This window comes from Bombyx mori, chromosome 14, assembly GCF_030269925.1.
Source record: "Bombyx mori chromosome 14, ASM3026992v2".
Classification (NCBI taxonomy): Eukaryota; Metazoa; Arthropoda; class Insecta; order Lepidoptera; family Bombycidae; genus Bombyx; species Bombyx mori.
Genome location: NC_085120.1, coordinates 11313642 through 11374589, shown reverse-complemented (window position 1 = coordinate 11374589; position 60948 = coordinate 11313642). Strand labels below are relative to the sequence as shown.

The window sequence follows — 60948 nt, the reverse complement described above, 5'->3', positions numbered from 1 at the left end:
ATCAGGTGAAAGACCTTACTGAAACCCCACTTAACGAGTGTGTGCGCCGGGCCTCGGTTCGCAAACTATGGAAAACATCTCTCAAGGCTTTAATAAGCAAGAATTCCACATGACCACGACTGCTCTGCCAAGACCAACCGATTATGATGATTTATTTTAGAATTTTTTGATAATAAAAATAATAAGAATTCAATGATTTATTATTTTCTCAATGTAGTAATACCCTTATTTTTCCTAGGGCCAATATTTTTTTTTTGTTGACGAATTTCTAAATCGATTGATAAAGCATTTGAAGTAAAGCATTATCACAGCGATAGTTAACAGATATTGATCGATGTTAGAAATTAAAAACACGAAGAACTGCCACCAAATCCACTGGAAAAAACTATTCATCGGAATCAGGCGGACATTGTAATTGATTACCAGGGTTAAAGGTTATCAGTTGCGCTTAAGTCGGTGTCCAACCAGGCTTCCCGGCTATTTCCAAGGACTCTTAACTTACCTCTGAAGTTATAAAACGCGTATGGAAACCGCGTCCAATTATGTGGCTTGAGTTCCAAAGCGGTTAATTGCGATACCACGCGTCCACAAAATTTATAATGTAGCAATAAAATACTAACCTTGCGAATTTAATCAGCTTAATTGTTTATTTTGTCACATTAAGCTGCCGTGATTATTTCGTAAATTTCATAAATGATCTAAATTAAATCATAAATTAATAATAATAAGCGGTAGGCAGCGGCTTGGCTCTGCCCCTGGCATTGCTGAAGTCCATGGGCGACGGTAACCACTCACCATCAGGTGAGCCGTATGCTCGTCTGCCTACAAGGGCAATAAAAAAAAAACTATTTATATATATAAAAATGAATTGCTGTTCGTTAGTCTCGCTAAAACTCGAAAACGACTGGACCGATTTGGCTAATTTTGGTCTAATAATTATTTGTGGAAGTTCAGAGAAGGTTTAAAGGGTAGATAAATATGAAAATGCTCGGAATTAAATAAAAATAAAAAAAAATGTTTTCCCTTTGATGTGTCTCCCGTCGGACGGATTCCTTTTGTTTGTTTTAAGTTCATTTTATACAAAAGTTTAGGTCTTTTATTTATTGATTGAGGCACTACGAAGTCTGCCGCGTCAACTAGTGTAGCAATAAAATACTAACCTGGCGAATTTAATCAGCTTAATTGTTTATGTTGTCACATTAAGCTGTCGTGATTATTTCGTAAATCATAAATGACTTAATTAAATCATTAAGTACTCATAAATAAATTGTTTGCCATTAAAAGATAAACAATTATTATAGATCATATAAAGTTACGTGGCACACACTTTTTTTGTACTAGACAGCTGCTCGAATTTTAGTCGGAGTCTTTTGCATAAAAATAACAATTTCTATCGTGGTATGTTGGCATGAAAAGGTCGTGTTTGCTTCATTATAATTCGTATCCTGAGGCTTACATACACGGCTGTGAGTTCAAAGTAATGATGTGAACTAGTAGATACTACGAGTATGTACTGCAGAATGTAAGTTGATTTTTTTCATTATTCTCTTTGGCCTGATGAGGTCACGGCCCGGCTGGTCAGGCTCATGGATATCACAATTACTTTTCGGCAAAAATAAGCAGGTGTCGTATTCAGAATAGACTAGCCATTAGAAAGAACATAGAAATGAAATAATGTAGAAAGAATGTAGAAAGAACATCATATTTCTGTAAATGAATTTAAAAAATATATATAATTTTATTTTAGCAAAAATCACATAGAAGACCCAGATATTGTTTGTACGTGCATTAAACGGCAAATTCTCGTAAATATCGTTTTTATAGAAGTTTTATAATTTTTCTACATTATTGATAGTAACAAAATTGTTGCTTACATCCCTGGTGGGGATCGAACCCACGACCTTTGGATTAGAAGTCCAACGCGCTATCCTCTGCGCCACAGGGACACACGATCAGCGACGACAACAACCCGACCGTATTCTATAGCCAATTTAATATTGGTATTTACGAAAAATATTTATTTGCACAAGTGCTAAGGAATACCGATATGCGTAATTAATCTATTTATTTCAAGAAAAAAATATGTTTCTTTGTATTTTACGTGTTCACACAAAGCTTAACTAATTGGGTCTATACTTCGTATACTTTTTTTTCTCTTACCTGTGCTGATACCCTTGAGAGGCTGGAGTTCATGGACATGGTAACGCGAATTCCATTACCTAAACACACCTTGTACCCACTTGAAGTTAGTTTAAAATTCAATCCATGGAACAGAAACCTTAACACGAGATTATCTTGATAAGCCCATTATTGACCTTCGCGAAAAGTTAAAGGCTAATGGGGGACTTTGGAACAGATTAGACCTTTCCGATAAATACCTACCTCTATTAGAAGTCTCTTGTAAGTCGTACTGCTCTATTTTAAGCTTTTTCGAGTAAAGTGCGTTGATATAGCATTAAAGCGCATAATAGTTTTGTTGCAGAAAATAAATGGTCAACCATCATCGATGCTTGATACGCGTGCAAATTTTCAAATCTATACATATAAATAAAATTGGAGTGTCTGTTTGTAATATTGAAATAACTATTTTTTACTACATGCATATGAATATATATGCAGTACATACACGAAAATAACATTTTTTACAATTTTTGTATATCTGTTTGTTCCGGCTAATCTCTAGAACGGCTTGACCGATTTTGACAGGACTTTCACTAATAGGTAGCTGATGATATAAAAAGTAACTTAGGATACTTTTTTTAGACTAGCTTCGCCCCGCAGCACGTCAGTAACCGCGGGTAACATCACGGGACTCAGCTGGTTAATAATACGTCTTGGTGTCGATGAAGGCGACATACAAAAATACCCTTACATCCAATCAAACATACATATCAAGCTAATGAAACTAGTGTTAAGAAGTTTTATTACAATATTGTAGAATAATAAACATTTTACTGCTGATAAAGAAAGTAATGTATCTGCCAAGAAAAAAAAGACGGGCTTCTCAGGAAACAGACAAATGACCAAACTGTCACTCAATGACCTCAAACTAGACTTCACTAATCCCTACAAGCATACATATGAGACGAGAAGTTTTTTAAACAGTGACTCAGCCATTTCCTACCATAGTTTAAATATAAGTACGTTGGTAATAAGCTATAAATCTATGGATCGTACTATAAAAAATGCATCCCTTCAAAACCAAAGATACACTTGAAAAAAAATTTTAGAACCACCAAACAATACCATCGGTTCAGGATGCTGATCCGAAACAAATTTACTCTCTTCTAAATCTATAAAGTTAAATTCTATTTGGGTACAATAATTTTCTAGAAAATTCCATTGTTGCTTCCATTCCGGGCTTCAAATAAAATCGAACTGGTATAAATTCAAAAGATTTATTGTAGTATTTCTGGTTTAGCGTGTAATGTACATCGTGCATAGCGTACGCATCGGTAGCTGCAAACTGATTTAACTTTTCCTGCAATAGTTTCTGTGGCCGACTCTGGACGCTTGGTGGGTTATTTTTAGTGAACGATATAGGACAGATTCCTGTTTGTTACAATCATTGTTTTGTATTAACCTACATATTTGGTCCAAAATATATTGTACTTACTGCAATAATATATTTCAATATGTTAAGCGCATGTAATTCTTTTTAATACGCTTTTAGTAGCTTCAGACGCATGTATGTAACGGAATCTTTGAACATAATTTTGACCGCCTTGAAAACGTTGGATTAACTCGAAATTTGGCATACTTATTAAGGAACGATGACAATTCAATATTAAAAAAAATTAGAAAAAATTGAAAATCAACTAAAAATGAAAAATAAATAATAGTTTAAAAAAACTAAAAAAATACGCTTTTATAGAAAATCCAACCATAAAATAGAAAATAAATTTTAATAAATTTAAATTAAAAATAGTGTAAGCCAAATGATTTTATTGTAAAAAAACTATTATTTATTTTTCATTTTTTAGTTGAATTTAAATTTTTTTCAATATATTTATTTATATTTATTTTTTTAAATATTGAATTGTCATCGGTCCTTAACAAGTATACCAAATTTCGAGTTTATCCGATATTTTGAAGGGGGTCAAAATCATGTCCAAAGATTCCGTTACAAGCACACATACGTCTGAAGCTAATAAAAGCGTATTATAAAAACACTATCGTTTTGATATCGTAACGTCTAGATATATAGTGTTGCATCTCCTTCGGAATAAGCAGACAAGCAACAAAGATTGGTACCGCAACTCCTTGCGACTTCCACAACTTAATCCTTCTAAATGACGTTGATAGATGTTCGAATCTGTTCAACGTTGTAATGAACTTTGCTCGTGCTTTCATTTGTCATCGGGTTGAGTAATTAAAACGAGATATTAATTATAATTATAAAGTGAATGCCTTATTAAGTGTACACCTCGAATGAAAAAGCCTTTGGACATCGAAACGGGGTGATCAAGTCTTTATTTTTTTTTTTTGCTCGGGCCGGTGGACGAGCTCACAGCCCACCTGGTGTTAAGTGGTTACTGGAGCCCATAGTAGCCATAGGAATCAAAAAGTTGCGGTCCTCCATCACCAAGCTGCTCTTCCGAAAGACGTATGTAGAATATAACTCACAAATTGTTCTCTTGCATTTCACTCGCCCAACTCCAAACGATTTGTGCGGATAGAGTGTTTTTTCTCGAAGTATATGATTTCAAATGCGAGAAGGTGCAGTCTCAAAGGTCGAGAATCGTCCTACACGGCTTGTCACAGCTTGTTACTACCGAGTAGCGGAGTCACGACCCTCGGCAACGACAAATGAATTATTTGGCCAACGATAACACGATATTATCGTCTCGTAGGGCAGACGGCATTTACAAATATTAAATGCAAGCTAAAACATTCACGTTTTAAACTTATAATAACGAGCCTGCAATCAAAAGTATCGAAAGGTCATAAGCGCGGTTTCCGATAAAAGCAAAACCTTTTACTCTGTCCGTGCATTAATGATTCCATTTGTATTATCTTTTTTTTAAGTTACAACAAAAGAATCCCGACGGAATTCGTTAGGTACGTCCCGTTTGGTCGGCGTCCAATCAAATTATTTGCCTTCCAATTTCTCCAACTCGAAATCAAAAGTCTTTTATTGACATTCAGTTTTACGACTTCTACGTTTTAATGGGAAATGGCTTGGAAGTTGGGGCTTTCTTAAATGAGATGGTTTTTTAGATTTATTTCCTGATTTATATTTGCCGGTAGACACTAGTATGCACAAATATGGTAAATCGTTTAAGCCTTCCTAAAACTTATGTAAAGCCCTTTTTGCGACACGTTTAGTATATGTAGCATACCCATCGAAGATTATAATTTTTTTTTATTGCTTAGATGGGTGGATGAGCTCACAGCCCACCTGGTGTTAAGTGGTTACTGGAGTCCATAGACATCTACAACGTAAAATAAGTTCTAAGGTCTCAGTATAACGCCCACCCCAAACATTCAAACCGAAGGGCATTACTGCTTCACGGCGGAAATAGGCGGGGTGTGGGTACCTACCCGCGCCGACTCACAAGAGGTCCTACCACCAGTAATTACGCAAATTATAATTTTGCGGGTTTCATTTTTATTACAGGATGTGATTGCTTGACCGTGGAAGTCAATCGTGAACATTTGTTAAGTACGTATTTCATTAGAAAAATTGGTACCCGCCTGCGGGATTCGAAATCCGGTGCATCGCTGAACACGAATACACGGGACGTCTTAGCCTTTAGGCCACGACGGCATGTGATGTTTCACGTTTACCGGATGTCCGATGAGGGCCATTTTATTCTTGTTCACGACTTTTTAGTCGTATCGTATCACGATTACCAGATCCGAAATTCAGTTTTGCTAAATGTTTCAATTCAAACGATATGGGAGATTTCTTAAATATTAATAAAATTGAACGAACAAAAAACCAAAAAATAAAAGAACACATTTTTTTCCATACATTTATTTTATTAAGTGTACATACATGAGGTAAATTTTTAAATTGACACAAATCAATCAGTGTCAATGCTCTAACTTACTAACACATATATATTTTTTTTATAATTATTTCGACTGTCTTCAAGCCTAGTTCGGACTACGCGAGTAATTTAGTAACCAAACATGTCTGAACAGAAAAAAATGATTCGTTAAGTCAGTCGAAGAGAATCAGTCCTATTTTTGTGGGGAAGCAGTTCCCTCACAATGCATCGAGCTTACTGGCTAATTCTTATGCTGTTTTTATCCCTGAACAGCCGCCATAAATTCGCCTTATTCTTTTGTAGAATGGTCGTTTTAGATACGTTGCCACTTTTTTGGGCAGTAGCGAGTAGGTATTTAAATTTCCAAATAACTCTGCACTCGACTACTATCGTAGTCAAACCTAGCCTTAGCAGATCTTTTTTTTTTTCACAGACAAAGGTGATTAATTAAATTAATTACAGTAATATACTTACTCCGTCTTACTTATACTTTATTCAGTATTTTAATAATAGTAGTAGAAAAACACTTTTTTTTGTTACAGTGCCATTAAAAATAGTTAATTAAGCCAGAATGAGTTTGTTGTCGTCCATTGTGCGAGGATCGATGAATGAGACGTCCCTGTTCTGGTTTTCAGGTCGGGCTTGAATTTACTACGGCTCATTCTCCAGCTGTCTGGCGTAGGTATTGTACACCGTGATGAAGTAAGATGCTACAGCTGTAGTCAAAAAAAGGTCATATTAAAATCTACGTCACCATATTTGCTGTATCTGTAACTTATTCTTTGCTGGGGGATAACAGACTGAGCTATGTGGGACTTCGGCTCCTCCAAAGGAGCAGAGGGAGAAGAGAAAGACCGAATTCCTCCTCTTCTTCCAATTCCTGACGGGAGACTATGCCTTGAGATAGGCGCGCGAGGTGCTACTGTGATTATAATGCTTTTTTATATGATTGTTTTACGTCAGGACAGTAACATAGGCTATCTTTTATCCCGAACAAAGATGTAGTTACCACGGGAAACTGTTTTATTATATCGACGCTTGAAAGGCAAAAGTGACTAAGCGACAATGCGTGAACTTTACAGTAGACTAATTTAAAGTTGAAATACCTGAAAACAAAATTTACTTTAACGAATCTAGCTGTAGTAGAATCTAGCTTTGGCATAACGCTATATTTCACCCCCCACTTCATTCACATAGAAAGGGAAAATATTTTTTGAATTATAGAATGTTAAGGAGCTATTTAAACTCGTATTTTGAAACATTCTTTATTGATGCTCACTTGTATTGGTCTTATCGTGATGCTATACTTATATAGCCTATATATAGCCTTCCTCAATAAATGGGCTAGCTAACACTGAAATAATTGTATCATAGAAAAATCGACAAAAAACATCGAGCTTGTTTTTTTCCTAATATAGCACTAGTCGGCAATGCGCTTTGAGAGATCTATTTGGCCACATGCGACCCGGATCTAGAAGTGTGACATGTAAGCATAGTCCAAAATAAGAACAAGTAGCTCATATTGAGCTACTGCTGTAGGATTGAAATGATTTTAATAGACCTAGAAATATATTTTTTTTGTGCATCGAATATGGTTATTGCCTGTCATTTATATACAAAGCAGTTATTGTCGCTTAGTCATGTTTGCCTTTCAATCGTCGATATGTATATAGAAAATTAACTGACACTTGTCCTTGACCACGCGGGCGAAGTCATGGGTTCAGCAAGCTCACTTCAACCCTTTGCACTCGACGACCTTTTCACTTGTGCGAACAAGTAACTCGAGAAGGTTTCGACCAAATTAGTTAAACATTTTACAGTTACTTTAAAAACATACATATAAACAAACAATCGTATACAAAAAGTAAAACTTCACGAGCCTGTTCATTTATATGTCGAAAACAACGAACTATGATAAATAATGTTTATCTTATTACACTCTATTAATTGGCGTCGTTTGAGTGCAAAGGTTTAATATAATTTCCTGCCCTGCAGAAATGAGATCGGCTCTAAATAGACACATCGAAATGCAGTGTTGGATTCCTTCATCATGGAAGTAGTCCATGAAAACAGGTACGTTTTTCATTTCAATTGGTACCTTTTTTTATTACAATTGGTACCTGCCTACGGGAATTAAGCATATTAACGTTTTTTAAGTATAAATTAGTGAACTAGCTTACAATCCACATGGTTTTAAGTGGTTACCGGAGCCCATAGACATCAACAACTTAAATGCCGCGAGCCACCTTGAGGCATGAATTCTAAGTCTCAGTTTTACAGTACAACGGCTGCCCCATTACTGCTTCACATCAGAAATAGGCAGGGTGGTGGTACCTACCAGCCCAAAGGCCCACGAGACGCCCTACCACCAGTAATTACGCAAATTACATTTATTGCGGGATCAATTTATATTACACGATGTTATTTCTTCCTTCCTTCCTTCCTGGAAGTCATTCATGAACATTTGTGTATACGTAAGTCTGGTACGTCTTGACCTCTGTTACTCAGTACCCAAAATACCTCAGTACACAAATAGATTCACTCATTTGTAATGTTTACCGACGATTTTACAATATGTTATTCTAATGTTTCTTATCGTGTTAAAAAAAATGGCTTCGACAATTTCCAGAGACGAACTGAGCAGATAGTGATTTGTGTCATACCTGACCTTTTGTAATGCGCAAGATAATACAGTCCATTATTGAAACCTTGACTGTCCGTTATTGTTGTTAATAAGCACTTGTGTTGATTTTATTAATTGGTTAAATCAAGAATTAAAGGTCATTAAACTATGTAATTTAATAATTTGCCAACCAATACAATAAATATTTAGCGTTTGTTCTTGTTTATTTGTGCTCTTGATATTGGTACATATTTCAGGAAATTTTCTGCCCAACATAAATCAGTCAATCTTCCCTACTTTTAGAGTAGGGTAGCTTTAGCATAACATTGCATTTTTTTATTGCTTAGATGTGTGGACGAGCTCACAGCCCACCTGGTGTTAAGTGGATTACTGGAGCTCATAGACATCTACGACGTAAATGCGCCACGCACCATGAGATATAAGTTCTAAGGTCTCAAGTATAGTTACAACGGCTGCCCCGCCCTTCAAACCGAAACGCATTACTGCTTCACGGCAGAAATAGGCAGGGCGGTGGTACCTACCCGTGCGGACTCACAAAAGGTCCTACCACCAGTAATTATGCAAATTATAATTTTGCGGGTTTGATTTTTATTACACGATGTTATTCCTTCACCGTGGAAGTCAATCGTGAACATTTGTTGAGTACGTATTTCATTAGTAAATTGGTACCCCGTATCATCACGTACAATCACGTATAATGCCTAAAATGTACTATTCTATTCTTTTCTATTCCATCAGCCCACAGACGTCCATTATGGACATAGGCCTCCCCCAAGCCACGCCACAAAGACCAGTCCAGCGCTGCTTGCATCCAGCAGATCCCCGCGAGCCTCAGTAGGTCGTCGCTCCAACTTGTGGGAGGCCTACCCACGCTACGTCTTCCGGTACGCGGTCGCCACTCAAGGACTTTTCCGCCCCGAAAATTCAGTATAGCAAGATTCAAAACATATTTTCAACTCACCAATGTCCAAGCCATGTAACATTAAGGCCGGAGTCGTGATGGTCATTGTCAGGTACACTAAACCAGCAAAGACCAGGACGAGGCGGCAGGCTGCGAAGAGGACGTAGAACTTGATGTTACCAGGTCGCCTCTGAAACAGAACATTTTTATTGTCTTTACAATTGTATCAGACAGGTGAGCTCCCGGCCTATACAGTGTCTAAGTTCAAATTTGACACTGAACGGTCGGTTCGTTCTTTTGTCGAATATTTTTATATGTATATGAGAACGGTCGGTTCGTTCCTTGTCGTCTTTTTGTCCGTCTTTTAAGAAGTCAAAAATGTACTGCCTGCCGCTAGTCACGAACGCCCTCGTTCCATTTCTTTTCGAATTCTTGTCAAGCCTCTGTCTTAGTTTATGTCTAATCGTCGTAGTTCTAATGTCCTGTCAAAGTGTTTGCACGCCACGACAGACACATTGAACGCCATATGAAAATCGAGTATTTTCATTCAGGCCACGGTGCGCACCGGTGAGCCTTATCGTACTGAACCGTTCGGGTCATGAGGGTCACCCGTGAGCCGCGTGAGGGTTCCTACGTAAATGCTTCCTACAAGCCACAGATTGCAGCTATCAAAAAAAACGAGTATGAAAGTGAACCACGCGGTCCTTAGCCGAACAGAACGGTGTGGTTTTCAAATCCAATGAAAACTTATAGTTTTATCAAGGTTATAGCCTTTTAAAGTATCATAAAAACTAGACGGTAAAAGTCGCTAATTTTTATCTTCCGTCTAAATTATCGCATTTTATAAATTCACTAGCTTTTGCCCGTGACTCCGTCCGCGTGAAATAATTTGCATATACTACTAATAATTTTGGCATAACGCTAAATTTCACCCCCCACTTCATTCACGTAGAAAGTAAAAATATTTTTGAATTATAGAATGTTATGGAGCTATCTAAACCCGTATTTTAAAACATTTTTTATTGGTGCTCCACTTGTATTGGTCTTACCGTGATGCTATATAGCCTTTATATAGCCTACTTCAATAAATGGGCTCAATAAATATCTAACACTGAAAGAATCAAATCGGACCAGTGGTTCCTGAGATTAGCGCGTTCAAACAAACAAAATCTTCAGCTTTATAATATTAGTATAGATGATGAATATCTCAAATTGATAAATTACCGATTCTCTGATTTTGGTTTGGCCTGATTGATTATAGTACGCTAGGCACACCGGTAGGTCGCAAAACTTTCAACGTGTTAAGGTCGATTTAGGATACTGTGCAGCTGAATCATACAAGAATCGACAAAAAACCTAGGGCTTCTTTTTTGCCTAATATAGCACTAGTCGGCAATGGCGCTTTCAGAGATCTATTTGGCCACATGCTACCCGGGTCTAGAAGTGTGACCTGTATGCATAGTCCAAAATAAGAACAAGTAGCTCATATTGAGCACTTGTGAGCTGTCTTCCTAAGCCCCGAACACTTTAAACGGGGTTTGAAAAGTCGTTAGCTCGGCTGTGCCCCTAGTTTACCAATTACACTTGCGATGAAGTGGAATGCAAAAGCATCTGGCTTCGATTGCGAAAAAAGTTAAGTAAATAAAGCTAAGTAAATAAATACTGAAAACATTAACGAAGCTCCTTGCAACTCGTGGTCTTTGTAAAAACAATCTACAATATCATTTCAGGATCACAAGTGTCACTGACTCCTATTGCCTGAGCGTATGCATACGTTTCATTGATGTCACAGTTGTATACAAGTGGACGTGTAGTCGGGGAGTTTTACGACTTTTTATTTATAGCATCTTTGAAATATCAAGTCATGCTGCCCGAGTTTTAAGACCGATAGCCTGACTGACGTCAGTCCTCCTTGGGAATGCTATCGCTGGCCTAAAATGGTAAAAATAAAAAAGATACTTTGATGAAGCGTGTGATAGAGGATATGCGTGAGAAGTGTGTGAATGTGGACATGACGTATGATAGGCCAAAATGGAAAAAGAGGCTGCTTGTCATCTCTCTGGTGCCTCGTCTTTTTCTATGTGAGATAAGGGCAAGAAAAAGATCTCTGAAATATCAACTCCCGTATACTTTCTGCTAATAAAGATGTTAGAACGGTTTTACTGTTACCTTGATTTTATTTGAATTTTGCATGCTATTTGAGTATTAATACTACGGTCAACATTAACTCATAATAGTAATAGGATAACGAAATAGTGATATTAATACTGTTTTTTTAATTTTACTGGTGGTAGAACTTCTTATGAGTTCGCGCGAATAAGTGCCACCACCCCGCCTATTTCTGCCGTGAAGCAGTAATGCGTTTCGGTTTGAAGGGTGGGGCAGCTGTTGTAACTATACTGAGACCTTAGAACTCATATCTCAAGGCGGGTGGCGGAATTTATGTTGTAGATGTCTATGGGCTCCAGTAACCACTAAACAACCGGTGGGCAGTGAGCTCGTCCATTCATCTAAACAAAAAAAATTCAAACTTAAAGTAAAAAAAACATCCCAACCTCCCAGCCTACAACAGGGTCTAATAAATAAATGTGTAATTTTGAGTAACAGTTGTTGGCTGGCGTCCAGCTCGGGTCCGCATTACGTGCACGCTCACTGCACTCCGTTCGAACATTTTGTTTATTGCTACCATCCACCGCCCGACATTTTAGTGTTGCCAGAAAACTGCTAAAGGTGCATACAGTGTAGTTTATGTAAAACTGTAAATAAAATAGCAGAAATAACAACATAAGTACAAACAATTTAAGAAACCCTCTAACAATACGTGGATACTGCTGATACGCGTCAAAAACAAAATACAAGTCTTTTGTGTGTATTTTAATTTTGAAACCGTCAACTCCGTTTGCGAGATCGCATCGCTATTTTTATATCTAGATACGTTACAAGCGCGCGAATGATAATCGCAAGATAAGTCATTGTTAAACGTCATGTATTTTTTTTGGGACAAAGGCACATTGCTATTTGCTTTGCGTAAAGTTTGAGAGCCACTTTAATCAATGTTGTTCATTGTCGAATGTCTTTTTCTTTATTGCTTAGATGGGTGAACGAGCTCATAACTCACCTGGTGTTAAGTGCTTACTGGAGCCCATAGACATCTACAACGTAAATGCGCCACACACCTTGAGATATCAGTACTAAGGACTCAAGTATAGTTACAACAGCTGCCCCGCACTTCAAACTGAAACGCATTACTGCTTCACGGCTGAAATAAACAGGGTACGGACTCACAAGAGGTCCTACCACCAGTACAAACTTTTACACTTACTTTGAGAAAATTGAATATTTCTAATGCTTACGATATAGCATTAGTTATATTCCGACCTGGTCAATAATTCATATTTAAATGACCTTAACTATATTAATGATATGCTCATTTTACTTTGTTGAAAGTCTAGTTTCTATTTTGTTATAATAGTATAATTTGACTACGACACCAAAATAATCTACTGACTAAAATAAGACAGTCGAAAAACTTGAATATCTAACCCGGAAACGCTTTATTAAAATGAGTTTAGATACTTTTTTTGGTATATGATAGAAGAGTATGGAAGGAGAAAACATGTTACGCCGACCCCAGGTGACTGGGAGAAGGGCAGGATAATGATGATACTTTTTTTGGTGCTCGAACGAACGTTTGAAAGGCTACAGACAAATCAATCAAGGTTTATGTGTTTATATTTATGACTAATTCGGTGATGCAATCTTTATTACCTCTGACTATTGCGCCCAGGGTCGTGGGTTCAATTCCCACATCGGGTAAACATTATGTGATGGATAAGTTTGTTTGCTTTTTGTCTGGGTCTTTGTCTGTCTTTACTATATATATATATATATATATACATACATTTATATAATTAGACGTATATAAGCATGTGTTTTTACTGCTGGTAGGACCTCTTGTGAGTCCGCGCGGGTAGGTACCACCTCCCTGCCTATTTCTGCCGAGAAGCAGTAATGCGTTTCAGTTTGAAGGGTGGGACAGCCCTTATAACTATACTTGAGCCCTTATATCTCAATGAGGGTGACGCATTTACGTCGTAGATGTCTGTGGGCTCCAGTAACTATTTAACACCAGGTGGGCTGTGAGCTCTTCCACCCAACTAAGCAATAAATAAATATAAAAAAGATTATCAGTTTCTAGTAACAATAACATGGAGAACCTTAAATTGGGGTCATATTACCGTCCGTCATTTGTTCCCAGTTTTTTATTGAAGTGAAACTTCTTTAGAATCGTTGTGATTTCAAACTCGATGAAACGAAAAAATAACTCCATAGAGACATAAACACATAAACGTATAGGACTCAGCCGGCGAGGGAATGAGATAGAACACATTAGACGATCTCGGTCTCCTCTTTGTGCGACTCTTCGCAGCATCCCCACTATCGTCCCCTAAACATTGTCCATATGTATGCTCCTGTGTAGTGGGATAGTCAGTATATCTATATCTTATTTATAAGTTTCACTTCTACCGTGTGTGACTTGCACACACACACTTTTTTATTTTTTATGTCCATCTCAACTGTTCTGTAGCAGTATATATTGATATGATTAAATTAAATCATGGAAAGCACATACCCTGTGTAGTCCGACCACACAAGCGATGTTGACAAGCAACCATGCAGCATTTATTACTATCGTCATCAGAAGCACGAATCCGACCCCACTGAGGAGGGGCGATTCCGAGGATTGCTGGGCAGGCTGTAAGGTAGTGGTGGGTTCGCTGAGCTCTTCCAAGTCGATGCTATCGAAGCTAGTGGTGCGATCGAAGCTATGGGAACCAGCTCCAATGTAATTGGTCAAAGTAATCAACAGCCCGGTATTGTAGACATTGGTGAACTGTTGAAAAGAAACGAATTACGAATGGGTTATCAAATTGTGTCAGACTAGATCAGACAATATAGACTGTATGCTGTCTATGCCATGGTTGAGCAAACTGTTTAATCAATGGGCCAATTTTATAAACAGCCCACAGTCGTCCACTACTGGACATACGCCTCTCCCAATCCACACCACTGAGCGAGGGATTCGGCTCTCCTCATCCACTTCTCGCCGACCACCGTTCGGAGGTCATCGCACCACCTAGTCAGGGGGCGTCCCACGTTACGTTACGTTACGTATGGGTCAATTTAAATTTTAATTATTTTTGGCGGGCCGCACATGGATATTAACTCTTATTAATAATTTACGAAACTTTATTTCTTTATTAAAAAGAACAAATAAAAAAGATCAGAAAAACGAATTAATGGGAAAGAGAGCCGATAAAATAAATCCAATATTAGAAATGCTTGGCGGGCCGCGTGTTGCTCATCCTTGGTCTATGCCAAACATATGTAAGTATATTGCTTTTATGATTCAGAATAATGTGGCAACAAAATTAAAAAAATGTTCTCTGTGGCCCGGTTTTTTGACAGACTATAATTTGGAATATCCCAAAGTTAAAAGCGAATACCGTTTACGTTATTGTAAATTACGCATCGCGACTTGAGACAGGACTCTCAAAGGATAACCGAATAAAAACAACAGAAAATTTCAAATCGATTAGAAATAGTTATAAATAATACTAAACAAAATTTAAGCAAACTAAACTAAATCACAATTTTAGCTAAAAAATTTTTTATTATTTATTACAACAGTGTTCAATTCGCAGAAGCTGTAAATATGGCGTGGACCAAGATAAGCCCTCAGGATTGAGATGAAACAAGGCCTATTTCTTTTTGCAGAACTCCCATTCCATACCAAATTTCGTTAAAATCGGTTTTGTGGTTCGATCGTAAAAAACATAACAAACAAAATGGCTGTCGTATTTATAATATTAAATGTGGAATTATGGACTACTAAATAAAACCGAATATCTCTAATTCTTTTAACACAAATCCCGATACATTAATATATCACGTCTGGATAATCTGTTTTACAATAAATGGATTGATAAATCTTACTTTTTATTCTTTCTCCATGTACATATTTGTATGTATCTTTCTTTCTTTATGACAAAAGAAATAAGAGATACAACAGTAGATACATACCATGGTCAGGTAACCAAGGATGAAGCAACCAATCCTCAGTGGAAAGCAGTAACAGCATTTTTTGCCCAAACTAGAAGTCGACGATAACCTAGAAATGATTAAAATATGAAATTAGGTAGGCAGCGACTTGCCTATTCCCGTGGCATTGCTGGATATCCGTGAGAGGTTATCACTCACCACCGGAGAGGCCTTATACCAGTCTGCCTATTGAAATAATAATACTAAGGCTAGATAATAGACTAGACTGGATAATACTAAGGCAACATTTCTTTATTTATTTTTTATTGCCCTTGTAGGCAGACAAGCATACGGCCCACCTGATGGTGAGTGGTTACCGTCGCCCATAGACTTCAGCAAAGCCAGGGGCAGAGCCAAGATTTAATTAGAATAACTGTCCCGTCCATCAAATTGGAGTATGGCTGCTTCGTGACAGATGTAAGCAAGATGTTAATGCTTGTGTCGGTTTATTTAATGCCCAAGTTTAGCTGCGAAGGTCCACCCACAAGCTGTTCTTACTAACGAGCATGGCGAGGAGGAGAAATAATGTTCTGTTTGACTCTTCATTAATGAACATTCTCTAGCCTGAGGTGGTGAAGAGTATCTGTTCAAGGAAAGTATGTAGTCTAATTTGTGATTGGACAAAAGTGGTAGCCGCAATAGATCTATCTGGGGGAAAGTGACGGGTTTATATACATTATTGACAATAATAGTGAGACAGACGCTTTGCAGTTTTGCTTTTACGTAACATTGCTGCGAGTATTTTTATTTTACGATATGAAGATAAGATAAGATACCCGGTGTGTTCGTATCGAGTGATGGGACTTTGCCGAAGCTCGAATCGTACCTCTCCGTGCATTTTTAAGTAAAGTAACTATCCAATATTCATTCACGAGGACCGTGCATGATCGGATCTGAACCACGGAATGGTCGAGTCGCTCCTTTTCCGCTTTAGGGTTTGTACCATTAATGCCAACGTCATGTGATAGCCAAAACAGAGCAGGAAATCGAATCCTCAGTTTACCACATTCAAATAGCTAAAGAAGTTTTTTTTGTTACAGTTTTCCAAAAAAAATTTGAATGAAAAATTTTTGATTTTTTTTTTATAAATATGTTTTTCATGCATATATGGATGGACGAGCTCACAGTCCACCTGGCGTAAAGTGGTTACCAGAGCCCATAGACATCTACAACGTAAATGCCGCCACCGACCTTGAAATATGAGTTCTAAGCTCTCAGTATAGTTACAACGGCTGCGCCACCCTTCAAACCGATACGCACAACTGCTTCACGGCAGAAATAGATGGGGTGGTGGTGCCTACCCGTGCGGACTCACAAGAGGTCCTACCACCAGTAAATAAAAATAAAACATTAAATGGCTCTCCTGTAAAGTTGTACAAATGTCGCTTAAACAAATAGTCTTTCACTCTTCGATATTATTTCTGACGTTTGGAATAATTTACAGTTTTCGTTATCGAGGACGCCGGCAGCGGTCAGTGACCACGAAAACTGTATAATTATAATTCTGAACGTAATAAAAAATATGTGTGGTGTCGTGGGACATCGGATAGGAACGAAGTTCCTTATTATAAAAATATTAATTTTAAGTTCTATTCTAGGTATAAATAAAATAAAACTGTAGGTTTCGCACCAACCCGCAGTCATTCGGTAACGTGCGAACTTATTGTGGTACACTTCATTCACGGTTGTTTGCATAAGAGTTAGTGTACTGCGCAAACGAACGCTCTGAGATCGTGGTCAATGAATGATAAAAAATATGTTATTTTTTGTACGTTATTACAAAGTTAAGTCGTACACTCTGTGCATTACTTATAAAAATCTTACGTTACGGACGTTTTTTCCCGGTTAATGTATCCCTCCGCATCGTCCCATAAGGAACTTCGTTCCAAAAAGGCGATATAAAACCGTAAAACTGATTTTAATCATACATGTCACATAATATGTGATACATGGTTACGACTCAACAAAATACTTTTAATTGCATATTTTGTTTATGGAAATATTAAAAGGTCTTCGTATCTATTTATAATATGCGAGTTATTATCATTTTGCGACTGTTTATATGCCAATAAAAAAAATCAACAACTTTACTGTCTGTGATAACCCCTATGTTAACGACGCAAGGTTGGCTAGATAATGAAATGTACTGTAGATGTTTAACAACTGCTTATAAAGGGGGAGTAGTGGAGGCGGCAGAGTGAAGGGCGGATGGAGATAGAGGGAGAGAGAGGGAGAAAGAGTATACTTTATTATAAAAGAATCAACAAACAAGTATAATTGTATAATATGGTGTCTTATCGCCGAAATAAAATCTCTTCCAGATAGCCGTTATTTTATCTCGAGAAATTCTGAGAAAGGTGCAACGGGTAGGTATATTGCGGTTTACTATTTATTATAAACAAGAACAATAGAACAATAGATTTACGTAAAATATTAAATAATAACAAAATATACAATAAATATAATAGTACACTTTTTTTTGTTTTTTTTTTTTATTGCTTAGATGTGTGGACGGGCTCACAGCCCACCTGGTTTTAAGTGGTTACTGGAGCCCATAGACATCTACAACGTAAATGCGCCACACACCTTGAGATATAGTTCTGAGGTCTCAGTATAGTCACAACGGCTGTCCCACCCTTCAAACCGAAACGCATTACGCATCTGCTTCACGGCAGAAATATGCGGGGCGGTGGTACCTACCCGTGCGGACTCACAAGAGGTCCTACCACCAGTAATTACGCAAATTATAATTTTGCGGGTTTGATTTTTATTGCACGATGTTATTCCTTCACCGTGGAAGTCAATCGTGAACATTTGTTATGTACGTATTTCATAAGAAAAATTGGTACCCGCCTGCGGGATTCGAACACCGGTGCAACGCTCGATACGAATGCAACGGACGTCTTATCCTTTAGGCCACGACGACTTCATGCTTACAATATACATATAAAATTAAATTACCATATCACTTATACACCAATATAGATACATAAACATACTAGCTGTACCCGTCCGCTTCGCTGGGCATTTAAAATTAATATTATTATTTCTCACCCCCACAAAGATTCTCACAAAGATCTCATCATTAACGCCCCCGCAACCGATGTAGGGAGCCCAACATTCATATAAATATTAGCCTATCCATTAAGTATATGTATTTTCTACATGGATACCAAGTTTCAAGTCAATCGAATGCATGGTTCAGTAGTTATAACGGAACATCCGTAAAAACCACTGTAGATTTATATATTAGTATAGATATAGATTATTATAAGTTCGCAAATGGTAAAACACGAACAAGCAAACAACATTAACCAGATAAGAAATCCATCAACATTCTTTAAAGCAATTTAAACTCTCTTTCTATTAATATAAAGCTATCTCTTTCAATTAATGAGTTAATCTAAATGCGAGAATAAGACACAAAAGCGTTGCATTCAGAAGTATCGGGACCTGTAGTTTCTGTGTTATTATTTTCAAAAGGAAATAATCCAAAATTCCAAAACAATATACTCTCTCTCTCTCTCTCTCTCTCTCTCTCTCTCTCTCTCTCTCTCTCTCTCTCTCTCTCTCTCTCTCTCTCTCTCGCTCTATCACTCGGATTGTTAAATATTGTCAGATTGACAGATAAGCCTCAAAAACGTTCAGGTCTAGACTACAATCGTGCACAGATTATAAACATATACACACTATGTAAACTAAATTTGTGATAGTATCTATAAACTAAATTTGCTTGAATAAGTCAATGATGTCATTCGAGAATAAACCAAGGTCAAACAAACGTGTTCAATGAAAAATATTTGGTACCGTAATAAAAGATTGTCTTTCGTTACAAATCATGTCATATGATCCATTATTAAAACATTATAACACAATGGAAAAATCGACCTCATGTCTCAAGGTGGGGGCGGCGAGGGGTGGGGGGGACATGTCGTGACGACAAAGGCTTTCGTCGTCCACCTATGACCAAGTAAGCTGCGAATTCTATCTATTTACGGCACGTGAATAAGTTAAAAGCATACGTAAATCCAATCAAACAGAGACGCAATAAACGCTACTACGCACACAAAATTAGTTTCGGTCGAATAAGACACAAAAAAACGGTGAGGCATTAAATTATAACACTCTTGCACTACATTATGCGAACTTTATAAGCATTTCAACAATTCTGGAACGTTTTCGAAGCTAAACCAATGAATTAACTTACGTGTTGTAGGGTATTGGTTTGGTCATTTTATCAAAATTTGGAATGTTTTGAATTCGCACAGACAGTTATAACGTTTGGCGTCGCGAATGGCTGCCGCGTTACTGGCTGATGCAAGGCGAATGCAAACTCGTGGTGCGCCGACGCCGGCGATCCCAATGACGTCATCGAGAGGAGTTATTTTGGACGGTCTGCTTTTTTTTGTATCATTTTCGAACGCAGACAATGATCCTTTCTTTGGTGGTGTTTACCATAGCTGATCCTCTGGGTTTTTTTTAGAGTAAAATGCGTTAAGGTAGGCATAAACACTGGTTGAATACCGTTTTAGATTCCGCGTAAAACACTTTCAATGACGATTTCTTTTTTGCCAAAACATCGACGCGTCTAAAATTGAAATCGATTAGCGCGCGAATTTTTGACGTGTAACCTCGACCGCTAATTCCACGCTATCGTCTATTGAACTATTGATGTGAACTATAGTGTGTTTCGAATTAAATTAGATTTAATCAAGCACGGTATTAAAAAAGAAAACGAACGCGCTATAGGAGTCACGGGTCTTACTAAACGAGAACTACACCAGCATCATTAACAAAATGAACATGAACAAGGGTATGTATTTTTTTTTATTGCTTAAATGGCTCGAGCTCACAGCGCACCTGCTGTTAAGTGGTTACTGGAGCCCATAGACATCTACGACGTAAATGCGCCTCCCACCTTGAGATATATAGGTAAGTTCTAAGATCTCAAGTATAGTTACAGCGGCTGCCCTACACTTCAAACCGTAACGCATTACTGCTTCACGGTAGAAATAAGCCGGGTGGTGGTACCTACCCATGCGAACTCACAAGAGGTTCTACCACCGGTAATTACACAAATTAAAATTTGCGGGTTTGATTTTTATTACATTACGTAAGTCGGTTCCATAACCCTCTACTGCTGTACCTTGACCTTTCTTACCAAACAGCAGCCGTGTTTCCTACCTTAGATTCTTAGTAAGAGTCGGTCGTGAACTTATATACACCAAACGCGGTTAACAACTTGAAACCTCTTATAATTCAGTTCACTACGCTTGAGTTATCAAGGTACCCAATTGAAAAATGATACATAGATGTAAATGCAGACTTAGGTCTTTTTCCTCTTCATCAACAATGAGTACACATTCTATGTCCTGGATAATCGATATTTGTGTGTCAAAATAAAAAAAAACCCAAAGAATTTGAATACCGCTGTAAAATTTTGTATTTAATTTGCTCAATAAAACAATACTTCCAATAGTAACCCAGTAGAAAAATTGTCGATAGAAACCATTTCTATGTATCGAATGACACACAATAACACCCCGTCAGTATCTAATAACGCAATTCGGTGTAATCTAAAACCACCCCTGTACCGCCTCCACTATCGCCTGCTATTCCTATAGTTAAGTGAGTTTGATACATTACTAGAATTAGCGAATTGAAAATCCTTAATAACTAATATTACTAATACAATTCGCATTCAGTTTCTACCGGGGTTTTAAGGGTGACCGGCCAGATTATCCCAAAACCATATGTTCGAGGTGGTCAGACCACAACAACTGATGCTAGGTGATCATGATAGCCCCATTAACAGAATTCGGATGCCACATCACAATGAAAGTTCAAGTCGAAATTTGTTATTGGGTTTGCTGCTATTAAAGCCGGAACTCATGACTAATGCGCGACTGGAACACTCCGAGCTACGTTACTTACCCGTATCGAGTTTCGCCATTTCATAAGATTCCTAATTCCATGAATCATTATTTTCATATTGAAGTACAAGAAACAGGAGATAAGTAATTGTAAGGAGAAAATTGCGGGTCAAACGCACAAAAATGTTGTGGTTATTAATATTATTAATGGCTGGTTCGTCTCTATTTGCCACATGGACAGTGCAAGTGTTTCCGAAGCTAGTATATTTTTTATTGTGTAACTACTCAAACGAACTCCGGCCCAACTGCTTATAAAATGGCTAATGTAGCCCATAGACATCAAAATTTTATTAGAGTTATCTATCTTAAGACAAAATGGCGTAGTATGGTACCAAGACTATCCTACCCATAAAATTAGAAAGCATGAACGCTTCACAACAGAAATAGACAGGATTATGTTATCTGCCAGTAAATACCAGCTGCCAATCATGGTCCTATACGCAGAAATCGCTGCTGCCCATTGTCGGTAGCAAATTGTCGATCGCCCAAAAGGCCTTGTGGGTTTTAGTGACGAAGTCTTTGGTGAAAGTTTTATTTATCCCGAGCCCCAGCGCGTTTTTTTTATTGCTTAAATGAGTGGACGATATCACAGCCCACCTGGTGTTAAGTAGTTACTGGAACCCATAGACATCCACAACGTAAATGCGCCACCCACCTCGAGATATAAGTTCTAAGGCCTCAAGTAAGTTACAACGGCTGCCCCACCCTTCAAACCGAAACGCATTACTGCTTCACGGCAGAAATAGGCAGAGTCGTGGTACACACCCGCGCGGACTCACAAGAGGTCCTACCACCAGTAATTACGCAAATTATAATTTTTGCGGGTTTTGATTTTTATTACACGATGTTATTCCTTCACCGTGGAAGTTAATCGTGAACATTTGTGGAGTACGTATTTCATTAGAAAAATTGGTACCCGCCTGCGGGATTCGAACACCGGCGCATCGCTACATACGAATGCACCGGACGTCTTATCCCTTAGGCCACGACGATTTCAAAATATTCTTGTCATTGATAAAATTTCTTTGTACTTGTTATCTTTGAAATTTAAATGGGTAAATAAATAGCATGCTTTATCAAGTTGCTTCTGAGAACTGTTTTTGTTTATTTTCATTAAAAACAACACGTATTTTTTTATTGCCTTTGTAAGCAGACGAGCATACGGCCCACTTGAGTGGTTTCCGTCGCTCTTGAATTTCAGCAATGCCAGGGGCAGAGTCAAGCCGATGCCAACCGTTAAGTACTCTCCACAAGCCTAGTTTGAAGAAGGACATATCATAGCGCTCGGGAAACACCGTGGGGGGGAGCTCATTCCAAAGTCGAATGGGACGTGGCAAAAAATATCTCTGGAAACGCACTGTGGATGAACGCAGTGGCTCCGGTGGTATGGATGAACTCTATTCCGGTGGCCGATGGTACGATGATAAAAACGAGATGACGGCATCATCTCAAACAATTCCTCAGAGCACTCCCCATGGAACATTCGGTACAAAATACAGAGCAAGCCGAAGTCCCTTCACAGACCCAAAGGTTCCACTATCGACTCGACACTGAGATAAGACGCGTGGTATAATGTTATTGAGCGATGTAACTATCCTTAGGTACAGATCCCACCGCACAAATGGGTATCGAGTCATAACGGACGATGGTCCAGTTCTGTAAGTGCACCATCTTTCAAAATCCGGTAGCGGGGCGCTCTTCTCTTTCCACGTCAACTCCTCGCCATTGATCACAGCCACAGAAGATAAGAATCTCGCCCGAATTCCGACTTTCAATAGTTTCTAGGGTACTTTCCATATGCCAGTTTAGCATTGGAAGACCGGCGTGGGAGACCAAAGTAGATGATGTGTATGCTGCGGTTGACGCTTCTGATGAATGAACCACAGAGTGGCTGATCACCGCATCCCTAATTCACACTAGGTCTAACTCAGCGAGGTCTCCCGTGGAGCAGAATCAGCGCTCTATCGCACCACACTGGGCTTATAAATATTATTGAAATGCTAATGAGAAATCCTACAGCCGGAGGGAACAAAGTTTTGGAGATCGTTAAGAGTCTCGAGAGTTTTTATTCTCTGATTCAGAATTTGTTTTATTATTTCGCAATATCTGCGTTTTACTTCGTTCAACCTTCAAATCTCGCCTGAGTTCCACCTACGTACCTACCATACATACGCACTGCCTCTCACTTTAATTCTAATTTAATTTAATTGGTTTTTAATAATCTGAACAATACTAAAGCACTTCATTCTGTGGATAATGAAATGAGAAATAGGTTGCACTCATTAACCCATACGACTTGATTTGAGACCGGATAAAAACATCCAATGCTCTGGAATAGGCACAGGTGGGCTACAGGTTTTAAGTACCAAGCCCTTGATAGCATGCTTTTAAACATAAAATTCTTAGCTCCTAGTCTATTTTTACTTTGAGATTAACTGACCTCTAATGCGCGTCGCTGCACAAGAGGCGATCTTTAAAATACACAGAACACGAATATCTTATCCTCTTGTCAAAGGGATGCAACGCTTCGAATGGCTTTAAATGAAATAGTATATGCAACTGATATATTTATTTATTTTATTTATTTATAACTTTATATACTAGACAGTATAAAGGCGGACTTAATGCCATAAGCATTCTCTGACAGTCTACCTTATGGGGTGCAGAGATGAACCTTGGTAGGCGTAGTGTGATAGTGATATTACTTAAACATATGTTATTAAACATATATAACATACATAATATTTATAGATACAAATACTCGTACTAAAATAAATACTATATATCTATATATTTGATTCTTTACTAATAAGAATAATGACTTAGTACCGGCTATTTGATGTTTAGACTGTTACCGGGGCACATCAACATCGTACATAATTTCACCAAATTAGCGAGATTGAGATTGTGATGAGATTTTGAAATTTCTTTGTCATTATGAAGCCCTACAGCTAGGTACATATTCACCATAAGGCCAAAACGGCTAAGGTCTGAGGAATCACCTACCTTTCAATTTCTTATGTTTCTTTTGTGTAGCCTTTTTAGTGTTTTCATTCATTATCATTATTCTCAGCCCACAACAAAACACTGCGGGATTTTATTTTGTATTCATTAAAGTTTTAATTAACAGAAAATAAAATAAAATAAAATTTGATAGAAATAAAGGCTTTTTTATTTGTTTAATTAAAGTTTTATGATTTATCTATAGCACCGTAAACCTTATAGGCTCGGAGCGCCTGAATCTTAAAATATGCTACTGCTTACAGCATTTTTTAAATCCTACCTATGCTGATAGCCTTGAGAGGGTATTTCCAGCTTCGCCCTAACATGTAGGTGGGCTCAAACCGGATTGTTGCTAACACTGGCCCTAGCAAGAGCAGTGCTTCGCAGAATCTACCACCGGATCGGAAACGCGACCCACTGAGAAGATTCGTCGAGAAACTCAATGGGCTGGTTAAATCACTCGTCGAGCCCTTCATCGCAAGCGACGGGTTCGACGATGACGGTGACCGGTGCTTGTGGTACCTAAAAGCACCGTTAATGGATCGGGAGGATCCGTAATGAAACCTACAGCATAGTATATACTGGTGGTAGGACCTCTTGTGAGTTCGCGCGGGTGGGTGCCACCACCCTGCCTATTTCTGCCGTGAAGCAGTAATGCCTTTCGGTTTGAAGGGTGGGGCAGCCGTTTTAACTATACTTGAGACCTTAGAACTTGTATCTCAAGGTGAGTGGCGCATTTACGTTGTGGATGTCTATGGGCTCCAGTAACCACTTAACACCAGGTGGGCTGTGAGCTCGTCCACCCATCTAAGCAATAAAAAAAACATTAAAAAAAGTATGTACATATTAATATGGCGTGTTTTGCACATGTGCGTGAACGAACTCATTTTCCAACTATTTTAAATGATTACTGGAAGCAACAAACATCACATTGAGAATGCTTCCCAAAAGTCTACTAATAAGTAAAAATGTAAATAACTTATACATCCTATCCTTCATATATCCTAAAATACATTGAGGTTTTTCATTGAAAAATACGTAGTCATGCATTGAGGGGTTAAACTTTTTATCCTAGCATTATCTTCAACTCTTTGTCACCGCGACAATGGGTTCGATGCGTGAGACCGTAACAGCGGTTATAATCCAGGCTTATTGTTGAGAAAAATGCGGACATCGCTGCACCGGGATCGAGGTTTTGTCGAAAGAATAGAAAGGAATGTCCGTACACATATATCGTGCGCATAGTCTTCTTCTTTTCCTCCACCTCATCCCACTAGGTGGGGTCGGCACAACGAATTTTTCTATTCCATTCTCTTCTATCAGCCGTTATCTCGACACTCACTCCTCTCTCTCTCATAACGTCATTCACACACTCCATCCATGTTTTTTTTTATTGCTTAGATGGGTAGACGAGCTTACAACCCACCTTTACTGGAGCTCGTATAGTTACAACGGCTACCCCACCCTTCAAACCGAAACGCATTACTACTTCACGGCAGGAATAGGCGGGGTGGTGGTACCTACCCGTGCGGACTCACAAGAGGTCCTACCACCAGTAATTACGCAAGTTATAATTTTGATGGCTTAATTTTTATTACACGATGTTATTCCTTCACCGCGAAAGTCAATCGTGAACATTTGTTAAATACGTATTTCATTAGAAAAATTGGTACCCGCCCGCGGGATTCGAACACCGTTGCATCGCTATATACGAATGCACCGGACGTCTTATCCTTTAGGCCACGACGACTTCTTCACATGTCTTCTTCGGTCGACCTCTTCCCCCTCTACCTTGCACTACCATTTCCATACATCTCCTTGTCACGTGCATGCATCAAAAGAAGAAGTACTAACTTATGCAAAAAGTTTTCTACGTACGATAATAGGTATGCGGATCGATACAGCATTCCCTGGGATGAACGTTTATGGATAATATTCGATAGGTATTATCGAAATGTGAGTCATTTTAACGCGTCTGAATACAGCAATCCCAGTCACGGCTCGCACTGAATAAATAATATCCATTGTTCCCCCACCACCGTACTGAATGTGGGCGGTTTTTTTGTTTCGATTTCAGACGTATGTGTGTTCTGTTAATTAACTCGATATTAACAACTGCATGATGTCTGAATTCGTCTTTTTTTTGCATATGTTAGTGATTATTCTACCTGTCTTTTTTATTGCTTAGATTGGTGGACGAGCTCACAGCCCACCTGATGTTAAGTGGTTACTGGAGCCTATAGACATATACAACGTAAATGCGCTACCAATATTGAGATATAAGTTCTAAGGTCTCAAGTATAGTTACAACGGTTGCCCCACTCTTCAAATCGAAATGCATTACTGTTTCACGGCAGAAATAGGCAGGGTGGTGGTACCTACCCGCGCGGACTTACAAGACGTCCTAGCACCAGTAATTACGCAAATTATAATATAATTTTGCGGGTTTGATTTTTATTGCACAATGTTATTCCTTCACCGTGGAAGTCAATTGTGAACATTTGTTGAATACGTATTTCATTAGAAAAATTGGTACCCGCCTGCGGGATTCGAACACCGGTGCATCGCTCAACACGAATGCACCGGACGTCTTATCCTTTAGGCCACGACGACTTCAAGACGATGTCTAGTAGTAAGCACGGGTTTGAGACATTAGTAACCAATTAATATAAACTGTATAGTTTTTAGGAAGGAAGATGCCAAAGCACGCACACCGAGCCGGAAGCGTCGATAGCGCGCGAAGAGTCACGTGTGATGAGGCTCATGAAACTTCTGGACGAGAGCCAAGGCCAACAGTTTCCAAGAAAATTACCACGTCAAACATAAATTCGCATATCATCAATATCATACTCAAACAGACGAAACACAAATCACTGAACGATCTGATTCGGTCAAGATTTAACACTAATAAGAACAACGTGATAACTGAGACATTTAGCACCTTTGATTTTATTTAACGCCATTTTATATCTCGTGATAACAAATCAGATAACTTAAAGAATGACAAACCATATTTTTATTTATTTAATGAAGAATCAAGCGTTCATTCGGAACCCTTTCATTCTGTATAGAGAGAGAGAGAGAGAGAGAGAGAGAGAGAGAGAGAGAGAGAGAAATAGATCTCTCTCGAGAGAATACACTTTATTGCACACCAAAACACAATTTACATTCAAAAACAGTCAAAAAGCAGATACTTTTGTAGAATAGGCGGTCTTATTGTTAAAAGCGATCTCTTTCAGACAACCGTTTCATTTACTAACCGTTTAATTCTGGAAAATATATAAATATAGCATATTATTCTGCGGTGTACTATTGACATGCACGCATTATTATAAAAAATATATACATACAATAAAATTAAATAGATATATACCGTTTACATATAATATGAAATAGCTATTTGATTTATATACCAATATACATACTTACATACACATAATGAATCAACAGATAAATGATAATGATACAAACAAACAAAACTAAGGAGATAAGTAATGTTTCTTCACTATTCTTTTAAAGCAGGATTGTGTATGTAATTGATTTTAGTATAGTAATTGATTTTTTTTATATAAATTATATCCTGGTAACTTCGAAGACCTATATAGGGCTATATATAGGGCTCAGCCTTTGCTAACACTAGCCCTAGCAAAGGCAATACTTTGCTGAATCTACAACCGGATCCGAATCGCGACCCACTGAGAAGATCCGGTGAGAAACAGCTGTGTCTGTGTGTTAATTTACTCGCCGAGCCCTTCGTCACATTCGACGGGATCGATGAAAGTGGTGAACTGTGATCGGAAGATCAGGAGGATCCGAAATGAGAACCATAGTTATTGTTGTTCTCCAGTACAAATATCAACAAAATCAAAGGAAATTTTATTTACCAGAAATACAAATTAATTATTAATAACATTATTTATTCTATCATTATGATCGTTTCAAGATAGCGGCCAGCATTGTGGATACGATGAAGAACTAATAATCACTTGATTTATCACAAAATCTATACATAGTGACTATGTTAATAGAAATAGTTAGTGCATACGTAAAAAATAAATTTAACTAGCGTGTCCTGTAATTAAAACTACTTTTACAGTTTGATATGGCGTTTTTATTATAGTCATATAATTTCTAGCACATGATATATTAAAGAGCGGAGGGTTAGCGTGGTATAAATAAAAATAAAATATAAATAAATATAAATATTTACTAACAATCACGCCACGTTAACTGGTCCCGTGATAAGTTCGTAAAGAACTTGTGTTACAGGTACCAGATAACGGAAATAAATGTAAGATTTTTATTGTACACATACATATATTTAATATACATCCATAACCCTGGAAAATACATTTATATTTATCATACAAATATCTTCCCTTGGCGGGATTCGAACCCGCGACCCCCTTGTGTAGTGACCATGTCACTTACCACTACACCAGACGGCCGTTGAATGGACATGTGATGCGTAGAGAGAAGATGCAATTGACTAGGAGATGTATGGAAATAGTAGTGCAAGGTAAAGGGGGAAGAGGTCGACCGAAGAATACATTGATGGAGTGTGTGAATGACGATATGACAGAGAGAGGAGTGAATGTTGAGATGACGACAGATAGAAGAGAATGGGATAGAAAAATACGCTGTGCCGACCCTACCTAGTGGGAAAATGGAGACAAAGAAGGATAAGGTATAGTTTCCAGCATATTTTACACAATATTCAAATGTTTACGAGTTAGACGTCCGTGAGTGACCTAGAAAATCGTTAATCGTCTATAAGCCAGCAAGGGTAGATACCATCGCCCTGTCTACTTCTGCCGCGAAACAGTAATGCGTTTCGGTTTTAAGGGCAGCACAGCTGTAGTACTATAGACCTGAGACTTAGTAACTGTGTGTTCAGTGCGAGTTTTTAACGTTCTCGATAGCGTAAAAGTTAACTCAAATTTGTATGGAGTAGGAACAGCGCCCCTAGCGGCAAACGTAGGCAAACGTTGAGTTAACTTTTACGCTATCGAGAACGTTAACAAACTCACACTGAACACACAAGCTGCAGTATTTAAACACGAATCTGATGTAGTCGCGACTGAGCTTCTCGCCGGATCTTCTCAGTGGGTCGCGTTTCCGATCCGGTGGTAGATTCTGCGAAGCATTGCTCTTGCTAGGGCCAGTGTTAGCAACACTCCGGCTTGAGCCCCGTGAGCTCACCTACACACGTTAGGGTGAAGCTGAAATAACCTCTCAAGGCCATCAGCATAGGTAGGAAAAAAGTCGCGTCTATCAACACGAGTACATACGTCTTAACTTGTAAGCCATGACAACTTCAAAGTTCACTTCATGATAAGTAGTATGGTAGTAAGTACTGGATAGAATAGTAAGAGGTCCCGTTGCAACCCACAGCATTCCTCACCGTCAGTAACTGTTAACTATCTTTGAAGTTATAATAAGCAATACTTCACACGGTAAGCCTCGAATATATATGTCTCGAAAAATGGCTTACAGTCTGAAATAACTATTGAGAGAAATCGAAATTTGTGGGCATAAGTCACAAACTTAGATTGTTTTGTTGAAAGGCATTATCTCACAAGTTTTTCAGATATAATTCAGAAACCTTCAGCGTCGAGGGAGTGTCGATTACCTACGCTAAGTTCTCTCAACTTTGTGTCTGCAGTCTTTTTTTTTATTGCTGGATGAGTGGACGAGCTCACAGCCCACCATGTTAAGTGGTTACTGCAGCCCATAGACATTTACGACGTAACTGCGCCACCCACCTTGAGATATAAGTTCTAAGGTCTCAGTATAACAGCTGCCCCACCTTTCAAACCGAAACGCATTACTGCTTCACGGCTGAAATAGGTAGGGCGATACCCGTGGTGCCCACGCGCGCGGACTCACAAGAGGTCCTACCACCAGTAATTACGCAAATTATAATTTTGCGGGTTTGATTTTTATTACACGATGTTTTTCCTTCACCGTGGAAGTCAATCGTGAACATTTGTTGAGTACGTATTTCATTAGAAAAATTGGTACCCGCCTGCGGGAATCGAACACCGGTGTATCGCTACATACGAATGCATCGGACGTCTTATCCTTTAGGCCACGACGACTTCAAAAGTCTTACTTATTAAGCTCATGTAATTACAAATTACTGATTAAAGTAAGTATGATGGTAGCGCGTATTGTGAGCCCGCGCGGGTAGGTATTTTTTTTATTTTTGTATTGCCCTTGTAGGCAGACGAGCATACGGCCCACCTGATGGTGAGTGGTTACCGTCGCCCATGGACTTCAGCAATGCCAGGGGCAGAGCCAAGCTGCTGCCTACCATTTAATACTCTCCACAAGCCTCGCTTGAAGAAGGACATGTCATAGCGCTCGGGAAACACCGTGGAGGGGAGCTCATTCCATAGCCGGATGGCACGTGGCAAAAAAGACCTCTGGAAACGCACTGTGGATGACCGCAGTGGCTCCAGGTAGTATGGATGAACTCTACTCCGGTGGCGGGCGGTGCGATGGTAAAAACGAGATGCCGGTATCATCTCGAACAATTCCTCAGAGCACTCCCGTACCCGAAAATCGAATAGAATACCTATATAACTGTTTTAGTAATTATTTTCATGGAACTGTGGATCACTTATCACGGTCTTCATGAGTACTTTTATTGTGTACCAAAAGAATACGCTTTCCACTTGACGGTGATGGGTTATCTTCGCTCGTAGATCTCAGTAGCTCCAGACTCTTCGCCGCCGCTGTCTACCGCCGAAGACTACCTTGAAGGTCGTTTGAAGAACTGATGGTAGAGAAACTGGTGGTAGTACCTCTTGTGAGTCCGCGCGGGTAGGTACTCCCCACCCTGCCCGTTTCTGCCCTGAAGCAGTAATGCGTTTCAGTTTGAAGATCGGGGCAGACGTTGTAACTACCTACGTAGTCTGGCCATAAATACTGTTACAATTAAAAATAAACAAAATATTACATTTGAATTTGGAATCTGTCATTTTTATATGATTGCTCATTTAGTTTTCTCATTTTGGCGCCAATACATTGTACAATATTTTGCGATATTAAAATGGAGTGGAGTGATAAAGAGAACCGAATCGCTGTAATTGCATTACACAAAGTAGGTATGGAGCCAAATGCAATTTTTAAAACTGTCCATACGCTTGGTATTAGTAAAATGTTTGTGTACCGGGCTATTAATAGGTGCAATGAGACTTCCTCTGTTCGTGACAGAAAAAGATCTGGTCGTCAATGTAGTGTTCGTACGAAAAAGGTGGTCAAAGCAGTAAGGGAAAGAATTCGAAGAAATCCTGTCCGAAAGCAAAAGATTTTATCTCGGGAGATGAAGATAGCACCTAGAACCATGTCGCGTATTTTAAAAGATGACTTAGGACTTGCAGCCTATAAGAGACGTACTGGTCATTTCTTAACTGATAATTTAAAAGAGAATAGGGTGGTAAAATCAAAACTACTACTGAAGCGGTACGCAAAGGGAGGTCATAGAAAATTTTTGTTTACGGATGAGAAATTTTTTACAATTGAGCAACATTTTAACAAACACAATGACCGTATTTATGCTCAAAGCTCTAAGAAAGCTTCCCAATTAGTCGACAGAGTGCAACGTGGGCACTATCCGATTTCAGTGATGGTTTGGTGGGGTATTAGCTATGAAGGAGTGACTGAGCCATACTTTTGTGAAGAAGGTATCAAAACATCGGCACAAGTGTATCAAGATACCATTCTTGAGAAGATAGTGAAGCCCCTTAACAACACCATGTTCAATAATCAAGAATGGTCCTTCCAGCAAGACTCGGCGCCAGGTCATAAAGCTCGGTCTACGCAGTCCTGGTTGAAAACGAACTTTTCGGACTTCATCAGAGCTGAAGACTGGCCGTCATCTAGTCCCGATCTTAATCCTCTGGATTATGATTTATGGTCAGTTTTAGAGAGTGCAGCTTGCTCTAAACGCCATGATAATTTGGAGTCCCTAAAACAATCCGTACGATTGGCAGTGAAAAAATTTCCCATGGAAAGAGTGCGTGCTTCTATAGATAACTGGCCTCAACGCTTAAAGGACCGTATTGCAGCCAATGGAGACCACTTCGAATAAGCTTTTTAAACTTTAAATTGTTTTATATTTTTGTATTAAACTAACACACTGTAAAAGTAATAAATGTTATTTGCAATAGAATTTTTTTTCCTTTGCCTCAGTATTTATCGCAAGACTAGGTATACTAAGATCTTAGAACATATATCTCAAGGTGGGTTGCGCATTTACGTTGTAAATGTCTATGGGCTCCAGTAACTACTTAACACCAGGTTAGACTGTGAGCTCGTCCACGCATGTAAGCAATAAAAAAAATAATTGCCTACCATTGCTAAGGTTTAATTGTATGTAACTATATATAGTATTACTGGTGGTAGGACCTCTTGTGAGTCCGCGCGGATAGGTACCACCACCCTGCCTATTTCTGTCGTGAAGCAGTAATGCGTTTCGGTTTGAAGGGTAGGGCAGCCGTTGTAACTATACTGAGACCTTAGAACTTATATCTCAAGGTGGGTGGCGCATTTACGTTGTAGATGTCTATAGGCTCCAGTAAACACTTAACACCAGGTGGGCTGTGAGCTCGTCCACCCATGTAAGCAATAAAAAAAAAAACATTGAGCGTGAATTAACGTTATCAACGGCCTCAAGATAAGAAATAATTAGAAGCTTCTACTGTAATATTGGCACCGGAAACGAGAACGGAAAAAACAAATAGACCAATTTCCAGAACAAATTTAACGAGGACACTAAAATTGACGTGGAGTGAAGCTCAACCCCTTGATACAAGATTCAAGATCGCGTAGCATTACATCAACGAGATGAATTGAATAATAGTTTTTTTTGCTGCTCAAGTAGGTGAACGATCTTACGACCCACCTGAGTGAGGGGTTACCATCTCTCGTGGACCTTAGCAGTGGCAGGGGAAGAACCCGCCTTTTAGCTCTTCAGGTCAAGTTCTGTCAACAAGTTAACGTTTGGCCACAGATCCGTATCGTCTTGTCGCATTCAAATCAAATAAATTCAAAAAAAAATTATTCAACATAAATAAAAGTACATACTTATTGAACGTCAAAAGGAACTACCGCCAATTCACAAAAACTACCCTCCGTCCTGAGAAGAACTGGCAAGAAACTCAGCGGGCATGTTTTTTTTTCTAATATTAGATTTTGTGTTTTTACATATCACATTTTTTTTTAAATACTCATTTTTACAATGAAATTTATAACGTAACAATTATTACAATATTGAAATGCCCGAAGCGAGCAACTCATTCCCACTTTGTGCCATCTTCTAGATAATCATTGACTTTATAGTAAGCTTTATTGCACAGATGTTCTTTAATAGTTTTCTTAAACCTATGTATATGTAGGTTCTGAACATCTTGTGGGATTTTGTTGTACAGGCTGTACTGTTGTACAGTTTGTTGTACAGACAAACACCCGAATGAATTTCGTATCTTATGTAACCTACTCATCGGCACAACAAGCTTGTATTTGTTCCTAGCATTTCTATGTTTTTTTTTTTTTTTTTTTTTATTGCTTAGGTGGATTGACGAGCTCACAGCCCACCTGGTGTTAAGTGGTTACTGGAGCCCATAGACATCTACAACGTAAATGCGCCACCCGCCTCGAGATATAAGTTCTAAGATCTCAGTATAGTTACAACGGCTACCCCACCCTTCGAACCGAAACGCATTACTGCTTCACGGCGGAAATAGGCGAGTGGTGGTACTTACCCGTGCGGACTCCCAAGAGGTCCTACCACCAGTATATCAGACTTTTTAGGAAACTCCTCAATATGTTTACGAACATACATCAAATTTTAAAAAATGTACTAGGATGGCATAGTGAGTACTTTAATTTCTTTAAATTTTTCCCTCAGGAATTCCCTTGAGTGCATGTTATAAATAGCACGTATAGCTCTTTTCTGCAGAATAAATATCATTTCTACATCGGCCGCATTGCCCCATAGCAACAATATTTATAATTAGTTTATTAGTGTAAAAATTGACAAATTCACATTCAAAACAAAATGGGTATAATAAAAACAATAACAGGTGTTTTCGCTAATAGTAAAGATGATTAAAGCATCACATTTACGATTAGATATCATATTAATTTAATTAATATTCATAATTATGGATAACTTCCTAATTTGATAATTCACTCTGACAGCTTGTACAAGGTGGGCCAAAAGAAATCACCCTATTGGAAGATGCTCTTATTTTTGCAAATGGCCGCCAATGTCAAATCTGTTTTGACATTTGTGGACTGGACAGGTGTAGAATACAAGTGAACAACCCATGGAGCTGGACAGTCCCCAAGAACGCGGAATAATCGTGTCTATTTTTTTGCGTAACAATTCGTGCCTCGCAATTAGCCATCAGCCGGTCGTCCCTAAGGCGAATTTTGGTCAAAGACCTGCGCATGTTCCTGTACTAAGTGCAGTCCGTGCATCAGCTGCTGGTTTTCGACCGCCAAACGCGTGTAACCTACGCGGCCCTACGCCCAGACCATCCTCAATCTTGAGGACGAAGTGGACGATTTTTCGACCAAAATCATATTGAGCGATGAGGCTCGTTTCCACCTCAGCGGGTACGTAAACAAGCAGAACTATCGCTTCCGGGGTACAGAAAATCCACGAGTGATACACGAGAAGCCATTACACCCGCTCAAAGTGACTGCATAGTGCGCTGTTCACGCTGGAGGAGTCATCGTGGATTTTTTTTCGAGTACACCGCTGGTCAAACGACAACAATGGACGGTGTGTGCTATGGGGCCATAATTTAAAAAAAAATTACCGTTCTGCACTCCTATTTTAAATTCTCTATAAGTGTGGGAAATTTCATACTTCTCCGTCCCCGCAATTTCCGTAAAAAGGGGTATAAAGTTTTTTCTTTAATAGATAATAAACACCCAGACAAAGAGCTAACAAACCTGTTTATCACATGATTGTCTGCGTGATGTGAAATCGAACCCACGACCCTCGTTCCAACAGTCAGGAGACGCTAAGTTTACTTTATTTAGCTAATAAACTTTATCAAAAATATCATTAAATTGTTTACAACGCAATAACAAATAAAGCCATTCTTATATTGGACTATTAATTTTAATATAAATAATCTTAAATCTAGATGAACTGATAATGATTGCGGTAATTGTTGTAATCTCGATATAATACTATAAATAGTGGTAGAAATATAATGGTGTTAGTTATTTTTATAAACACAATGTTTCTGAAAAGTTCGTTGGTAATTTTTTGTGTTATCGTGGCAGTTGTCTCAAAGAATGTATCTAGGGTAGTCAATATAGAGCAAGGACCAGTACGTGGCTATAAATATGAAGGTGACGGCTTCTACTCATTCTATGAGATACCTTTTGCGACAATCAAGGAGAGGTTTCAGGTAAAGCTGAGAGATAATATTTAACATCGCATCTTTGTAAATTTATCGATATTGGATTTTACTACTCGCGTGTTCATTAGTTATCAGCCATACTGCATCTTGATCAGGGTGTTGTTGAGACTTTCAGTCTATTGTAGTGCATCAGGTATGTTTGCCAATGCACACACTGATGACTATTTAACGAGAATGCTCAAAAACGTAGCATCCATTATGCGTACAGTAGGAGGAAGCATCAACAACGTCTTGAGGGTATTAGCAGAAAGGCTGGATGGACCGACCCTGGGTAGGCTCATCAAGTTGCATGTTCTACATGCGCATCAAAATCTGTTGCGTAGTTTTAAAGATTTAAGCATACATAGGGATATAGGGACAGAGAAAGCGACTTTGTTTTATACTATGTAGTCATACTACCACACTATGATATATGATTCTACTTACTGACTCCAGACACTACTTATTGACTCCAGCCTGAGTTGGCGAGCCCAGGTCATCTCCGTGTGTCAGCGAGTTACACTTACACTCCATATGCTTTACCGCCTGAAGAATTTCCTTCCGCTCGAGACCAAGACAATGCTCGTTCAAACTTTGGTCTTCCCCATGATCGACTATGGTGATGTGTGCTACTTTGACCTGAATGCAGATATACTCAATAAACTTAACCGGCTTCTCAATAACTGCATTCCATTTATTTATAATCTTCGGAAATACGATCACGTATTTTCTTATCGCTCCCAACTCAAATGGCTCCCCATTCGTCAACGCCGTAGCTTTCGTGCTCTCAGTACTCTTTACTCTTTGTTGCACTCCCCAAATCCACCTGCTTATTTAACTACTTCCTTTCAATACTTAGAGTCTGACCACAGCCGAGATCTTCGTTCATCTCATAATCTTCTTCTTCGCTGTTCTCCACATAGTTCTGACTTTTTACATTATTCATTCACTATACAGTCTATTATTCTACGGAATGGGCTCCCACTCAAAATAAGGTCAGCCACCACACGTGAAGCGTTTAAGACGAAGGTTCGAAAACTTTCTCAGAGAGTTAGCAGAGTCATCTAATTGATAATATTTGTGTATATATGTTTTTATATGTATATATTTATGATATGTATATGTATTTGTATCTATAAATATTATGTATGTTATACTTAACATATGCTTAAGTAATATCACCTTCACACTACACCTACCAAGGTTCATCTCTGCACTTCCCTAAGGTAGACTATAAGAGAATGCCTATGGCATTAAGTCCGCCTTTATACTTTCTAGTATATGAAGTTATAAATAAATAAATAAATATATGATGTCTCGAAATCAAAGATTTTTGTTTTATTATTATTTCAATGAAACCTGTGACAAGTAACGTAATTAATTATTCTACAGCCAGCAGTATCACCAGAACCGTGGACGGAAACCTTCGAAGCCGTAAAGAAAGGAATAATATGTCCTCAAGCTGAAGTAGTTTACGTGGATCTATCAGATAAAATAATGCAAGAAGATTGTTTAGTTATGAATATATTCGTTCCTGATACTGAACAAGAGAATCTACCAGTGATGGTAGATATTCACGGCGGGGCCTATTATTCCGGGTTGGGCAATGCTCATAGATTCACAGACTTCGCAGCGTTAAACAACGTTATAGTGGTCACTTTTAACTACCGTATTGGGCTACTTGGGTTCTTATGTTTGGGCACTGAGAAAATTCCCGGCAATGCCGGTATGAAGGATCAAATTACAGCCCTTCGCTGGGTAAAACGGAATATCGCTACTTTCGGTGGTGATCCCAATGACGTAACAATAACTGGATGTAGTGCAGGCGGTTCTTCTGTTGACTTATTGCTTGTATCAAAAATGTCCGAAGGTCTATTCAATAGGGCTATACCTGACAGTGGCTCTAATCTTGGATCGTTTACAGTTCAATTCGATCCAATTGCAAACTCAAAGCCCAAAATTTTAATTTTACTAATTTCAATAGTTTGGAACAGCTAGAAAACTTTTTCTTAAATATTTCTGTAGAAACTATTCTTACTAGGCCCAATATAAAAAGACCAGATGGACTAGTTGAATATGCGCCATGCATTGAAAAGGATGTTGGGCAAGAGGTTTTTTTACATGACGCACCGTACAACATTCTTAAAAGTGGTAATTTTACCCGCTACCCGACAATGTATGGTCTAACCAATAAGGAAGGGTTGATGTCTTTAGGCGACTTTAACCCGTGGATTGATCTAATGAATGAAGATTTCAGTGCATTCTTACCTGGAGACCTTAAATTTGAAAGTGTAGATGAAATGAAAGAGATCGCAGAAGCTGTTAAGAAATTTTACTTCGGTAATAAACCAATAGATAGTAACATGGATATGAATTTCGTTGACTATCAAACAGATACTCTGTTTGTTTATTCAATGTTGAGAAATATTCAGTTACAAATAGCCGCTGGTGATACTAATATATATTTATATGAGTATTCGTATTACGAAGATGATTCAGAATTCCAAGGTGCAACCCATTGCAGACAGACCAGAGCTGTCCGTGATGAAACAGATGATGGATTTTCACAAGAATACATAAATATCAAAAGACTATTGAGGCAGGCGTGGATCAATTTCATTAAAACAAAGTAAGTGAATTATTTTGTTAAAAGAAGGTTATTATTAAAAATTTGGGACAAGTTTACAATTAGATAAGCGTAGTACATTTTCCATACATTCGTGATACATTCATATATTTTCACACAATATTCACAAGCCAACTTTAAATAATCAAAACCTTTTTTATTGGAACGAAATTCCTTATCGCGCGTTGTGAAAGGGGGCTAGACGGAAAAAATTCTTACGAAAAGTTGTCACGACACTTTTTATTTTTAGAGATACTACTGCCATCTATCAATTTTTATGGGAACAACTTAGACTGTTGAAATTATGGAATGAGTGCAACAGTTACTAACGCATCTAACATCTGTATTATATTATAATATGAATGTCACACAATAATAATAGAGAAGTAATGAAATGTTTAGCAATTATAAAATTTGGTGAGCCACAAAAAAACAGCATTGAAATCATTTGGTCGGCGTACAAAGATTTTGTTTGCAATTAAAAAAATCAGGCAGCAATCCTTGTTGGAACGAACAGCAGAAGATTTTTATTATTTATGTATAGTCTTAGTATAATTAATGGCTATAGTGTCTAATGTATAGTCTACATGCTGACGGTCATTATTATTATTCACATAAATAGCTGTTTCTTTGTATATTATTTGTGTTTATTTGTAGTTTTTTTATTGTTATCAATAAAAAATGTATACCCGAATAATTATTTTCTTTATACCTCGAATAGAACTTAAAATTAATATTTTTATAATAAGGAAATTCGTTCCTGTCCGGTGTCCTATGACACCACACATCTTTTTTTGTATTTGTAGAGTAGAGATCCTCCATATAGCCTTTCGCCATTTAACGTAACATAACATCTGTTTTTAATTTTGCAGTAACCCAGTTGTCGATAGCTCACCAGTACCTTCTTGGCCCAATGTGAACAAGTACGGATCGCCACACTTATCCGTGGGAAAAAACATCGAGCTACGACGACCACTGATCAAGAAAAAGTTCTCCTTCTGGAACAGTATCTACGAGAAGCATTACAAAACTCCACAACCACCAAGGACATTTACATTGAATTCGGAGGCAAAGGTAATATTTTGAAAGAGACTAAACATTAACATTTTGCTATCAATTGTCTATCTAACATACAGGGTGGGGACAATGATATTAATTTAAATCGAATCACATAAAATGTGATTTTTTTAATAAAAAAAAAAACATTCATCGAATTACAAATTAAAGCTGTATTAAACATTAAAAAACTTAAAGAACACTTAACAATTCCGTAATTCACTTCTTCCGCTTCGCTTCAGGTGATCCGTTCCGTGTTTCGCTTCGAGTAATTCCGCTTATTAACTAACTCCGTATCATCTCCGAAACGCTTTTATAGTCGATACGACATCCCTAGAATTATCGAAAACGTTCCCGACAAGTCGAGTAGTTTCGATATGAGTTTCCGCTATTTGACAATAGACGGGGTTGTACTTTTCGAGCGTTCTCGATTTTAATAGTACTTTTGATATTCGTTTTTGCTATTCGACGATATATGATGTTGCTCTTGCCGGCGTAACAATAATTAATACCTACACTATTTTGCGAACTGAAAAGCAAATATCGAAGTCATTCATAAAGCTACAGGGAAACCGGCCACGCTCTACATTGACCATCGATTAGTGTATGTAATATTATAACCATTACTTGAAATTACTCGCGCGTAACCTACACTGCGTTGATGGTTCTATGATAGTAATCTGCCAGTATCAACTATAAGGGCCTGTGCACACCACGTTTTTTAAACTCGCTTTTATTCTACAGAGCGGTTTGTTGTCGTTTGTATCGATACAAACGCGCGTTAGCATCGCGTCTGTATGGATTCAAACGCGTATTTGAATTTATACAGGTGTGCAAAGGTCTACAGGTTTATTCTGACTTGCGTGTGTATCGCGTCTGTATCGCTACAAACGCGCGTCGACAGCGCGTTTAAATAACGTGGTGTGCGCAGGCCCTAAGCTGTACCAAGTCACATAATAATCAAATGCACTACTTAGAAATACATTGAGGAAAAACACACTAACGAAACACTATAGATAATTATAGATACGTTGGATAACAACAAGTGTACAAAATCGTAATTAAAAATTAACCTATTATCTTGCTTAGTGATACATTTTTATTGTTTGAAGTTTTTTATCACAATCTGATTGTTAGAATGATTACAAATAAAACTGAAATTAATTAAATTAATTGCCTTTTTTTCAGAATTCATCGTAGAAGTACGGAAATACTCTCAACACAAACTCGTGAAGGCTGTTTTTTTTCAAGTTAAAAATAAGATTGTTACTATTAAACTCAATTTCAAATTTTTAAATTATTTTCATTTTATGCTTATGGGGAGTGCTTTGAGGAATTGTTCGAGATTATACCATTATCTCGTTTTTACCACCGCACCGCCCGCCACCGGAGTAGAGTTCATCCATACTACCTAGAGCCACTGCGGTCATACATACTACCTAGAGCCACTGCGGTCATCCACAATACGTTTCCAGAGGTCTTTTTTGCCATGTACCATCAGGCTTTGGAATGAGCTCCCCTCCACGGTGTTTCCCGAGCACTATGACATGTCTTTTTTCAAACGAAGCTTGTGGAGAGTATTAAGCGGTAGCAGCGGCTTGGCTATGCCCCTGGCATTGCTGAAGTCCATGGCCGACGGTAAACACTCACCATCAGGTGCGCCGTATGCTCGCCTACAAGGACAATAAAAAAATGCGGCCTTGTAATTCTAGAAGCATTAAAATCGAACAGATACTATTACTCAACAGATCTAAATTTTTTTCGATCTGCGAGATTGCGAGAGCACCTGTAGTTGATATTGAAAACGCACTGACCACGCACTGTGGAGACGGCGATTCTGTTTTGTCTGCAAGCTTATCTTTTGAATATCGTTTGCGTGATTCAAGTTTTGTCCGCATTATCTAATCTATGATAGCTACCGTTACCCTTGATTCCAAGACAAACACAATTACACAAATACTTATTTACAAGTGTGTCCCAACATAAATCGCACAAAGGCTTTAATTCCCAACGAATTGGAACGCCTTGGAACCTATTTACTTCGTCGCAAACTTTCAAAGGGTGTGACGGTGTCAGTAGACCGCAAAACTACCCTAATTAACATTTAATTGTTGCATTACGATTATGCTCGTGCTTTCCCAATTCCATAAGCTAAAATTTAAGCTAACAACAATTATCTAAGGAACATATACATAGAATAACGTACAAAATCAACATATATAAGATTGGATTGGCATATACAAAGTCACGTAGCTTATAGATCATATCAAATAGAATAAAGCAGGAAAAATATGGAAGATTGTGTCAACAAGAGTCCACACAATGTTGGCGAGTTAATCTCGGTGACAATACGAATTTAGTGGGGTCGTTTCGAATATAGGAGAACCGATAAAATGAGCACCAATTCAGAATAACAAACGGTATTGTGATGGAGAAGCCATGAGATCAGCGTCTTTACAAAGGCTATTTGTTAAGGTTTCACGAAAAATTGTTGGTGAATAGTTCGGTTCAAATATGTTTTTATTAACTACATATCTCATATCACGGCCAGGGACGTCTTAAATTAGGCTAGGGCCCTGGGCACACAAGAATTTGAGGCCCTTTTGGAAAGTAAAAAAAGCGAATTATAATAATATTTTTTTACTGAGTATGAGACCATTTATTATAGGTAATCAAATACGGTATGATATAATATGTCATTAATGATATTAGAATGCTGCTGGTTTTTTGGTTACGATTACGATAACGGAAACCGAATAAATGTGTGAGAGAAATTTTCGGTCCTTAGGGGGGCCCCTGAGAATGGGGGCCCTGGGCACGGGCCCCGTGTGCCCTTATGGTAAAGACGGTATTGATCACGGCTCTGATACTTGACTATGTTCCGACTCAAAAAAACAACACAATTATGTTATGTATAATATAGTTATAGGAATCTATCTTATATACATATATAAAAATGAATTGCTGTTCGTTAGTCTCGCTAAAACTCGAGAACGGCTGAACCGATTTGGCTAATTTTGGTCTTGAATTATTCGCGGAAGTCCAGAGAAGGTTTAAAAGGTAGATAAATATGAAAATACTCAGTAATAAATAAAAATAACAATTTTGTTTTTCCTTTAATGTGTCCCCCATCGGATGGATTCCTTTTGTTTGTTTTAAGTTTATTTTATACAAAAGTTTAGGTCTTTTATTTATCGATTGAGGCACTACGAAGTCTGACGGGTCAGCTAGTATTCAATAAATACGAGTGTTAAGCTTCAGAATAACAACAAACATTGAAACTCAAACTTAATATTAAGGAATTAATTAAGGATTTATACCATACTTGTAGTGAGAAATTTAGAAACATTTTTTTAAACTGCAATTTATTGAAGTTATACTTCTTTAGGCGCGTTATGAAAAATTGATGAGAGTGAAATTTTACGATGCGCGCGCACCGTGACACAAAATTAACAGAATGAAGTTGCCCACTAAATCGCTCATTACAATACGACCGACGTAACTTGGCGAGTCTGAATATAGCCGCAGGTGAACTTTCCGTACCGTACTGAGAATTACCGAATTTATACGATGTCAAGAAAAGGGATGTCCAATATGCGTGTTTGAGGATGTTGTTTAATCGATTTTTTTTTCAAATTGATTAAAATTTAAATAAAAAAAATAAATAAATTTAATAAAAATAAAGTATAACTTCTTACGCGCGTACATAACTACACGCACCTTTTTTTGAAAGGACGACACAGTCCAACTTAATAACATAAGTACAAGGCAATTGATAATCAAAAAAGAATTAGACAACGAAAAGAAAATACACGTGTAAATGTAAGTTATACTGTAAAAACTAAGACCTTAGAACTCATATCTCAAAGCAAGTGGCGTCACGTTGTAAATGTCTATGGGCTCCGCTAACCACTTCACATCAGGTGGGCCCTGAGCTCGTCTACCCTCCTAAGCAGTAAAAAAGACTTTTTGAGAGAATTAATTCAATTAAAATTGACCTACGGGCGTCGTAAAAATGTGTCTACATTATACATATAAATTAAAATTGTACTATCGTATTTATCTCTTAAAGATGAAGGCGCATCTTGGAAATAAATCGAAAAGTCCGGAAAACAGGATTTAGATCTTCAATGTATAATTATAAGATTCGAAAGTTGAAGCTAAATGTTTTATGCGTTTTATCTCGCAAATTTCACGGTTCTTCAGATATAGCGCGATTCTTAAAGATTCAATTCGCTAAAAGCCCTTTTTTTCCAGCTACTTAAAACCCATGTTAATAATATAACTCGGAACGGGCGGTTCAATCAAGCACCGAACTTTGAAAAGCTTCCTTTAATGATAAAACGCCATCAAAATTTCTACGAACTGAAAAATCACACATGTCTTCGTTCTCTGTTTTTATTTTTACTGGTGGTAGGACCTCTTGTGAGTCCGCACGGGTAGGTACCACCACCCCGCCTATTTCCGCCGTGAAGCAGTAATGTGTTTCGGCTCGAAGGGTGGGGTAGCCGTTATAACTATACTGGGATCTTAGAACTTATATCTCGAGGTGGGTGGCGCATTTCCTGGGTCGGGGACGGACACCCGGCCTGTCGGCTGTCAGTCGGTGGAGGCGTGCTGCGCGTCATCTGGCGTACGCTAAATGGAGGGAGCGGTTGCTGGAGGAACTTCATCAAACCTCAGCCACCCGCCGGCGCACTCTCGAGGCCCTGGTGCCCGTGCTGGAGACATGGTCAGATCGGCGACACGGCGTGCTCTCCTTCCGCCTTACGCAGGTCCTCTCGGGGCATGGCTGCTTCGGGAGGTACCTGTGGAGGGTTTGCAGGAGAGAGCCACATCCGGGTTGTCACCAGTGCGGGCATCCGGATGATGACGCTCAGCACGCACTCGAAGCGTGCCCGCGTTGGGAGCACCCGCGGCGAGATCTCATCGCGGTGCTGGGGAGGGACCTCTCCTTGCGGGCTGTCATTGCCCGCATGCTAGAGGACGAGAGTTCGTGGGAGGCCATGGCCAGATTTTGCGACCTGGTCATGGCGTTCCGCGAGGCTGAGGAGCGCGAAAGGGAGTGGAATCCCTCTTCGGCTCCTCAGCGAAGAAGGCGGGGTGGGCGATGCGGGCACGATGCTCCCGTTAATCTCCCGTAGGGACTGTTGGGTACTGGGTGCGGGGGCGCCCGGTGCTCTGCTGTCGGTTCCGTGGTGAGGCGGCGCAAGGTGGCTCCTATGCGCCACTCACGGTGTCTCCTGAGACGACGTCCTGCGGGATCTTCCCGGGGATTGGATCCCGTCCTATTGTCAGGATGGGTACCGGCGACGGCGAGCCTGCGGCGCGCATTGTGCGGTACCGTAGGTTTCGTGGAGTCGGAGTGGTGGAGCTCGATGGGGTTTAGTCGGTAGTCGGTTTTGCGGGGCGGGTCCTGCGTGGTAGACGCCGCGCAGCGCCTCGCGCGCCTTTCTCAAGGCGTAGTCTCCAGGTAGGAATTGGAAGAAGAGGAGGACTTTGGTCTTCCTCTTCTCCCTCTTCTTCTCTGGAGGCGCCGGAGTCCGACATAACCCGGTCTATCACCCCTCTCGACCGGGTATCCGTAAATGGATTCCCCAGCGTTAAAAAAAAAAAAAAGGTGGGTGGCGCATTTACGTTGTAGATGTCTATGGGCTCCAGGAACCACTTAACACCAGATGGGCTGTGAGCTCGTCCACCCATCTATCTAAACGATAAAAAAAACAGAAATTAATTACTTTGATAATTTAATTAAAAATTTTAGATTATTAAAGGCGATTAAAGAGGCGACCGTATCATGATGACATACGACAAACTTTGCCTAGGCCTTAAATCCACTCGCAAGCCTATTTTTTTATAGATATAAATATAAGGTAAATAGACAAACGACTTCCAACAGTAAAAGCATTGAAATAAACCTCTAAACTGGCAGAATAAATTAATTAGCGTAATTAAGTAGCAGTATAGCGTATTTTAAACTACTAGTGGACTCTTAGTAGTCGAAATTCGACTATGATTAATTAAGTTTGAACATTATTAGGGTTCTATTATCAAAGACTATTTAATAAACTTCTATAGTCACAGATTTCGCCAAGACTACCTATAGACAAATATTAATAAAGACAAACAATATTTACTCTATTCTCAATTTGACCACAGACTATATGCAATAAGAAAAGTTTGACAATAAACAAATATTATGCATGCGTGTATGTGTCAAATACATGGTAGTGTGTGTAATGTTTTTTTATTGATTTAATGTATTATTTATGCATAATTAAAAAAATATTAACATTCTGCACTCCTTCTCTATATTCTCTATAAGTGTGAGAAATTTCATAAACCTGAGAGAAATGTAATTAGAATTACTTATTATTATTATAGTTTTCCTGGCTATGGCACAGTGATTCCTCACAGAAGACGATATCTTTGTCGCAGATGTTTGGTAAACCAACGAGGGCTGAATAATATTGTCGTTTTCTAGCTTGAAACGTTGTCTCGTTTGGAATTTAATTAATGTAAAATTAAACTCTGAATTTATGATTGATTGTTTTATTTTAAGCGGCGTGCGTGCGTGCCTGAGTGCAATGGCGAAGTGGTTTTATAATCTATGAAATATCTCTATTGAATATTAGTTTGGGGGACTTTTTGGCGGGAACGCGAGGAGTGGAGTTGTGTGATTTGTTTTATTTTGTCTATTTAGTGTTTCTTCGGGTTTAAATGTGTAATAATGGTGGTTCATTAAGTGTTTAATATCTGTGAAAGTGCACAAATGTGGGAAAATGAAACAAAGCCGCTGGACGTAACTTCTCGGGATCCTTCAAAAAGTCCACTGAAAAAATCTTAGTAAATGACCACCATTTTACTGAGATTATATTTCATCCCATATCATTTCATTTAATTTCATCCCAGTTGATTAGTGTCTCAAATTAATCATCTTCATTTCATTTCACTCCATAATATCATTTTTCATAAAAATATGAATAATATAAATTAAAATAAGACATGACTCAAAGGTCTTAGTTACCAGGTCATAAAATCCCTTAAAAAAAAAAAAGAATATTAGTTTGTTTTTTGAAATACGGATGACACAAACGTTGGCGCGAACAAACGTTTATGCTTTTTTTTTATACCAAACTATTCTTTGATTTCATTTCCTAACAACCTACCAACATTATATTCGCATATAACAAAACCGAGTCATCGCCATACTAAAGAAAAAAAAACCTAAGAATATTTACCGCGAAAGTAATCTCGGAGCTTATTAAAATATTCCCTGAGTTTGTTTACCATCTCCCGGCGCTGTCATCCATCAAATACAGTCAGATGATTAATTACCTACACATTATCGACAGGAAACTTCATTCAAAACCCCATTAGAGAGGAACTGTGCTTTAAGATAGCGTCCATTTTATTTTCCTTCGTAATTTATTTATTGCCAAAATCACCCAAGAAACATTTTATAAAAACACATAATGTACTGTTTTTACTAGTGATATCCTTGATATAAGATACAGTAGAATACCAGCATCCCTTCTATTTATTTCTAAGGCATCTCAATCGGAGGTTCTGGTTTGGAGCGTTACAGGTACCAGCTGTAGTTGCGATTAGGACTTTAATCTCGCGTTAAGGGTAATAAGAGCATTTATCTTTTATATCATTCAATGACGTAATCTACCCACGCTAAGTAGATTATTCAAATTAACAACCCTCAAAGATAATACATTCATAACGGCCGTCTGGTGTAGTGGTAAGTGACATGGTCACTACACAAGGGGGTCGCGGGTTCGAATCCCGCCAAGGGAAGATATTTGTATGATAAATATAAATGTCTTTTCCAGGGTTATGGATGTATATTAAATATATGTATGTGTATAATAAAAATCTTACATTTATTTCCGTTATCTGGTACCTGTAACACAAGTTCTTTACGAACTTATCACGGGATCGGTTACCGTGGCGTCTTCTTCTCAGTCGTGTCACTCTTGACAGAGTGGTCGTGATCGTCATGTAGTGTTGGAAGGGGCAGACTTGATGCGTCTCACGATGTCGCGCCATCTCTCCCTGCTCGAGACCATTCTACTGCACTCATTTAGGGGACCTCCCACTGCAGTTTTAATTTGGTCGGTCCGTGGCGTAATTGTTACTAAATATTTATTTATTTATTTTATTTATTAACACATGAATTTAGCATCTTAAGTACCAATATACTGCTTGTTTATAGTACGAAAGCAATCATCCGATCTTATAGATATAAACTTGATATAAAACTTGGACCTCATGCTATCGTGATAAACAGCTATAGAAATAAATATAATTCAACTAGTCGACTTGACAGACGGACCGTCTAAATATCTATTTGTTTTTGATTGATTGATTGTGTTCTCCCCAATTTTCGGAGCAGCCAATTTCCAAGTTATTATTTCTCTAAAAACAATAGGCTTTTGGAAACTACAAAATTAAAATGGAGACGGTTTGCGCATATTTATTTTGAAAAGTCAGCAGGATTCAGTTATTTATCGAGTTTCATATGTATATTCTATGATCACTTCAAGACCATTTCGGGTATTTAAATGATAAAAATTTAGTTAGATTTTCAATAAATAAGGTTATCAACTTGGACTATTCCTCCGAATACTGTACACGTGACGACAGATTTCATTTACAATATCTACGTATGCGTTCACAACTTCGTCGTCCATACTACCTGGAGCCGCTGCGGTCATCCACAGTGCGTTTCCAGAGATCTTTTTTGCCACCTACCATCCGGCTATGGAATGAGCTCCCCTCCACGGTGTTTCCCGAGCGCTATGACATGTCCTTGTTCAACCGAGGCTTGTGGAGAGTATTAAGCGGTAGGCAGCGGCTTGGCTCTGCCCCTGGCATTGCTGAAGTCCATGGGCGACGGTAACCACTCACCATCAGGTGGGCCGTATGCCCGTCTGACTACAAAGGCAATAAAAAAAAAAAATCTTCGAAACGTTACCATGAAACATACATGTAATAATAAAAAAGCCCCAAAGAAATGTCTTATTTTCTCAAATGTGAACTAAAGAGCGAATTGTGCCAAAGTTTCAATGCTTCACTGCGAGCTTACTTTCCGAACTTTTGTTTGTGACATTCTGTTTTCTGCGACTTAAGATTTAGTAGGTGAATTTTCTGTAACTTCATAAGTATTGCTTGATTTAAAAACAAACGTTGTAAAACCCTTGCCATTGTATAAATATCGACGCTTGAAAGGCAAACGTGTAAAATAAATAAAAAAAACTTCAGAGGTGTCAAGGGACACCCGAATGGAACGAAGTTCCTTTCGATTAATTAGTGAAGGAATTGTAATTTTTTTTAAGTTATAATAATAAATTACTTTTTTTTTTTTTTTTTTTTTTCCTACCTAAGCTGATAGCCCTAGCGGCTATTTCAGCGTAACCTAACTTTAGTAGGTGAGCTCACGGGGCTCAAACCTGACGATGTTGCTAACACGAACCCTAGCAAGAGTCGTGCTTCGCAGAATCTACCACCGGATCGGAAACGCGACCCACTGAGAAGATCCGGCGAGAAACTCAGTGGGCTGTGTCTGAGAGTTAATTTACTCGTCGAGCCCTTCGTCGCAAGCGACGGGTTCGACGAGAACGGTGACCGGTGCTTGAAGTACCTAAAAGCACCGTTAGTGGATCAGGAGGATCCGAGATGACGTGTTTAGGGCGACGTCGACTGCTTTCCATTCTGTCCGCAGGATCGGGAATGTAGTTACCGGCGGCCACGATGAGAGGGTTCTCGTGTCGTGCCGCTTTATCGAAGTGGCGCATGGACGCCGACTGAAGATACTTACTGATGGACTCTAAGTCCAGGTCGTCATGGAGGTCGACGTTCCTGACGAACCACGGGGCTCCGACGGCTATCCTGCAAAAACGGGATTGAATAATTTGGAATGACTTTAAGTGAGTGCGGGCCGCGTGAGCGAACACTACACTTGCATAGGTCATGACGGGGCGTATGCAAGTTTTGTAGAGTGTCACCTTATTTCTAAGGGACATTTTACTTCGCCTACATATCATCGGGTAGAGACGTCCTAGAATGAAGGCGGCACGATCGCGTACCGTCTTGATGTGGGGGCGGAATGTCATCCTACTGTCGAGGGTGACGCCTAAATATTTGACCTTCGGGGCCCACGGTATGGGCTGGTCGAACATCGTGATTGGGCGAACGGCGGGGGCGGGGGTATTGACGCGCCTAGTCGGGAGGGGGATGCTCAGCGTGGTGTTCGGAGGGCGACCCCTTTTGAAGAGCACCGCTGTGCTTTTCGTGGGGTTAATGTCGATGCACCACTTCCGGAACCACTGTCCCATGGTGGTAGCCGCGGTCTGAAGTCGTCGATGAAGCAACGCCTTCTTCCTACACGAGTAGTAGATGGCGGTGTCATCAGCGAAGAGCGCCAGATGGGTCTCCGGAGACCGGGGTATATCGTTGATATACAAACTAAATAGTAACGGGGAGAGGGCGGAGCCTTGCGGGACTCCGGCTGTGACGTGAATAAATTACGGCATTATGAAGAAGAAAAAAAAAAAAAAAAAAAAAAAAAAAAAACAATACTATGAACTAAATTACTATTGTTGAAACGCTATCTCGAGAAACTGTACTCATTACGCGGACCAATCGGATACGAGCAATGTCACGCGATAAGCGCCTACACGTTGATTGGTCAGAATGACGGATCTAAAAAGTGTCGTGACAACTTTTCGTAAGAATTTTTTCCGTCTAGCCCCCTTTCACAGCGCGCGATAAGGAACTTCGTTCCAATAAATAAAATATTTACTAACAATCACGCCCTGGTCCCGTGATAAGTTCGTAAACAACTTGTGTTACAGGTACCAGATAACGGAAATAAATGTAAGATTTTTATTATACACATACATATATTTAATAAGTGTGTGTATAAGTGACAATGCGTGAATTTAACAGTAGACTAATTTAAAGTTGAAATACCTGTAAACAAAATTTATTTTAACGAACCTAGCTGCAGTAGAATCTAGCTAGTAGCTGTAGGGTTGAAATGATTTTAATAAACCTAGAAATATATTTTTTTGCGCATCGAATATTGTTATTGCCTATCATTTATGTACAAAGCAGTTATTGTAGCTTAGTCACGTTTGCCTTTCAAGCGTCGATGTAGAATGCTTAATCGCTTTTATTTTGTGTAATCAGTGCTGGTCTATGAGCCGCTAATTGCTTAGGGATTACCGAAAACCAGGGAGACCCAAACGTAAAAAACATAATGATGAAATCGGATTTCATTAGAGTAAACTATCTTTGGGAATTGGAGCTTATGTCTCTACACATTGCGATATCGTGGGTCGCTCGTATATTTAAAAAAAGGTATTTTCATGCCAACAAACCCTGGATAATTACAAATTTGGAAATCACATCATATGACGAGGCTAATAATCAATTACCATATATTAAAACTCGTAAAAGCTTACGTAAGGTATACATTTCACACGTTTCCTCAAAATATATATTTATATTAAAGAAAATGTGTGTATTGTTAAGCCGGTAAGAGCAACGCCATCTATCGTCGAGTACCAAAAACGAATATAAAAACTAGTAAAATCGAAAACGCTCTAGAAGTACAACGCCATCTATTGTCAAATAGCGGAAACACATTGAGACTACTTAATGTGTGAACGAGCTCACATCCCACCTGGTGTTAACTGGTTACTAGAGCCCATAGACATCTACAACGTAAATGCGCCACACACCTTGAGATATAAGTTCTTAGGTCTCAGTACAGTCACAACGGCTGCCCCACCCTTCAAACCGAAACGCATTACTGCTTCACGGCAGAAATAGGCGGGGCGGTGGTACCTACCCGTGCGGACTCACAAGAGGTCCTACCACCAGTAATAACGCAAATTATAATTTTGCGGGTTTGATTTTTATTACACGATCTTATTCCATCACCGTGGAAGTCAATCGTGAACAAAATCTGATGCTTGGACGCAATAATTGAGCGTCCTTTCCTTCCCGAAGGTCTTCAGTAGGCTCAACTCCGACTCCGCCTACCACCTCTACCGCATATGCGGCAGATCGGCTATTTTCTACTGACCCAAAAAGAATTCTTCAGCCATATAGCGTTTCAGGGTAATTCTGCAAATCCCCCAAGATTTACGACTCTATTACCCCTCGCCATACTTATGTATACTTATGTATGTTTAAATATAAACATATATAGATAATTAACACGCAAGCAAAGAGTAAACAAATCCGTTCATCCCACAATGTTTGCCCGATGTGGGAATCGAACCCACGACCCTCGACACAACAGCCAGATCCGCTAGTTACTGCACCACCGAGTCAGTCAATACTGAAGTTGTTAAAATAGAAAGAAACTAGAAATAGTATAAACACAATAAGACTCTTATAACGCTGAACTTTCCACAATGAATGCCCTGAACACCGTTGGCGAACAGAGATAAATGCTTGACGCGAGCAGCGAGCTAGCATCATGCATCTCCCCGACGTGTGAGCGTTTCAAACGAATGTGCTCCAAACCTTGTAAACATCGTAGGCAGGTGTGGAACATTTCAATAGCACATAAATATATGATAGTGTTAAATGTGTGAAATGAACATATGGTACTGAGCTTAAAGAGAGTCAGTTACACGGTTTTGTAATTGCAAATTAAACTGTTGAATGTAGATTTAGGGATAACGACAAAAGGAAGGTCTTTTCTTTTTTTTTCCTTTGTAGGCAGACGAGCATACGGCCGACCTGATGGTAAGTGGTCACCGTCGCTCATGGACGTCAGCAATGCCAGGGGCAGAGCCAAGCCGCTGCCTACCATTAAGTACTCTCCGCAAGCCTCGGTGATACTGCTCGCTAGACCGACGGTCCAAATATTGCTGTTCGTAACTTGTATATATGGATACATCTTAAAAATGTTGTAAGCGAGATTCAGGTATCTGTCAAATATCTTTATAGTGTTGTATAATGGCTAGCGCCATAAAAGATATAGATTGTTGCGCCGAAGTTTGTGGGTTCGGTTCCCACATTGGGGAAACATTTGTGTCATGAACAAGTTTGTTTGGATGTTGATTATCTACATACCTATAAGTATGTTTCTTTACTGCTTAGATTAGTGGTAAACTCACGGGCCACCAGGTGTAAAGTGGTTACCGGACCCCATAGACATCTACAAAGCAAATTCCGCCACCCACCTTGATATAAGGTCTCAGTATAGTTACTACGGCTGCCCCACCCTTCAAACCGAAACGCATTACTGCTTCACGGCAGAAATAGGCGGGGTGATGATATCTACCCGTGTGGACTCACAAGACGTCCACCAGTTAGAATGTATGGCAGTCTCTGGTACCCATAATTCAGGGAATCCTAATTAAAGGCCGGGTGACCTTGCGTGACTTGTTCCCAGTTATTGACTATTACTAATAATAAGATTAATTTCAGTTTAATATTTTTTTTATTGCTTAGATTGGTGGACAAGCTCACAGCCCACTCGGTGCTAAGTGGCTACCGGAGCCCATAAACATCCACAACGCAAATGCGCCACCCACCTTGAGATATAAGTTCTAAGGTCTCAAGTTTAGTTACAACGAATGCCCCACCCTTCAAACCGAAACGCATTACTGCTTCTCGGCAGAAATAGGCGGGGTGATGATACCTACCCGTGCGGACTCACAAGAGGTCCTACCACCAGTAATTTCATTGAATCAATAAAAAATAAAAAAATTACCTTCTTTCCTAACTCTTATTTAAATATAATCGTATTTCCGCACGTTCTGAACAGACCTTCCAACTGTCCCGGCTCAAAGGAAATATGCTTCCAACATATCTGTCGGTAGATTTCGTAGCGTACCTACAAGATATTAAATTCTCCAATGTTGACATCTTTTATTTTTCACCTACAGCATAGCGAAATGCAACTTTGGAATATTAATTAATATTAGCAGAATTTAGTATTAAGATATATTATACACACATTTAAACATACAGATTTTAATGCGTTTCGGCCGTTGTAACTATACTTGAGACCTTAGAACTTATATCTCAAGGTGGGTGGCGCATTTACTTTGTGGATGTCTATGGGCTCCAGTAACCACCTAGCACCAGGTGGACTGTGAGCTCCTACACCCATCTAAGCAATAAAAATAAAAAACTCGCTCAGTTGCGAATCTTCCCTTGGTCGTCACCTCCCGAAATCACGTCGGGATCACCAGTTAGGTTTTTTTTCCTACCTATGCTGATATACTTGAGAGGCTATATCAGCTTCTCTTTGATGTGTAGGTGAGCTCACGGGGCTCAAACCGGGTGTGTTGTTAACACTGGCCCTAGCAAGAGCAGTGCTTTTCAGAATCTACCACCGGATCGAAAACACGACCCACTGAGAAGATCCGGCGAGAAACTCAGTGGGCTACAATTAGCAATATTCAGGCATCTGTCAAATATCTAATGCTCCATGATGGCTACGTCACAATGACTATAAAACAATTGAAGTACTAATAGCGTTGGGAAGCTGTGCTTTACTTACGAACATCAAACAATTACATAACAGTGTAACAAAAGCACTTCCGTTACACCAGCGCGTTTCAGTAATGGCTTACATTTACTTTGGTATCGTTTACCTTATTCAACGATGAATGTTAGCTTCGAGCCCTACATTTTCCGGTAATACCCTCACCATTGGCGTAAGAGAGCTATGTTTTTATCAAAACGCAAGCAAAATTAAACTATTATATTATAGTTTTTTTTAAGCTATTGCATAGATTTTTTCGCGGGCCTTGAGAGCGGAATCATGAAATTCCGTAACGAAAAAATCCTTCCACCCCACACTACGCCTACTATGTAGCTCGCGTTCAACATATTCACACGTTGCGCTTGTGTAGTGTTTAAAGTAAGAAGTCTAAACCCCGATTTATGTACTATCAAAATATGTGATATAATTTCGTGGGTAACACAACGATAGCGCGACTCAGCTTTTCGTCAAGCGCTATCTATCGGCGACAAACGGAATTGTAAGATAGAAAATTATATCACATTACAATGCGTTGGGCGTGCCATTTTCTATCGCTTAGTCGAAAAATTTTATTACTACTCCTACTACTCATTCAGTGATTGGAGTGGCATTAAAAATAAACTAGCTAAACCGTTGATGCTGGGCGAATGAGAGTTAGAACTTCAGCTTGAAGCTTCATTACCGATTACTTTTTTACTGGTGGTAGGACCTCTTGTGAGTCCGCACGGGTAGGTACCACCGCCCCGGCTATTTCTGCCGTGAAGCAGCAATGCGTTTCGGTTTGAAGGGTGGAGCAGCCGTCGTAACTATACTGAGACCTTAGAACTTATATCTCAAGGTGGGTGGCGCATATACGTCGTAGATGTCTATGGGATCCAGTAACCACTTAACACCAGGTGGGATGTGAGCCCGTCCAGACATCTAAGCAATAAAAAAATTTTAAAAAAAGAGTGGCTATTGTGATTCAAGATTATAACGAAGAGAAAATCCTGGTAGAAATCAAAGGATACCTTTTCCCAGAAACGCATATAGGAAAATCACAATATGACGATATACTATGCACTCGCGATGAGTTGGAAGCATTTCAACCAATAAAACAGTTTTTTTTTATAGATTTACGACAAAAGGAAAGATCTTCCACCAAGCGAGGAATTGCTCAGTAGACCGACGGTCCCAATGTTGTTGTTCCAAACTTGTATTAATGCAAGCTTATCTTAAAAATATCGTAAACAAGATTCAGGCATCTGTCAAATGTCATCTGTTCAATTATGGCTACTCGCCACATTTTTAAATTCTGCACATCTCACAATATTACGCTTCAATATAATACATAGGTATCATAAAATAATGCGCTATTTAATCTAGAATAAAGCAACATATGTGGGGATATTAATTAAAGTAGGACATAAAACTTGTGCGCAATATTGTAACTCTGGAGGAAGTCACTCATCTTAATAATCGTAAAAAGGTACTAAAACTTTCGGCCACCAGGGATGGATTCAGAAATCTTCGGATTTTTATTATCGCCTTAGTTAGGCGGATGATTGAAGTATTGCAGCCCATCTGGATTTAAAGAATTAATGGATATTGCTATTATATATTGGATATTGCTGCTGGGAATAAATAATAACTTTTACCGAAATACAAATTAAAACTCGATTTAATTATCGCGACACTACATCATCATCATCATCATCCTTTATCTGCCCACTGCTGAACATAGGCCTTCCCCAATGCCTTCCACAGAATGTGGTCCTCCGCCTTCCGCATCCAACGATTTCCCGCCGTGCGTACTAAGTCGTTGGTCCACCTAGTTGGACCACGACACTTAACACTTGAATATCACAGTTATTTTCTTTTGCTTTGCTTCAGATGATCTGTTCGTTATTTCGTTTTGAATAGAAATTATTACTGTTTCCATGTCGCCTTTGCAAAACTTTGATAGTGGATAAATCATATCTACAATTTTCTAGAACATTTCCGATAGTAGTACTAATCGTTTCGATATCCGTTCTCACTATTTGACAACAGGTGGCGTTACTAGTAACGCCATAAAAATAATATAGATTTAACAACGTGAATGCCACTACCCATCTTGAGGCTTAAAGGCGAAATGTCAAATCAAATCAAATGAGAAATCAAACCCGCAAAATTATAATTTGCGTAATCACTGGTGGTAGGACCTCTTGGGAGTCCGCACGGGTAGGTACCACCACCCCGCTTATTTCCGCCGTGAAGCAGTAATGCGTTTCGGTTCGAAGGGTGGGGTAGCCATTGTAACTATACTGAGACCTTAGACCATTTAAGCAATAAAAAAAGTAATGTACCAACCAAATCCCACTCCTCTTGAATTTATGAGTGGTTCGCGGTAGATATTGGTACATTCTCGTATACGCTTAACATTTGCCTTACAGTTTACGCTAATTTATAAACTTTTACGGGACTTTTTTATGTTTATATATTAATTTAACTTTGTGCACAAGAGTGCAGTGTCTATCAATCAAAGTTGATTTGCGTAGACCGTGATGTGGTAGGCACATTGTTTGATTGAAAAAATAAATTAAAAAAATATTTGTACACAAAACACACACAGCATACATACATACACAAAACATATTTTATAATATCATATAAGATAATATTGTAAAATAAGAAACGTTATTATTGTACGTGAAGTAAATACTATGCTATAGAAAATATTATTTAGTTAACTTAATACTTCATTGAGCTGAGCACAATTAAGCAAAACTGACTTCTACATGGAATAGTAATTGAGTTCTACATGGAACAAACACGTCGTTGCAGTGTTTTGGACAAGTAATACAATGAAAAAGTTAACATTAAATTAATGTGGATGATAATTTAGAAGCAACGGTCATCCTTCACATCAACCGGGTCTTATTAGTCTTAAAAACCGGTTATCCGCCCTAAAACCGGATACTTCAGACCAGAGCATCCCGAAAACGGCCTAAAAATGAACCCGCACGATCGCACCGCTGCCACAAAAATGCTGCTTAAGGCGTATCTCTTTCATAAAAAAATCTGTTATAACGTTTCTCCTGTACCGTGCCGGTTATAAATCACCGGGTTTCTGTACAATACGGATATAACCGGCCTTCGATATAACCAGATTTAACCGTTATTTTTTACGAGCAGTCTAGAGACGTCCGCCGGTTGAATGCGTCCATAACATTTACGTATTTTTGCGCGTGACATTTTTGAGAGGCCCTTTTCTTTCGTTTTTCAAGATTTATATGTTTTTACAGGTTAAGAACCGGAGCGATCTCTGTGGGTGGAGACTATTACTTTGCCAAAACAAAATTAGCGGTCCCTTGGGACCGCCGCAATTCACCTGTCTAGAATACCCCTGACCGCAAGTTTTCTATTGAATATGTAAGAAACGCGGACCGCCATGGCTCGTCTAGGCTAGTAGCTATAACATATTAAAGGGGGAATATTCTACAATATAATTGCATAATCAAAAAACTAAAAGTAGGAACTGCTTTTCACTGGTGATAGGACCTTTTGGGAGTCCGCACGGGTAGGTACCACCACCCCGCCTATTTCCGCCGTGAAGCAGTAATGCGTTTCGGTTCGAAGGGTGGGGTAGCCGTTGTAACTATACCGAGACCTTAGAACTTATATCTCAATATGGGTGGCGCATTTACGTTGTAGATGTATATGGGCTCCAGTAACCACTTAACATCAGGTAGGCTGTGAGCTCGTCCATCAACGTAAGCAATAAAAATATAAAAAAAATTGAGTAATTCTTTATCCATATGCATTTAATAACTTTTGGCAAAAATCGCTAAAAAATCTCGCTCCTTAGCCTGTTAAGGATAAAGGTTACGTGTTTTTTAACACGAATCAATTAGATTTAAAAAACAGTACGTACAAATGTACTACGTAATTATTATTTAGGCGGTATGTGTAATATAAATTAGCATGCGTGAGTTTCCCAAACGAACGTCATAGTCTGAAGGTTTTCAGGCTTGACACAATAATATTATTAATTCATTCTCGATGTCCCCTTATATGGATAGGCCATTGTTCGCACGGAAACAAACAAACAAAACCTTTTAAATTGATCGACATGTACTAAGCGAGTTGTAGGTTTTTGTATTGTTGTTATAAAAATTGAGGCAAACGTTTTTCTCTTTTCATTTTAATGTTTGAGATCGTTCTTGTTGTTACGAGCTACGGTTGCTACGCGGAGTTTATTGGTTTTCTCTTATGCATTCCGAATTCCTAGAATGTTCTAGAATTATTGTTGATATTTGGTGTTTTTATTCAGTATGAGCACGTCTTGCGAGTCGCCACAGGACTGAGTCCTGCCGTGATGTTTGATGTTTCGGCTTGAAGGGTGAAGCAAACGTTTTATTGTAAGAACTGAGACTTAAGAACTCATCGGGGTGGGTGGTGGTAATTAATTGCCTAAGGCTTAAGTAATGCCTTCCGACTTCAAGACAACACAGTCGCTAACTCAAAGTACTTTTGCTTCAAGGAGGCCGTGGACTGTGAACTCCAAGGACAGGCCTCTCAAAGCTTGACCCGGCAGAAGAATGTGTAATATAATGAGACTGCGACACATTGCTAGGACGAACTGAGCCGCCATTGTATGACCGATACTTATCTTATACTTATCTTATATCTTTAATGTCGATAATTATCGATACTTATCTTATATCTTTAAACGAGCAATTCTTATATAATAATATAAATATATATATATATATATTATTAGAGGCGACTCCCTCTTAAGTCAAAGTCTATGGGCGGAGCCATTGACGACGAGCACTCACGTGGACTCGTGACGTCATCTGGAGGGGCAACTCGTCATCTGGAGGGGCAACCGACCGACCAGCGGGGACATCACGCCACCTCGGATCACTTTTGCTGGAAGCGCGCGCAGCGTTCACTTGTCTTAGATTTAATATTCTGTGTCGATCGTTCCTACTCACTTTTGTATTTTTTTATTTATTTAAATTATTAAGCCGTTGCTAAAATCAGAAGTGGGATAGGGCTTGTGCCCTATCCGCTTTTGGGTTATCCTGGCGTACAGTTTATTTTTAAAATTTGCATCAAATTAACAACGTAATGACCGATATGCGTGTAACTGGAAGCAGGGTAGGAGGACGCTCGCATTCGCCGAATGTTCGAGACCAATATTGGAGAATAATATTGGCGCGTTTAATTGCTTAAAACTCAAATGTGAACGTTGCGCGTGAGTCGAGCCCGCTAGGGTCGCAGATAGAAGACGCACGTCCCTCGACCGCGGACGGTGGTGGCGCCGGACCCGTGGTGGCGTTGGGAATCACATCACCGCCGCCGTCAGAGTCCCGCGCGTACGACGCTACAGACAGGATCATCGGAGCATTAAGTGCACTGTCCAAAGTAAGGTCGAACCATTTTTATATTTCTAATTTTGACCCCAGCGTTAATGATATCGATTCTTGGTGCGAAGTAGATTTTTTTTTGTCGGATACCCTCTTATGAAATGTAATAAATCACCAAGTAACTAGCTCAACGACTTTATCACAACCGACCTTACAGTCTATTTTTATTGACGCGATAGAACATGCTCGAGACTGAATGCTCAGTTTCGATGGGTGGAAATAACACTCGAAGGGTTCAAAATGTTACTAGTCGGCACACTCCATCAATACGTCAATTAGACAACAGTCCGACTGTCCAGGTCGGTGATCATGCAAACGGGACGCCGTGTTGTTCCATCGCCGTGTCGATTGTACCCGCGTTTGAGAATAGATGTAAAATAGTTCCACCACGCGTTGTGACAATAAAAAAAGCAACTACCACATCAGCACGGATGTTAACCGAATCCATTAGATTCGTAAATTCAGATCGAGCTCATGGTTACTTTATTTCTAAGTTTTACCCTGCCGTGCAATACATAGACACATTATGTAAGGAAGTAGAATGGGCTAGATCCTTAACTGGGAAGGCACTGAGTATTCGTCACGAGTTTTGGGCTGTCTTAAGAGTGATGAGCGTACTTGGTTACATGTGTGATTGTCTAGTGACCGGACGTGGGGTAACTTCGTAAAAGACTTTAAGCCGTTGTGTCTGCGAAAGTTAGAGTATGCCAATATTCTTTATAATGCTATGCAATTAGCATCAGATTGCTTTGCCTCATACGTCGAGTGCGCCAGGAAATCGTTGCTCTGTATTAAGATGGTCAGAGGTCTGACTGACAAACTCGGAACTTTAATAATGATACGGGGCATAATGGGCCCTCTGGTTGACTCGCGAACGCTAGTCTACAGATTCACGATTTGATTAAATTTTTGGTGGAGGTCAGGTTAGGCCGAGTCCTCGTAGGGTTCAGGCACTAGTTGAGTCACCAGTGACGCGTAATGTCAAACATTCTTGGGGTTGACTGCATGCTTCCAGAGATTTACGTGGTAACATAGTTCACGTAGATGTTGTAACGTGGTAACATAGTTCACGCAGAGATTTACGTGGTAACATAGTTCACGTAGATGTTGTAACGTGGTAACATAGTTCACGCAGAGATTTACGTGGTAACATAGTTCACGTAGATGTTGTAACGTGGTAACATAGTTCACGCAGAGATTTACGTGGTAACATAGTTCACGTAGATGTTGTAACGTGGTAACATAGTTCACGCAGAGATTTACGTGGTAACATAGTTCACGTAGATGTTGTACCGTGGTAACATAGTTCACGTATATGTTATGACGTGGTAACAA

At 39.1% G+C, this 60948-nt stretch overlaps 2 protein-coding genes, 1 long non-coding RNA gene and 1 other non-coding gene across 4 annotated transcripts; 2 read left to right on the top strand and 2 right to left on the bottom strand.

Annotated features, from left to right (window-relative positions):
- Positions 1 to 1873: 1873 nt before the first annotated feature.
- On the bottom strand, positions 1874 to 1946 carry TRNAR-UCU (transfer RNA arginine (anticodon UCU)). The gene has a single exon. It is a non-coding gene; the product is annotated as a tRNA-Arg (tRNA).
- A 4018-nt stretch (positions 1947 to 5964) lies between these two features.
- On the bottom strand, positions 5965 to 20517 carry LOC101737807 (uncharacterized). Its single transcript, XM_004923749.5, has 5 exons — positions 19851 to 20517; positions 15626 to 15713; positions 14175 to 14435; positions 9602 to 9731; positions 5965 to 6712 (listed from the first exon to the last, which is right to left on the bottom strand). Exons 1-5 carry the CDS (start codon positions 19874 to 19876, stop codon positions 6648 to 6650), a joined length of 570 nt encoding a protein of 189 aa, XP_004923806.1. The 5' UTR covers positions 19877 to 20517; the 3' UTR covers positions 5965 to 6647.
- LOC134200123 (uncharacterized) lies at positions 20053 to 28680 on the top strand. The gene is made up of 2 exons (XR_009974898.1): positions 20053 to 20456; positions 27261 to 28680. It is a non-coding gene; the product is annotated as an uncharacterized LOC134200123 (long non-coding RNA).
- A 7163-nt stretch (positions 28681 to 35843) lies between these two features.
- On the top strand, positions 35844 to 40987 carry LOC101742331 (carboxylic ester hydrolase). The gene is given in 5 exon segments (XM_012688375.4): positions 35844 to 36017; positions 37401 to 37947; positions 37950 to 38637; positions 39507 to 39708; positions 40879 to 40987. Coding segments are annotated over 5 exon segments (1623 nt in total). The 3' UTR covers positions 40891 to 40987.
- The last annotated feature ends 19961 nt before the right edge of the window (positions 40988 to 60948 follow it).

Excerpts from the sequence above, each read along its gene's own strand:
- LOC101737807 (XM_004923749.5), bottom strand. The coding sequence starts at position 19,876 with ATGACCAAACCAATACCCTACAACAC. Across the intron at positions 14,436-15,625 it reads TCCTTGGTTACCTGACCATG|TTCACCAATGTCTACAATAC; the intron begins GTATGTATCTAC and ends TCTTTTCAACAG. Across the intron at positions 9,732-14,174 it reads GTGTGGTCGGACTACACAGG|AGGCGACCTGGTAACATCAA; the intron begins GTATGTGCTTTC and ends GTTCTGTTTCAG.